Source organism: Struthio camelus, chromosome 4, assembly GCF_040807025.1.
Source record: "Struthio camelus isolate bStrCam1 chromosome 4, bStrCam1.hap1, whole genome shotgun sequence".
NCBI classification, from domain to species: Eukaryota; Metazoa; Chordata; class Aves; order Struthioniformes; family Struthionidae; genus Struthio; species Struthio camelus.
Window position 1 is genome coordinate 8,490,561 of NC_090945.1, and position 69,985 is coordinate 8,560,545.

At 58.3% G+C, this 69,985-nt stretch overlaps 1 protein-coding gene across 1 annotated transcript; it reads right to left on the bottom strand.

Annotated features, from left to right (window-relative positions):
• Positions 1-9,198: 9,198 nt before the first annotated feature.
• On the bottom strand, positions 9,199-59,223 carry LOC138067060 (maestro heat-like repeat-containing protein family member 2B; the record flags this gene model as incomplete). Its single annotated transcript, XM_068941018.1, has 28 exons — positions 59,034-59,223; positions 21,377-21,516; positions 21,049-21,171; positions 20,423-20,588; positions 19,909-20,007; positions 19,188-19,339; positions 18,617-18,760; positions 17,982-18,074; positions 17,146-17,215; positions 16,918-17,031; positions 16,389-16,462; positions 15,967-16,086; positions 15,300-15,407; positions 15,086-15,108; positions 14,520-15,036; positions 14,095-14,236; positions 13,447-13,499; positions 12,728-12,835; positions 12,308-12,427; positions 11,999-12,121; positions 11,666-11,818; positions 11,406-11,432; positions 10,935-11,057; positions 10,520-10,599; positions 10,288-10,423; positions 10,073-10,156; positions 9,708-9,812; positions 9,199-9,480 (listed from the first exon to the last, which is right to left on the bottom strand). Coding segments are annotated over exons 1-28 (3,669 nt in total), but the record flags the coding sequence as incomplete, so codon positions are not given.
• Positions 59,224-69,985: the final 10,762 nt, after the last annotated feature.

Genomic DNA, 69,985 nt, shown 5'->3' on the forward strand with positions numbered 1-69,985 from the left:
AACTTGCATATGAGTATCATGTTCCATATTGCATCCGTAGAGCATAATTAGTTCATTAATAGTATGTACATCTTGAGAACATAGTTAAATTACTATATATATAAATGTATAAATGTTGAGTATAAAGGTATACATTTGTGACAGCGCAGCTCCAGCTCCTTGCAGCAGTCTTGGTGACTGCCCAGGTCGTAAATCCATCACTGTCATAACTTGCATCTGAATATCATGTTCCATATTGTATACATAGTGCACAGTATACATGGTATTGTATACATAATTAGTTTATTAACAGTATGTACATATTGAATACACGGTTGTTATATATAAAAACATTATAAAGGATGAATAAAGAGTGGAACTGGAAGACGGCGTCTGCTCGCGTTTCCTCCCCAAAAGTGCCTTTCGCGCCAGAAACTATCTCAGACGCGAAGTTCGGCCTGGTGCACGCCGGCCTCCCTGCCTCCGGGGCGCGCGCGGACGGACCCCCACCTCCAGTGAGGGTCCGCGGGCCCTGCCTACCCCCCCCCCCAACCTGGCCCAACCACCCTCCCACCCCTCTCTCCCTCCCACCACCCACAAAAGGGCCCCTGGGCCTCTGGGTTGGGGGCTGAAAACGGATGACTTAGTAGTCTCTGTTTCCAAGCCCCCAAAACGCAGCACTTAGCCTCTGTTTCTGAGCTCAAAAACGCAGGACTTGGGCTCATTCGGCTGTTTGGGGCTCTGAAACAGAAGCTGTTTTCAAGCACCAGAAACACAGCACTTAGCTTCTGTTTCTGAGCTCTGACCCCAGCCCAATGAACCTGTTTACAAGCACCAGAAACGCAGGACTGAAACACAGCCTCTGTTTCTGAGCTCTGAAACAGCTCAGACCAACCTGGTTTTGAGCAGCAGAAACTCAGGACTCGGCCTCCCTTTCAGAGCCCCCAAACTGCCCAGGGAACATGCTGTCTGAGGCCCAGGAATGCCCACCTCCCTTTGGAAAGCCTGCATTTCTGGGGCTCACAGCCAGGTCCAGGGGGCTGCTTTGGGGGGGGGGGGGGCTCAGAAATGGACACTGAGCCCCCAAAGCAGCCCACTGGACCTGGCTGAGAGCCCCAAAAACGCAGCAGTGCTTGGCCTCCCTTTCTGAGCTCTGAAACAACTCCATTGAACCTGTTTTCCAGAGCCCCCAAATGCAGGATGCCATTTTGAAATCCTGCATTTCTGGGGTTCAAAAACAGGTCCAGTGGGCTGTTTTGGGGGGCTCAGAAATAGACACTGCCCCCCCCCCCCACAGCAGCCCACTGAACTTGTCTTTGAACCCCCAAACCCAGGACTTAACCTCCATTTCTGAGCCCCTAAACAGCCCAGTGAACCTGTTTCCCAGCATCAAAAACACAGCACTTGGCCTCTGTTTCTGAGCTCTGAAACAACTCCATTGAACCTGTTTTTGAGCACCAGAAACGCAGGACTCGGCCTCCCTTTCCGAGCCCCCCAAACCACCCAATGAACCTGTTTTCTGAGGCCCAGGAATGCCCAACTCCCCTCTGGAAAGCCTGCGTTTCTGGGGCTCAAGGCCAGGTCCAGGGGGCTGCTTGGGGGGCTCACAAATGGACACCGAGCCCCCAACGCAGCCCACTGGACCTGGCTGTGAGCCCCAGAAACGCAGCATTTAGTCTCCCCTCTTAACCCCAGCCAGCCCCCTCAGCCTCCCCTTTTCAAGCCCCACAACAGCCCCAGGGACATGTTTCTGGAGGCCCCAGAAGGCAGGGCTGAACAACCGAGGCTAAACCCTGCATTTCTGGGGCTCCGCAGCAGGCTCGGGGGCTGTTCGCGGGCTCGGAAACGCACTCCGAGCCCCCCCGCAGCCGCTGAACCCGTCCTCGGGCCCCCAAACCGCAGCCCTTGGCCTTCCCGCTCCCCCGACCGGCCCCCTCCGCCCCCCTTCGGGGCCCCGGGCCGGTGCCGGCGCAGCGGCCGGGCAGGACTCGGCCCCGCGCCCGAGCCCCGGCCGCCCCGGACCCCCCTGCGGCGCCCCGCGCCCCGGCAGCCCCCTCCCCTCCCCTCCCCTGCCGGCCCCGGGCTCGGGCCGCGCCGGGCAGCGCGGCTGGGGGACCCTCCCCGCCGGCAGCCCCGGCCGGGCGGCACCGGGCTCCGGCCCCTCGGGCTTTGCGGCTCCTCCTCGCCCCGCGGCTCCCGGCTCCGGCTCCGGCTCCGGGCACCGGCCGCCTCCCGCCCCGGCCGGTCCCGGTCCCTCCCCGCCCCGCTTACCTGGGCCCCGCGGCACCAGCCCCGGCCCCGGCCCGGCCGGGAGCCCCGGACACCGAGCGTCGCCGCCGCCGCCGCTTCCCGCGGCTCCGGGGGCCGCGGGGGCCGCGCAGGCGCCGCCAAGGGGCCGCAGCCCCGCCCACACCGACGCCCCGCCCCAGGCCCCGCCCCAGGCCCCGCCCCGCAGACGCCCCGCCCCGCCCCGCCCGAGGCCCCGCCCCCGGCGCACACAGCAGCCCGGCCCGGCCCGGCTCGGCCCGGCTTTATTGCGGCTCGGCGGCGCCCGCCGCTCCCTCGAGGCCGCTGTCGCGGAGGAGCCGAGCGGCCGCCTGCTGCACCCGCGCGTCCCCGTCGCCCCGCAGCGCCCGCAGAGCTGCAACGGCACCGGCGTCAGCGCCCCTGCTGCCGGCGGGGCCGCCCGCAGCCCCCCGGCCCCCGGCCCGTCGCCTACCTGCGGCCAGCAGCGTCGCCTCCGGCCCCGGCAGCCACTCGGTGCCCGCGTGCTCCACGAGGACGCCTGCGGCACGGGGCACCGCGCGGCGTCACGCGCTGCCCGCCGCCCCGGCCCGGAGCGCGCGGCGGGGAGGCGCCGGCCCCGGCTGCCCGGGGGGCCGCGGCCCTCGAGGCGCCCCCCGGGCACCAGCACCCGCCACCCCACGGCCCCGTGGGCGCCGCCGCCCCGGCGCACCTCCCGCCCCTCCGGCCCGCACCCCGCGCCACCCCGGCTCACCGGCCACGTCGAGGGCCGCGGCCCGCAGCTCCGCGCAGCCCTCCAGGAAGCAGCGCCTGGCGGCGACGTACAGCCTCTGCTGGTGCTCGTGGCTCTCCTGGGCCTGGGGGACGCGGGCACACGCGTGTCCTCCTCTGCTCGCCCGAAAACGCCCCCGCGGCGCCCACGGCCCGGGCACCGCGGGCAGGTGCATCGCCCGCCCCCTCCCTCCCGCCCTCCCTCCGTCCCTGCCCGCGGCCCCCGCGCCCCCCGGGGCGCGCAGCTCCTCACCAGCAGGCTGCAGACGGCGTCCTGCAGCTCGGCCGCGCTCAGCCTGGTGCCGACGGCGATGCCCTGCCGCACCCTCCTCAGCTCCAGGAGCGGCGCGCACAGCCGCAGGGCGCCCTGGCACGCCTGGCAGAGAGAGCCCAGCCCTGTCGCGGCCGCCCCGGACGCGGGGCCGGCAGCAGGGAGCCTGCCCCGGCCCCCTCCGCGGCCCCCTGCGCGCGGCACCGCTGCCGGCGGGGAGGGCGGAAACATCCGCGCGGCGCCGCGCGGCTTTGCCGGCTGCTTCGTGCGCCAGCTCCCGGGCTCTCACCGTGGCGGCTCCCGCGTCCGGGTCGCGCAGGTGGAGCACCAGGCTGGCCCACGTGCTCCCCAGCTCCCGGGCGAAGAAGGGCCTCCACCGCCTCGTGGCCGCGGCGGCCAGCACCCCGTACAGGGTGAAGGCCGCCGAGCACAGCGACGCCTGCTCCTGCAACCCAGCGCCCCCGGCCGTCAGGCGGGCGGCGGGGACCCCTCGGACGACTGCTCTGTAACCCCCGAGCGCTGCCCGTCGAGTGCAACGCCCTCAGAAAGGACCCCCGGGGGAGGGGAGGGGAGGGGAGGGGAGGGGGGCCACAAACAGCGCCGCCTCCGTCTCGCCCAGACATCGGTGTCTTGCCCGAACCCTCCCGCTGCGGAGCTGCCCCGGCCCGCGCCGCCCCGCGCCCAGCCCGCCAGGGACCCTTCGAGCGGGCGCCAGGCGACGCCGCTCGCTTACAGCATCAAAGAACGCCCTCGTGGCCCTGGCGATGTCCTTGAAGGCGGAGCCCACGGCCTTCCCCCGGAGCTCGTCGACCACCTTCGCCAGCGCCAGCAGGCTCTCGGCCACCACCTCCGCCGAGGCGTCCTCCAGGCCCCTCCGCAGCGCCGCCAGGACGGCTCCCTTGCGCTTCCGCAGCTGTAACGCGCGCACCAGCCTCTCGCTGTCCTGCCTCCGACCGCCCGCCTCTCCCGTTGCCCCGGGGCCCAAGCTTCCGGCATCGGCCCCGAGCAGGGGGCAGCCCGAGGCTCCCGGCGGCACCTCCGCCCCCTCTGCAGCCCGGCTGACGCCCGAGGACGCAGCGCGCCCGGGGGAAAGGCCCCCGGTTGCCTCTGCTGCTCTGCCCAGGCTCCTCGCCAACCCCTCCGCCGCTCTCCGCCTGCACCTCTCCGGCCAGGGGCCGCGTTTCCTGCGGGGCAAAGCCCCTCTCACCTTCTCCGGCGCGCCGCTGACCGCGTTGCCCAGCCCGCGCGCTGCCATCTGCCGCACCGTGCTGCTCGGGTCCCGCGCTTTCTCCACCAAGGCCCCCAGGACGGGCTGAAGGCACCTCCTGGCCTGGGCCGCTGGGTCCTTCATCAGCTGCAGCACAGCGACCCGGCCGTCAGCAGCCGGGGACGGAGGCGGAGCAGGCCCGGCCACAGCGCCCGCCCGGGGCGCCGCGCGAGGAAGCCCCACGAGCCCGGCCTGACGCCCCCGGCCGCCTCCCTTTGCGCCCGGCCCAGGCCGAGGGCAGCGCTGCCCCGGGCCCCAGGGCGCCCACGTTGGGGCGGTCGGCCTCCGGAGAGGATTTCTCATTGGGTCCCGGGGCCGCTCAGCAGAGCTGCGGAGCTCCAGGCAACCTGGCAGCCCGTCCCGGCTGGGGTCGGGGACGCCCTGGAAAGGGGTCGCTGACAGAACGCCCGCCCGTCCGTCCTCTGCCCCGGCAGCAGCGACGGGGACCCGGAGCGAGCGGTTTGCAGGGCCAAGAACATCCCTGGCCGCGGCGCGGGGGAGCGACGCGGCAGGGGCCGGGGAAGGGCAGCTCCCGGGAAGCCTCCTACGGGGGGATCCGCTCCCGCCTCGACTGCGACACTTGCTGCCGGCACCTCCCCAAAGAGCAGCGTCATGAGAAAACCCCTCCTAAACCTGCCTCTCCCTCCTCCTCTCTCACCTCCGCAAAGAAAGCCGCCGCCATGACCCGCAGGTTGGACGACGGGGCCTCCAGCCACTGCGTCAGGACCAGCACGACGGGCAGCGAGACGGTCCCGGCGCGGAGCAGCACGCTGCGCGCAGAGCACAGGCAGGCGGCACGCGGTTACGCAGGCAGGCACCCGGCCTCAAGCCCCAAAATTCACCCGCTGCCCCGCAGGCTCCGCTCGGCAACTCGGAGACGGCCAGGCCAGGGGAAGGGTCCCACCAGCCCCCCCAGGGCAGTGAGGCGCCTCCGCGGGCCCTCACCCGGTCAGGAGACAGACGCCGTCGTGGTGAGCCCGCGGGTCTTCCAGGGCGGCCCAGGCTCCCTGCTTCCGGAGCAGCCGCAGCCACTTCTCCTCGAGGCTCGTGCGCAGCACCACCTCCAGGGTCTCCAGGGAAAGCCTGGGGGGAAGAGCAGCGAGTCCTGCATCACCGCAACAGGCTCCTTGGGCAGAGCTAAGGAGACGCCGCCGCCTGCGAGGCGATCCTTCCCTCGAGCTCAGCCTCCCCCGGGGAGACGCAACGCGCCCCAAAATGACATCTCACCACCCTGGCGTCTGCCCGGCTGTGAGAAAACTGGCCTTTTCATCCTTCCTGGCACCCCGAACTCACCGATCGCACTAGAAACCCCCAGGCTCTAGACTTCGCGCCAGAGGCCCCGTTCCCAGGGCCCCGGGCTGCCCCGGTCACCCGGCCCCAAAGGCAGGCCACGGCCACCTCCCTTTCGCGGGCAGCCTGGCCTGGCCGGCGCCACGCCGGGTTTTATCCCGCTCGTTCCCGTCCCTTCTCCAAGGGGCAGCAGGGCAGAGGGAAAGGCACGACACCCCGCAGGCAGGAGACGCGGCAGGCAAGGCCCGAGCCCTCGGCGGTACCGGCCGCGCAGGAGACGGGGCAGGCCAAAGCGCTGCCTCGGGGCCGTGAGCGAACGTGGCCCGGTTACGGGGACCAAAGCCCAGCCCCTGCGTCTGTCCCGCTGGCTCCTACCTGCAAGGATTGTCATCACTCGTGTGTCCCTTGAGGAACAGCTTTCCCCGGGTGCTGACTTGGGAAAAGGGCATCTCCTTCCCCAGCGTGGCGCTGATCTGCTTCAGCAGCACCGGCAGCAGCTCCGGCAGCAAGCGCTGCACAGCCTCCGGGGTCTGCTGCGTCGACACCACCTCGCCGATGGCACGTGTGATCTGCAGAGAAATTCAACCAGCAACGGCCTGTGAAAACAAGGCCTTTTCCCACCCTCCCCTCCCGCCTCGGGGACCTTTGCTGTCCGCAGTTCGGCTTTCCGCAGCAGCCCCGCAGGCTGGCAGCAGCAAACGGTCTCGGCTGCCCCCGCTGCCAGCGCTGCGAAGGGCCCAGCACGGCACCCCGAGGGCTCGGGGGGGTCGCGACGTGCACAAAACTCCCTCAGCCTGAAGGGTTGTTAGGACGTCCGATGCGAAGCTGCAAAAACGCGTCTGCCAGCGCACGCACCTTGAGCGGCTCCAGCGCAGCCTGACCGTCGTCTGCCTCAGCCTCCGCAGAGCTGCTCCTGGGCTGGTCGTTTCCTGAGCGCTCCAGTTTTTCCATTAAAGCCCTCAGGAGCTGCTGCACAAAGAACTTCCTCCCCAGGACCCGCCACAGCTCCACGGTGTTGCTGCAAGGCAGCACAAGTTCCCCCGTGAGCCCGCGGGCTCTGCGACCTGCGATGCCACCTCGGCGGCAGCCAAACGCTCTCCTGGCCTCCAAGGGGCTGGCGCGGGCCGGGCTCTGGCCGTCGGCTCTTGCCGCGCTCAGGCTTTCTCCCCCCGGAGCAGCAGGACCGGCTTCTCCGCTGGCTCCTGCTCGCCCCGTCGGCGGTGGGTCCTGCCTGCCCGCGGGGCCGGGGCACTGCGCGTACCTGTCCATGGGCAGCTGCTTCTGCAGCAGGCTGTCGATGACGGCCCCGGGGTGGTAGAGGGCCAGCACGGACACCGCCTCCAAGAGGACGCGTCGGAGGGTGTCCTGCTGCATGGTCGGCATCCGGATGTAAATGATGCTCAGGATTTCCGGCACCTGAACGAAGACCAAAAGAGCCGTCCTGCCCATCCTTTCCTCGTCCTCCCGCACAGCCCGGCACCCCACTCGGCCGATGAGCAATTCCTGCTCCCCGACCGTTTCTCAAGATCCAGCCCTAAAGCCCGAAGGCTCTGGGCAGCGGCGGGGGGACGCTGGACCGCCACAGGGACACATCTCTGCTGCCGACCGAGGGCGACACCGAGGAGCCGCCCTGGGCCGAGGGACCTGCCTGTGGCCCCAGACCCAAACCCCAGCGCAGCAGAGCCCGAGCGGAGGAGGGCAGCAGAGGCTGTGACCGTGCAGGCACCGGATGGGACCGGGCCCCAGGGCCACAGGCACGAATCACCAACAAAGGGGCCATGACTGCTCCCGAGAGCAACGCCGCCCCGGGGCTGGCACAGCCAGGCTCAGGCAGAACGACGAGGACCCACAACAGCCACCCAACATCAGAAAAGGCACCATGCACAGAGCAAAACGCGGGCAGTGCGTGGAGCTGGGCACCAAGGACCAACGAGCAAGGAAGGGGACTGTGCTAGCGAGCGTGTAAGAAACCCGAGGCAGCACCAGGAGTCAGGAGGAAGAAACCCCCAGCGTCAACGTCCTGTTCCTCCCGGGGCAGGGCCTGGGACGCCAACAGTTTGCCACAACCCCCCTTCTTCTGGAGGCAGACGGGTGCCGTCCCGCTTTGGGCCAGGCCAGGGAGGGCTGAGCATCGCACCCGAGAAACGGGGAGGAACTGGCACTTTGGGTGCCTCAGCTCTAACCGCCTCAGTTGTGGGAGCGAGCTGGGTTTGGCCCAGGAGGGTCAGTGTCACCGGACGAAGAGCAGCTCCGGGATTCAGCTGCCGGCACTCAGATTCGGCAGAGCCCTCGGCGCTGCGCACCAGGGGCGGCTCTTTAGCCCCCGGCACCTGCACGAGGTGCAGGGCAACGGCCGAGGCGGGAAGGCCAAAGCCCCAGGGAAAAGGTGTCTCTCTCACCTTCGTGGAGAGCTGCCCCCCGCATTTCTCCAGGAAGGTGACCAGCCACTCGCCAGCTGCCTGAGCGCACGCGGACCTGACCGACAGCATCCCGTCCAGGGCGGCAGAAATGAAATCCGTAGCCTGCGCTTCGGGGATGTATTTGCAGATGATCTGGGGAGAAATCAGAAACAGGAGAGACCACGTCACACGTCTGCTCCGGCTCTTCAGAAAGGAGAGGAGACTCGGGCGCTGGGGGGCGGCGGGCCAGTTCGCTAGGCCTGGCGGGTGCGACCGCCTCCCAGGGCAGCCGGGCAGGCAGGGCTGGCTGAGCGCTGTGCGGCCCAGAGGCCTGGAAGTGTCTCCCCGGGCGCTGCTTGCTCACACGCAAAGCCTGCACCCTGCCCGCCCCCGGGGCCAGGCCCTCAGGATGCCAGAGCTGCTGAGAGCCCGCGCAGGCGCTGCGCACGCCGACCCCCCGCAAACGCACGGCTCGATACACGGGACGCCCAAACAAGTACGTGTTAAACCCAGCAAAGGGAGAACGGGCAGGAGACCAGAAAGAGAAGGCAGAGCAGCTTCCCGGCTTCCCTCCAGCACCTCTTTTCCCACAGACGGGTGGGTATGTGTGCTTCCGTGCGGTGTGTGACGGTCCCACACGCGTGCACACACCCCCCCACACACCCACACACACCCCCCGTGGCCTCTCCTCCTTCCCCAGCGCGCCTGAAGGACGGACACGCTCGACAGCCGCTTGCTGCTCGCTAACCCCCGGCGCCCAGTGCCACAGCTCTCCCAAAACGGAGCGGGGCCCCGGCCGGGAAGCAGGCAGCTGCCCGGGAGCCCAGGCACCGGCTCCCCCCGCGCTGTCGGGGCCAGGTACCTTCGCCAGTCTGGAGGAAGCCTGGAGCTGAGCCTCGGCGTCTGGGGCGCTCAGCCGCTGGCACAAGGGCTGCACCTCGTCCTCCTCGGCCCCCGAGTCCAGAGTCATGCCTGCAGCGAGCACCAGGAGAAAAGGGCCGTGATGGCGACGCAGACCCCACCTCTGGCCCGCGGGCCGGGACGAAGGAGGAACGGAGCCCGGCCCCGCGCGATCGTCGGGCCCCCGGGGGCACAGGGGCCCGGCTGGCCGAGCCTGGCCGGGGGCTGCCCTCACCTCGGATGCGGAGCAGGTGGCCCAGGCAGGCCCCTGCCCGCTGGCGGGACGCGGCCGGCGAGTCACAGACGAAAGGCGCCAGCAGTCCCACCATGGAGCCAAAGAGCTCGAAAGACTTTTCTCCCTGGGGAAACAGAAGGCCGACGAGAAGGTCGCGGGCGGCCCCGATGGCCGATCTCCCTCTCCCGGCTGTGCTGGCGTCCGAGCCGGGGCAGGGCAGCGGGGCAGCCAGCGGGGCAGCCCCACAGCCCAGGAGACCCGAAACCCAGCACCCGGGCCCAGGGCAGAGCTCCCTGCCGGGGCCGCAGCCCGTGGGGAGGGGGGACACGGCGCACGGGGGTCCCTTCTCACCGTGCGCTCGAATCGCTCCTCGTAAGCGCCCAGCAGCTGGGCGCAGGCCTGCAGGGCCCTCTCGCGCTCCCACTCCTTGGCCGAGGTGAGCCAGTACTCCAGCACCTGGGCAAGAGCAGACCTGTCTCCCAACGGGCCTCCCCGGCCTGCCCGCCGCCACCCCAAGCGTCTCCCTCCCGCGCAGAGTCCCGCCGAGGAGCTGGGACTCGGCAGCCGGGGGCGCCGGCCCCTTGCCACCCCGTCAGCCGCTCGCGGGGGGCACCAGCGCAGACGCGCTGACCCTGCCGACTGCACAGCCCAGCTCTCCCCGCGCACCCTCCACCCGACGCCGGGGACGCCTCCCCCGACGCCCCCCGGATACTCACGTGCAGCATCTCTGCGCACCAGCCGGAGGTGAGGTCTTCCTCCAGCAGGGCTGTCACCAGCTCGCCGAGGGCTGCCATGGTCTGCTGAGAGCGGGAGAGAAGGACGGGCGTTGGGCCGCACACGGAGACGCCCAGCGCAGCCGGAGGGGGCAGCGCGCAGCGCCTGCTGCTGGGGGATCCCCCGGAGAGGCCGGGACAGAAGGGCCAAAAGGTACCTGCACGCGCAGAGCGTCCGCCGCTGCCGCCCCCTCCTCTTCCGCCTGCTCCGGGGCAGGCAGGGGCTTCGCGCTCTGCAAACACTGATCCAGGAGGTCGCGGTTTTCCTCCCGGCTCAGCGACGGCTTCAGTTTGCTGGCAGAGAAAAAGGAAGACAGGAAAGAGGCTTCCTACCCCTCCCCAGAGCGGGTCAAACCACAGCCCCCCACAGCCCTGGCGGGAAGAGCCTACCTCAAGTGCCCCAGGGCCAGAAACGCCTCCTGGCGCAGCGGGGACGCCAGGCAATCCCGGGGCTCCTCCTTCACCAAGCCCTGCAGGTCACAGAGACACGCGCACCGTGGGCAGTGGGCAGCGACCCAGAGCCCTCCCGCCGGGAACAGGCTCTTCTGCTCGCCCTGCCCCGGCGCACGCCCTGGGCACCCGCACGGCTCCCACAGCGGCACCGGGGCCGGCCAGCCGCCCCACCGGGGACAGACCCACTGCTCTCCCCAGCGACAGCCACCGGGCGCCAGCACCCACAGGCCCCGAGCCTCAGGGCGCTCAAGGGGCCGCGCACAGCCAAGGGAGAGCATCACGCCTCGGGGCAACCGGCCTCGGGGCTCAGCCCCAAACTCCCCGGTGGGACAGTCCCGGCCCCAGCACTCACCAGCAGGATGCCCAGCAGCTCCCGTTTGGAGGAGAGCTCCACGCGGTGCGAGCCCCCCGCCCCCTGCATGGCGCGGCTGACCTCGGCGACGCTCTGGACCAGGGTCAGCTTCAGCTGCACGTCCTGCGGCCCAGGAGAGAGAAACACAGCGGCACCGATGAGCAACGCCTCACCGGGCCAAAGGCTGGCAGGGGAACACGGCGGGGCGGCCAGCCCCAAAGCACAGCGCACGACCACTGCATCTTCCAGGAGCCGCAGGCACATGGGCTCGGCGCGCGGGTTGGAGGAAGGAAACCTCCTCTCCCCTCCTTGGAGGAAGCTCCCCCCGGGAAGGCACAAGCTTTCCCGGCAACCGACTGCAAGGAGACCCCGGACCCTGGCCCGGTGAGCGGGAGAGCGAGCCCGGCACGCCAGCGATGGGAAAGGTGCGCGGCCAGGGCAGGAAGCAAGGCCCCATTGGGCAGCACTTACCTTGGTGGAGATGGTGAAGCCCAGCACCTGCAAGGCGAAGGGGGACATGGTGAGAGGCAACGAACGGTCGCAGCGCACGCAGCCACGCGGACACAGGGATACGCAGAGGGACACGGGCTGCGTTTGGGACTCGGCCTTCAGCGCAGACCCCTCCTCGGGGCTCTTTGCTACGAGACAGCCCGTCGCGGCGAGCTCCAGCTCGGAGCCGGGCTGGGGCAGGCGGCGCCTCGGCGTGGCCGGCCCTGCACCCGCGCACCCACCTGGCAGCTGGCGCGGTAGTGCTGCAGGATGCCCCTCACGATGTCACTCTCCACGCGGGCCAGGAGCTGCTCCCGCGGGGCGCAGAGCGCGATCCGGCTGTAGGCCAGCATGAGCGCCATGTGTGTCCCCGCTCTCTTCCCCTGGTGGTATTCCTGGGCCGTGGGAGAAGCCACGAGACGTCAGCCCAGCACCTCCGTGGACCCCAGCTCCCGCTGCCTCCCAACGAAGGAGCTGCCCCGCTTTCCATGCAGCAGCCACCACTGGGCTGCTACTGCTTTACAAGTGAAAAAAAGGCAGAGGAAAAAGAAGCCAAGACACCCGCGATCCTCTACCTTCAGGCGCTTGAAAACCCCCGACACTGGTCTTTCTTCCATGGAAGAGCCAAACTCCTGCACCAAGTCCAAGGCAAGGTGGAAGTGGCTCTCGGCAGAGCCGCCTACAACGCAAATCATCCCCTGCAACACAAGAGAAAGGGACACTCAGCCACAGCAAGCTCCGAGCGACACCTGCCATATCATCCCACGGAAAGAGCAGCGACACGGAAATCGGAAGAGCCTGGAGCGCTCTGCTGGGAGAGATCACTGCTCCCCTGGGAACACGGAGGGGCTCGGCGGAAAGCAAGGGGAGAAGAGGAAACCCACCTCTCTCTCAGACGCCTCCAAGTAATTTGTTCTCAGTAAATGTTTCTTCACTTCCGCGCGGACGTAGGGGACGTGCGGACACACTGCCAGGGACACCCCGATAGCCTTGTACAGGAAGGCCTGGAAGAGAAGAGGCCACCCCAGACGAGGTCACGCACAACCTGGCGGGACGGAGAGGGGCCGCGACGCCCCAGCCCGCGCCAGGCATGAGGAGCCGGCCGCGGCGCCCGGCCGTTCAGCCCAGCCCCGCTGCCCGCCGGCGCCGAGACAAAAGCCTGCGTGGGGAAGGGACGGGAGCCAGGGAGCCCGGCCCGCCCACAGAGGGCAATATCTGCAGGCGCAGCCCGGGGAGCGTCCCGGGCTCTCGCGCCAGCGCCCGCGGGGAACGGGAGCAGAAACGAGGCCTCGGCAGGGACCCACCTGCTCCCGGGACAGCCGGGGGTAGCTGCCCTTCTGCTGGCTCAGCTCGAAGCTCAGGCCCATGGTCCAGGCCTGGCTCTCGATCGTCTCCAGCGACGTCCTCAGGAACTAGGGGAAGCACAAGCTGAAGCAAACCCTCCCCGGCCCCTGGGCGAGGGCTGCTCGCCAGGCGCCCGCTGCTCCTGCTCTCTCCCTCCCTCCGCGCAGGGAGCCCCAGCGACCGGCCCGGTGGCGCACACGTATCCCGCAGCCATCGCTCGGGTTCAGTGAATCCTGCCTTTCTGCCCAGGGGCGGCGGCTTTCCACAAGAGACAGCCCAAAACATCTCGTCCTCTTTTCCCTTCCCTGTTTCATACGGAGGATTTTCTATTTCTCTGGGCGCTGGGAGATCATTCTTCTTGAGGGACTTCAAGGCACGCCTGGCGCTAGCCTGCACGTGGCAGCTCCCTGGCTATGCCGGTCACGGCCCGCGTCCCGCAGAGCCGCTCACCAAGCGGAACGATGTGACACGGCAGAACAGGAAACGACCCTCTGTGACCCAGAGCCCTTTGCAAAACAAAATCCTCTGGGCGTTTTCAGGGCGTCTTGTGGGCGTTTCCTCTTTTCTAAACTAAACTGGCATTCTCCTCCTTAGGCTCCCTCTGCTCCTGGGGAAGTTCCCACCCACACCTTCCCCCTCTTTCCCAGCGTCATTTGCTGCCCTCGCAGCAGCGCTCCACCTTAAGCAGAAGGCGCTCCCACTCGGCAGAGTCCAGGCAGCTCTCGCTTTTCCCTACAAAGCCAGAGCAAGACACGCTCAGCGTCACTTAGCACCAGAGGAGCCCAGGGGTCTCCTTGGCACTGCAACACCCCCCGGCTCCCACGCCAGAAGGGGCCCGAGCCGGGAGGCTCAAGCCCCGGCGCCAAACTCTTTGCCAGGCCCCAGACGCCCGGCGGACCCTGGGGCCGGGGGCCGGGGTCACTCACAGACCCGCCGGGCCCAATCCCCCTCGCTCCACTGCGGCTCCCAGGGCAAACCAGGCCGTCACACGAGGGCACGGACCACGCTCACGCGTTCTCGCCCCGACACGTCTCCCCCACCCCCAGGAGCGCCGAGCCCGGCCCTCCCAAACACCCACCCAGCAAGGACGCCGGGGGGCTGCACAACCTGCTCGTGGCCCTGACGGGCAAGAAAGGCCCCGGCCCCCGCACGCACCGCTCCTGGGCGTTACTGCCCTCGGCGTCAGCGCGCGCTCCCTGGCAGACGAGCGGCCGCAGAGCAAGCGCTGAGAAACCCAGGGCCGATTCCCCTCCCTCACGCCTGGACGCTGCCTTTTCCTGCCTCCCCTTCGGCCTCCCCAGCCCCTTCCTCCCCGACGGCACTTTACCTTCCAGGTACTGCAGCAGGAAGGGGATCTTCACGGCCCACACCATCCCCACGGCGCCGTGGATCGCTCCCGGCAGGGCCTGCAGCAGCCGCAGGGCAGCGACGCCGCAGCCGCCGCCGGCGTGAGGAGCCGCCGCCAGCACCTGGGAGAGGGCAGGCGAGACCTGGGCTCGGGGCAACCGCCAGAGCCGCGGCTTCTCCCCGGAGGGAGGGCGGTCGCTCCGCCCCGGCCGGGAGCCGCCGGCGTTGGCTTCTCCACGCCCAGCAGCAGGGTCCCCGCGGGGCAGGGGTGGCTCCGACTCGCTCTCGCACGCCTCTTCCTTCCCGGAGGCTGCCGGCCCTGGCCCCGGCCTGTGAAGCGGCTCTGCCCCGACCTCTCCCGTCGCCTCGAGGCCACGAAAGCCCTTTCCCCGGGCCCCTACTCACCAGCAGGCGAGCCAGCAGGGCCTGCGGCGTCGGCAGCTTGGCTGCGAGGAGGAAGAGAGGCCGGTGAGAGTGGCGCGACCGCCATACCCGGCCCCTCTCGGCTCGGGCAGCCCCCGCGCGGCCCACGGGCTGCTGACCGGCTGCGCTGCCGCAGCCCTGTGCCGGGGCTTCCCCAGGGCTGAGCAGACGGAGGTGCAGGCAGCTCCAGCGCGGCTGGGAAACGCTCCCGGGCCGCAAGCAGAAAGCTGCCAGCAGTCGAGCGAGGCGTCTCTGCCGGGCACGAGGAAACGCGGCACAGAGCTCCCTCGCCCCGGCCAGAGGGGCACGGCTCTGCCCGTCCTCGCTCCCGCCTCCCGCCTGCGTCTGGCAGGGCGTCCCCGGCCCCCGCACGGCCCGGCAGAGCACACGGCGACGGTTTCGGCTTCCTACCTCGCTCCCGGGAGGCCACGACATCGGCCTCCTCCTCTCCCTCCTCGTCCCCTGCTCTCTGCCGGCGCTCGGCCAGCTCTCGGAGGCACTGGGACAGGGGCACCAGCGTGCCCGTGTACTGGGCTGGCACCACGTACTGCAGGAGCCGCGACCACAAGAGCTGCAGACGAGAACGAGGCAATTCAGCACTTTGGGGTTCCCGCCCCACCGCCAGCTCAAGAGCTCATTTTAGCTCTGAGGGGGAAACGACGGGCTGCGTTTCCGCTCGCCCTGTGCGCATAGGGGCCTGTTTGGGGAGCAGTTGGGGGAGAGCGGGGCAGGGAGGCAGCAGCAGGGCGCAGGACGACTTACTTTGGTCATCCCCCTGACGGAGACGTCCACAGAGCCCAGGATGTCCAAGCACAGGGCTTGAAGGTCTGTTGCTTCCTGTGCTTCTGCCCGAGAAAGGTTTCCCTGCGCCTGCAAGACACGGTTTGGACAACGCCAGCGTCACTCCCTGTCCCTGAGAGGGGAGGTGAAGCGGGAACCACCCAGCGCTGCTGTGATGTCCCCTGGGAGCACCCGTCTCCCGAGGCAGGAGAGAGCACAGAGGCCCAGAGGAGGGGCCAGGTCCCCGGCCAAGGAAGGACTAGACAGGCTGCGACCAGGGAGACCCGCTGCCCGTCGGGGCGCTCGCCAGCGTCCTTAGTCGGGGCCAGCGGCAGCCCGAGAGCAAAGCTGCGAACAAGGATCCCCTCGCCGGGACGGGCTCCAGCCACAGAGCCGGTGAGCACCGCTCATCTCTCGGGGCGAACAGTCAGCGCCGCAGTGGGATTTGCTACGCGCTGGTGGGAGGCCAAAGCGCTCCCCCGGCACCCTCCGAGATCCCCCCCAGGAACGGCGATGGGGACGCCGCTCAGCCCTCTGCACCGCTGACTGCAGCCCTGCTGAGGGGGGTTCCCCATTTCCAGGGCGCCCGCAGGGGCTCCCAGGACACCCCGGCACAGAGCGAAGCCGAAGCGTCACGCTCTGCCCTCACCAGTCTGCCGGAGGCCTGGCTGAACGTGGCGAAGACGTGGGCCACCAGATCCCAGGCCGAGCAGCTCTGGACGCTGCAGCTGAGCAGCTCCTTGGTGAAGCGCAGAACTGCCCTCGCCACCTGCCAGGGAGGAGATCGCAGTTATCCCCCGATAAGATAAGATATTCCCCCCCTCCCCCCAAGCTCGAAAGCCGAGGGGCAGACGCCTTCGCACCCACCCAGCCCATCTGCCCCATGGGGAGACTACACGGGCGCAGGAGACCCCTCTGCTCCCACGGTCACTGCCCTGCGGGGAAATTTCCACAGGGAAACGCTCGTCTAGGCTTGACCCCGACCCGCTGGGGCTGGCCAGGCTCTGCCCCGGGGGAAAGCTTTCTCTGCCGCCCACCCACCGCGGTGCCGCCCCTCGCCAACCAGCTCACCTTCCTGCTGGGGTCTCTCAGCACAGACCGCACCGCCTGCACAAGCAGGGGCAGGCGCTGTCCTCCCTCCGCTGCTGGAAAAGACGGGGAGAGGTGGGCGCTGAGGCAGAGCCCTCGGTTCAGCAGGGAGCTGGCAAAGCTCCCAGCTCTTTCACACCCGAGCGGCACAGAAAACCGGGCACGAGACTGTGACGGCCGAGGAAGCAGCAGAGTCCCCGAGTGACTCCCTTTACAGACACAACTGTGTGACGCGACAGACTGCTATAACAACACGGAGCCCTGCAGAAACGCCATGGGGACACGTAGCTCGTGCCCCTGCCCCGTCACCCAGCGTCGGGCGCCGTCACTGGTGTGTCACCGTTTACAGCTGCCCTGTCAGATCCCTGTCCCCGCAGCTGCGTAGCACCTCGGCTGGGGACAAGAGCATTGCAGCTCGTTTTGGGTGTTTGTGCATCACTTGCAGCCGTGTCTGCCCCCAGCCCGGCAGCCCAAACCCCTGGCCGGCCTCACTGCGCCTCGCAGCACTGACCTGCAGAGCGCACCAGGGCTCTGAGCAGCTCCAAGGACACCACGCGAGCGGCCTCGCTCCCGCTGCCCAGCTGCGAGCGCAGAAAAGCCACCGTGTCCTCAGGGCAAACTCGGGCTGCCAGGGAAAATTCGTGCTCTGCATAAGCTGCCCGTGTCTTCCCCCCATTTCAGAGGTTTGGGAGAGAGCGGCAAGGGCACAGCGGTGTCACGCGGAGTCTCCTCCCCTCACCCAGCAGCAGGACGCAGTAGGTCAGCTCCGACCGGTGGTCCCCGCTGTGCTGCTTGCTTTCATCACTGAGCTGTGGGAACAAGGTGCGTTTCAGAGAAAAGAGCATCAGGACTGAGCGGACGGAAAAGAAACTGCTCCCTCCGCTCTCGGCTCCCCGGGAGCTTTGGACAGCTGCAAAGCGGCTGCCTGAGTCGGAGCGAGTCGCCCCGGGCCGGCCGCAGACTCCCTGGAGAGAGAGATGCCGTCCCCGAGGGACGTTTCGCCCCGCGACCGCAGCTCCTCGCCTCATGCAGTGGATCACCCTTGCTTCGCTCCGGAGCTCCAGAGGGAGCCCAGAGGGAAGTGCCGGGGCTTTGGTGGCCAACTCGGGATGCCGAACTTCGAGGAGATGAACCCTTTCCCCAACCTTTCGCTTTCCCCCTCCCTCACTCCCAAGGCAGGCCTAGCCCCGGGACGCGCCCCACAGCCAAAGCCCAGCCCACCCCACCGAGGCGCTGGGCACATCCAGAGGTCTGGGGCGGCCGGGCTGCCCAGGGGCCCAGGGCTGAGCTGCGCCCGGGGTCTCTGGGCTCCAGAGAGCTGCGACGGGGCTGGGAGGGAAACTGCTGGGTGAGCTGGGCTCTCCCCTGAGCCTGCGCACAGCAGCCACAACCAGCTCTACAACAGCCTCCAGACACCGGAACGGGAGGCGACTCCCAACTATCTGCACGGACCCGGCCTTCAGGTAGGTCCCCCGGGCAGGATGCCCTGCCCGGCCGTCCAGCAGGACCTTCCTGGCCGCGCGAATCAGGTCTGCTGCACCCTGTGCAAGCGGTACAAGGTCACGCTGCCCTTACCTGGCTGTGCACAGCGGTGCCAATGGCCTGAAGCTTGTCCTTGGGGATGAGGATCTTCACTTCCCCCAAAGTCTCAAGAAAATAACTCAGACCCTGCAAGGGAACGGGGGAGGAAGAGCGGGGCTGTCACCTAAAGCAACGTCTTAAGAAAGGAAACCCAGCCTCTTTGTGATGAACTCCTCAACTCCAGCCCCCAGGAGAAAAACCCAAACCCTCCTGCACGGGGCTTCTCGTGTGTCCTTCCCTCCCAGCAGCAGCCTTAGAGGGCTTCTCCTCTGCGCAGAGCCCATCGGACGACGTTCACACCCCTCAGACCTCCCCTCCCCGCCAGACGCCGCTGCACAGCAGCCGGACGGGTGTTACAGCAGAGCCCCTGGCCTGCATGGCGCCCCAGGCATGGGGCTCGAGGCCTCCCTTCCCAAGGAGATCGGGCCCCGAGGACGCTCAGCTCCCTCTCGGCCCCACCTGCGCTGCTCTGGTGCTGCCCGAGAAGCCCAGGAGGCCTCAAGCCTCCCCTGCCCTCTCCATTTCTTCTCAAGGGGCCCCGGCTCCTCCAGGCACCCCACAGCCCCACAACACCTTGCAGCACGTGCACAGACCCCATGGCCATACCGAGCCCCACTGTGACACCTCACCTTGGTCACCCGGAAAGTGTCCTGGACCTGCTGATACTGGCCCAGGAGCCAGGGGAGCTGCGCCCACACCTGCTCCCGGTGCTCCTCCTCGTGCAGGAGGAGGCCCATCATGGCAGCCATCGCCCCCAGGACCGCCTGCTTGACCTGCACGGAGGGCAGTGAGACGCTCTTCATCAGGGCTGAAGGTCCTTCCGCCCCGACACGGTCTGCCCTCCCCACAGACAGGCGTTTCCCTGCTTCCCCTGGAGGACAAGGGCTTGCTCCACAGCAGAGGGCACGTCCCCAGCCCCGGGCCCCCCCGGCCCTGCCCAAAGGCCCCCGGATTCGGCTGGGTCCCAGCAGGGCGGCCCCCGGCCCCGTGCTCCTGGGCGCGGGCAGCGGCTGAAGATGCAGTCCCGCACGCTGCCTGTTGCCTGCCACCAGCATCGGCAGGGCCCGGCTTTGGGTGCTGCATCAGACACCCTGCTCCCTCCCCGGGCGCCTCTCCTCCCACACGGCCCTCATGCTGACAGACAGACGGACCCCGATGTCGCTGCTGCCGCCGCGGGGCTGCCACGGCAGCCGTTCTCACCTCCTCCTCCTCGCAGCCCAGCCAGCTCCCCACCACGTGGCAGAAGAGCGGGTGAACGCTGCTGCAGAACTGGGCCTGCCCCATGCGCGGGAAGGGGCATTTCTCCCAGTCGCGCAGGTAGGTGTTTACGGCCTTCGACCACTGCTCCAGGACTGCAGCGAGACAAGGCAGAAGGATCACGTCAGAGTCTGCCGCGCGGAGGAGACTGGAGGAGACCGGGTCTGGCTCCAGGGACAAGCCGTGCAACGCTTTGACATGCCGGGACCGAAACGCTGCGTTCTTGCTCGCCTCCTCCCCATCACTCCCGTTCCTCCTCCTCACAGCCTTGGTCCCCCCTGCACTTCTCACTGCCTCCCTGCCCAAACCTTCCCCAATACTCGCCCGCTCTCTTTGAACCCCACAAAACCAGCCTGCCCTGCAGGGAGAAGGCGCGAGTGAGCCTGGGCAGAGCTCCAACGACGGGAGGTCGCACCAGGAGGAAAGCGCAGCAGCAGGGGCAGCGGCAAGGGCCCAGGAGGGCCTCTGCACCGTTGCGCTGAGCGCCCCCACCTCCCGCCCACAGAAACCTCCTGGGCTTCAGGCGCTGCTTCGCCCCGTTGATGCTGGTGGGGACGGCAGAGGCCTGACCTCGCCGCAGGCTCGGCCCTGCCGTGGCCCAGCAACAGCCCCGGGCGCCGAGGGCTGCTCCGGCCCTTCCCCTCCCCGCGGGGCCGACACTCACCGCCACAGACAGCGCGCAGGGTCCGGCTGCTCCCCACCTGGCTCAGCATCGTGAGCACGGCGAAGAGCGTCATTCCCACGAAGGGGACGCACCGCAGGGCTGCACAGAGGGCAGGGGCAGGGGCACAGAGAGCGGCCGTCGTCAGAGGAAGCTGGGGCAGCGCGCGGGGGAAACCCCGGGGCAGCGCGGCAGGGCGAGCCCGCGGGCTGCCGGGCCCCCGGGGACGCGCTGGAGGGCCAGCGGGGCACCAAGCTGCCCGAGGGGCCGGGGCAGGCCCCAGCACGGGGAGGGACTCGACAGGGCACCAGGGTGCTGGGGCCTGCCCCGAAGCGGGGAGCGGGGCAGCCCTTCGGGGGCCTGCGAGGGCGGCGGGGGCAGAGCCCGCCACGTTGCCTCTCCCGCCCGTCCCGTCCGTAGCGCTCCGGTTCAGCACGGAGCATTTGGGGGACGGGGAGGATCCCTTCTCCCGGTTACCGCAGACCGTAGCCCCGAGCCGGAGGCCGAGGGGCCCTACCGTAGCTGCTGGCCAGCTTGCCCAAGGTGACAAACACAAAGTCCTCGGAGATCTCTCCCAGGGCCCTCAGGTGGCACTGCAGCTCATACATGACGCTGTCGAAGTGGGAGCGGGCCAGAGCCACCAGGACGTCGCTGGCGGCCGTCCGCACGCCCTCCGTCACACCCTGGCGAGAGCAACGAATCCCCCCTCAGCAGGAGAAAGGCCGAGGCAGCCGGACAGGCTGAGCGCGCCGGCGGCCACCGCCTGCCTCCAGCCCTCGGTTCCTGCCTCGGCCACCTCCCTGCGCAGCTCCCGGTATCGCCCCCCAAATCCACTGCAGCCACGAGCCCACAAGGCCTCTCCCTCCGGGAAACACTTGCTGGTGCACAAATCGTGGCCCTGCACGTCCCAGCTCCGCCACCAGCCCTGGGCGCAGGCGCTGCTGGCTCAGGGAGCTGCTCCCGCTCCCCGCTCCCTCTGCAGCTCTCGCGGAGGCAGATCCGCGGGGAAGGAGCTGCCCCAGGGCGGCTGGCAACCTCTGACAGGCCTCAGCGCTCGAGACGTGTCGGCAGAGCCCTCCTGCGGTTTACAGAGCCCGGCTCCAGCCAGGCGCCCCTGGCTGCCTTCAGAGAGGAGCAGCTCACCTGCGCCGCTCTCATGTCCCTCGAAGCCGCCGCGATCGCTCTGCCCAGGACAGCGCTCTGCAAGCGGCCATCCTCGGCCTGCAAGACTCTCTCCAGCTCTCGGTAAGTCTCCGCCCTGTCGCCCTGGGGACACAGCCCAGAAGGGAACAGGTCGGCCCTGCTGTCCCTGACCGCCAGGGAGCCCCACAGCTGCGGACACGGGGCCCGCCAGCGGCAGCGTTTGCAGCACGCGCCGTTCGCGGGAGGGCAGCGGCCCCCTTGGGAAACCAGGGGCCCTGCCGGGCGCCTGCGAACCCACGCGCAGCCCAGCGCGACGCCCCCGCCTCACCTCCTCGTCTTGCAGGCGGTTGCACAGAGAAGTCACGAGGTCAGCAGAGGTGGGGACGGCTGCAGGGACGGACTCTGCCGCCCTGCCCCCATCCTCGGCCACGCGAGGTCGGGACCAGCAACCTCCGCAAGTGAAGAGACCTGAAAGGCGAGACCAGAGGACGAGCGTCAGCTCTGCTGGCCTCAGCCGTCCGCACCAGCCCGGGGAAAACGCCTCCCCCGCCGGGAGAGAAACCCCTCCGCTCCCCGCTAACGCGGCGGCCCAGGCTGCGCTCGCGGCAGGGCAGCCGACAGGGCGACGGCAGCGACTCTTCCCCTCTGCTTGGCCCTGGTGAGACCACCCCCGCCCGCTGGTCCCCTCTCAGCTCCCACTACGAGACAGACACGGAAACGCTGCTGGGGGCTCGCGCCTGGGCTCCCCCCCGGCCCCGGCCCCGGCCCCGGCCCCTCACCTCGGAGCACCCGGAGTCTCCTCATGGCACCGGGCACAGGGACAGCGCTGCTGCGCCAGCCCCACGCCGGACGGCAACTCGCACCACCGCCGCTGCGGTGGCCAATGAGGAGCTGCCCCGCGACACGCCCGCACACCTCACAGAGGGCTGCCAGCCAATCAGGGGCTGCCCCGCGACACGCCCGCACACCTCACAGAGGGCTGCCAGCCAATCAGGGGCTGCCCCGCGACACGCCCGCACACCTCACAGAGGGCTGCCAGCCAATCAGGGGCTGCCCCGCGACACGCCCGCACACCTCACAGAGGGCTGCCAGCCAATCAGGGGCTGCCCCGCGACACGCCCGCACACCTCACAGAGGGCTGCCAGCCAATCAGGGGCTGCCCCGCGACACGCCCGCACACCTCACAGAGGGCTGCCAGCCAATCAGGGGCTGCCCCGCGACACGCCCGCACACCTCACAGAGGGCTGCCAGCCAATCAGGGGCTGCCCCGCGACACGCCCGCACACCTCACAGAGGGCTGCCAGCCAATCAGGGGCTGCCCCGCGACACGCCCGCACACCTCACAGAGGGCTGCCAGCCAATCAGGGGCTGCCCTGGGACACGCCCGCACACCTCACAGAGGGCTGCCAGCCAATCAGGGGCTGCCCCGCGACACGCCCGCACACCTCACAGAGGGCTGCCAGCCAATCAGGGGCTGTCCTGGGACACGCCCGCACACCTCACAGAGGGCTGCCAGCCAATCAGGGGCTGCCCCGCGACACGCCCGCACACCTCACAGAGGGCTGCCAGCCAATCAGGGGCTGCCCCGCGACACGCCCGCACACCTCACAGAGGGCTGCCAGCCAATCAGGGGCTGTCCTGGGACACGCCCGCACACCTCACAGAGGGCTGCCAGCCAATCAGGGGCTGCCCCGGGACACGCCCGCACACCTCACAGAGGGCTGCCAGCCAATCAGGGGCTGCCCCGCGACACGCCCGCACACCTCACAGAGGGCTGCCAGCCAATCAGGGGCTGCCCCGCGACACGCCCGCACACCTCACAGAGGGCTGCCAGCCAATCAGGGGCTGCCCCGCGACATGCCCGCACACCTCACAGAGGGCTGCCAGCCAATCAGGGGCTGCCCCGCGACACGCCCGCACACCTCACAGAGGGCTGCCAGCCAATCAGGGGCTGCCCCGGGACATGCCCGCACACCTCACAGAGGGCTGCCAGCCAATCAGGGGCTGCCCCGCGACACGCCCGCACACCTCACAGAGGGCTGCCAGCCAATCAGGGGCTGCCCCGCGACACGCCCGCACACCTCACAGAGGGCTGCCAGCCAATCAGGGGCTGCCCCGCGACACGCCCGCACACCTCACAGAGGGCTGCCAGCCAATCAGGGGCTGCCCCGCGACACGCCCGCACACCTCACAGAGGGCTGCCAGCCAATCAGGGGCTGCCCCGCGACACGCCCGCACACCTCACAGAGGGCTGCCAGCCAATCAGGGGCTGCCCCGCGACACGCCCGCACACCTCACAGAGGGCTGCCAGCCAATCGGGGGCTGCCCCGCGACACGCCCGCACACCTCACAGAGGGCTGCCAGCCAATCAGGGGCTGCCCCGCGACACACCCCCTGCCCCCGCCTCACCCAGGGCTGCGGCCAATGAGGCCCGGCCCGGCCCGGCCCGGCCCGGCAGTGTCGCCCGCGGCCGCCAGGCGGCGCCCAAGGGCGCCCCGCCCGCAGCGCCGCCGCCGAGCAGCAGGCGGCCAACGAGGCCCCGCCCCACCCCGCCTCCGCCGCCCATTTAAGCGCCGCCCGGGGCGGGGGGAGCCGCGCTCTCGTTGCGGCCGCTTCCCTTGGGGGTGCTGGCGCGGGTGCCGGCGCGACCCGTCTCCTCCAGCTCCCCGGCAGGTCCTGCTGGCCCGACCCCCTGGCCCCTGCTGTGCCCGGGTCCCGCGGTCCTGGCCCGCCCGCCTGCCTGCTGTGCCTTGGCACCTCTAGCTGCGGGGTGGCCCGGGGGCGGGGGGCTCCAGGCTCGATGCACGGGTTCCCCTAATCTGGTTACACTTCCTTCCTCCTCTTCCCCCTCCCCCCCGAGGGTTTCATCCCCCAGACTGGGGGCAGTGCCGAGCGCAGCCCCGGGGGAGGTGGCTGCCCCCGGGTGTCTGGGCTCGCCGACCCCCCTGCTCGAGCAGTCGGGGCCTGGCCCGGCGTGTGTGTGGGCAGCGGGGGGGAGGGAGTGGGGAGCAGCCAGGGCACGCCGTCCCCTTCGGGGGCCCTGCCGTACCGTCAGGACTCCGGAGCGGTTATGGGGCGGCCCTGGACCTCGGCGTCCGGCTGCCGTCAGTCACGATGTCTCCGAGCCGTGCGAGCAGCGGCGGGCGCTTCGCCCTGTGGCGCTGCCAGCGCTGTCGTGCGGCGCGATCGGGCGTGCGAAGGAAAGGGCGGTCCGATGTCCGGGGGCTGCAGCACTGCCGCGGCTCCGGCAGGCTGCAACGGGCGGCGGTGTTGCCCCCCGTCGGGACCTGAGGCTGCTGCTTTCCCAGCAGAGCAGCGAGCGCCTCGGCTCGCTGGTTATCGAGGCTGTTGCTGGGACGCTGTCCGGTGAGCGGTCTCAGCTGCTCACAGCTGCGGTGGGGCAAGCTACAGCCGTGCAGGTAACGCTTGGCGTTGTCATGATCGTGGCCCGTACCGGAGGGCCCGGCCTTCCCCACCACGAGAGAGGGGGTTTCTGTCCGTCCGGGAGACGGGCGCCTTTAAGGGTTGCTTGCGTTTACCACCTTGGTTTACGGACAGCTTTCTCTTGCTTTTAATTTCGACGCTCGGCCGTGGCAATTCATGTGTACGAGCAAACCAGGGCCGCGTTACCCCTTTCCCTTTTTGTAGGTGTGCGGGGGGTGAGAAAAAGAAAGCCGCTGAAGTGAAACTAAGCCCCGGAGAGCTAACGGCTCCCTGGGGCAGGACTGGCGTCGTGCTCCCTCGGCGCTGCTGAGGGGAGAGGCGAAGAGCCGGGGTAGTTAGGAGGAGTTATTTCCGTGACCTGTCTTGGGAGGTGGTTTGGTAGGGTGACATTAAGGGCTTTGTTAACGGCGTTTTTGTTTCCGTAGCTTCACCTATTTCCTAGCTAATATTTTTCAACAACCGTTGCCTAGTCCCCTGGCCATGCTTGTGATCCGCTGGCTCCGTTTCTTCTTTTAAAACACATAAACTTTATATTTTGCCTTAAACAAGCAGTTCTTATTTGTAACCATCCTCTTACTTTTCTGTTTGTTGGTTTTAAGCTCTCGAAAGAAATGCGAGTTTTAGTGCATCAGTTAGCCGTGCGTTACAGGATCAACTTCCGGCGTGTTGCGTTAACTGTGTCCCAGTTCAACTGCGCTACTTCCCTACTCGTTATCCTCCTCTCGAGCCTTTGCGTGCCCAGGCTGAACCCAGCCCTCCCTCCGCTTGCTGGTTTTTGAACTAGCTGATCGTGAGCAAATACTGTGATGGTTGTTGTCCGTGACATTTTAAAGTACTACCTCTCTCTTATATGAGTATATAAAATGGGCTTAAAACTTCAGCTGACAGTTTGCCGCTCCTGTAGGTGCCTGTGCAGCCTTGCTGTTAACGGGGGGCCGCCTTGGGGCTTTGCACGTGTCTAAGGAGAGCTAGTGACTCCCGGGGGCAGGCGCTGTCTGCTCTGATTGCTCTAAAACCCAGCAGCCTTGTGCCTCCTGCTCTTGGTTTTGCACTGAAAGCTGTAAGTTGCTTCTGGGGCAAGGTTTTGTTTAAAGATGGCATCAGGTGTGCAAAGCCACGTGCTCTCGTCCAAGCAACAGCGCGTGCGCTGCCCAAACCTCTTGTCAGAGTTGCTCAGCCTCGGCTGACCGCCAGGGATTCTCCTTCCCAGGGCTGTCAAGTTCCTTTCAAAACAGCGGGGAAGGCTTGCCTTTGACGGCTTTCACGCACAGCCAAACGTTTCCATCCACGTTGCATTCACAGCAAGCTTAATGTTTCTGTTACTGGTCTCTACGCCTACCCTGGGCTCAGGCTGGGCCCTGCACAGGGTGAGAGACGCACCATGAAGTCCGACGCGGTTCATCGGTGGATGAGCGCAGGGAGGACCTGGACCAGTCAGCGGGGTTTCGGCTGGCCACGCCAGCTCCTTTCCATCTCTGCCCGGCGACACCGTTGGCATGGAGAAAAGTGTGCAGAGCGGTCTTCAGGCAGCTGCGGCCGGAGGGACGGAGCCTTTCGGCAGCCCTGCAGGACCCAGCGGTGAGTACAGTCGCTCCCCGCACACCGGTGGGTCCCAGCCTGCTTCTCCCAGGCTCGGGGTAGAGGGGCTGCCGTCCCCAGGCTGTGCCAGCACCGTCGGGACTGGCCCGGGGTAAAAGCGGGGCAGAGTCAGTGTGTACAAGACTGTGTCCCCCGAACCCACCCCTGCTGGGTCAGAGACAGGACTCGTGACCCAGGTGCGCTTCACAGGCTTGCTAGCGAGAGCTGCAGGGAGGGTGCTGCTCTCTGAAGGGCAGTTGTTCAGCTGCGCTGCCGAACCTGGGCGAAGCTTTTCTGCTGCTTTCCCCACAGAGAGAGCAGGGTTTCTCCTCTCTGGGGTCAGAGATGCTCCTCGTTCCTCCGAGGGCCTTGAGACTCGGGGAAGAGCCGTTCGCACCGGGTGCTCCTGCACTGGGGGGTTGGGGAGGGGGCAGCTCTGGGCTCTGAGCCCAGCAAAATGCTTGTGCTTGTTAGCTCTGTTTCAGTGGTGCTGCGCGTCCGGCTGTACTGCTGTGTCGGACGGGGGGGAGCCTCGTGGGGAGCCGCCGTGATCCCTGGCCGCTCCGTCCCAGCGAGGTCCAGGGTTACAGCCCGGCATTTGCTCTGAGCGTGCGCAGGCTGGGTGCCGGGCCGGGAGCTCCTGCTCGAGCGAGAGCTGCGTCGTCCTCGCTGCGATTCTGCGGCCGGTCCCTCGCGAGGGCCTTTGCCAGCGCAGGTGACGCTGTGTGGGAGCAGCCGAGTCGGAAAGGCTCAGCCTGAGCCTCGTCGAGGAGCAGGGCGCCGGCACGAAGACGCAGGAGGCGCTGTGCGGTGAGTGTCCCAGTGCGGCGCCTGGGCAGGTCTGCGCTGCGCCCCTGCTCGGCGGGGGCTGAGCTTTTTTTGTTGTTGTTATTTTTTGTCATGTCTGCGGGGCAGTTGGGAGGGAGGAGAGCAGGCTCTGTGTCTCCACAGGGCCTGTGCAGGCCGTGGGGGTCAGTGCTGGTCTGTCTGTGCCGGCTTGGGCTGCTGGGGCTGCGCAGAGCTGCTGCGAGCGTTGTGCACCGAAGCCCTGGCGGGGCAGGATTGCGCCTCGTGTTTCGCAGGACGGGGCGCTGCCCGGGGAGTTCAGGAAAGCTCCGGTGACCAGCGCTGCCCTGGGGGCGGCTGCTGCTGGCACTGCCAGCAACTGTCCCGACCCACGCCTGCGGCCATTTGCCGCAGTGCTGGGCCTCTCCTGAAATGCCCTCTCCTTTTTTTTTCCTCTCCTACAGGGATGGAGGAGCCCCAGCCGGGCACTCGGGGGTGGCCGGAGCAAATGCTGAAGTGTCATCCTGCCACGGGCTCGCTGCTGCTGCTGCTGCCTGCGCACAGAGCCTGGGACAGCGCGTCCGGCAGCAGGGGCCGCGTCCCGGCCCCTCACCCGCACGGGGACCTCGGGGGCGCTTCCTGCGGAGCCTGGGGGCATCTTCTCCTGGGGGCTTCTCCCTGCATCGCCTGGAGGGGCTGCGTCACTGGTGAGTAACAGCTGCAGCCTCGCTGCCTGTCTCTGTGTCAGGTGCAGGTGGTGCCGACCCCGCACGACGGCCTCGCACCTCCTTTCTGCGCTCGGAGACGGAAGCGGGAGAGCGGCGCCGCAGAGAGGGAGGCTTCCTCCACCCCTGACGCAAGGCGCCCGGCTCCCTGCTCGCAGCAGGACGACTGCGCTCGCCTCGCCTCGCCTCCCTCCTGCCCTGCGCGCGCCCCGCTCCGGGCTGGGGCCGAGCTGCCTGCGCCCGCCGGGCTCTGGGCCTCCTTGGGAGCCGAGCTGGGAGTGCAGCGCCCGCTCGTGCCAGCGCAGCTCCGGCTCCTTGCAGCTTGGGCGACTGCCCAGGTCGTAAATCAATCACTGTCATAACTTGCATAGAGTATCATGTTCCATATTGCATCCATAGAGCATCATTAGTTTATTAACAGTATGTACATATAGAATAGATAGTTAATTACTATGGATATAAATGTGTAAATGTTGAATAGAAATGTATAAATTTGTGACAGCGCAGCTGCAGCTCAGTGCAGCTAGCTGGGTGACTGCCCAGGTCATAAATCAATCATAACTTGCATATGAATGTTATGTTCCATATTGCATCCATAGTGCATAATTAGTTTATTAATAGTATGTATATATTGAGTACATAGTTGTTGTTGTTATATATAAAAATGTTTACATGTGGAATATAAATGTATAAATTCATGACATTGCAGCTCCAGCTCCTTGCAGCAATCTTGGTGACTGCCCAGGTTGTAAATCAATCACTGTCACAACTTGCATCTGAATATCATGTTCCATATTGTATACATGGAGCATAATTTGTTTATTAACAGTATGCACATATTAAATAAATATTGACATTATTGTACAAATGGTGAATAAAGAGTGGAACTGGAAGATGGCGTCTGCTCGCGTTTCCTCCCCAAAAGTGCCTTTCGCGCCAGAAACTATCTCAGACGCAAAGTTCGGCCTGGTGCACGCCGGCCTCCCTGCCTTCGGGGTGCACGCGGATGGACCCCCACCTCCGGTGAGGGTCCGCGGGCCCTGCCTTCCTACCCCCCCCCCCAACCTGGCCCAACCACCTTCCCACCCCTCTCTCCCTCCCACCACCCACAAAAAGGGCCCCAGGGCCTCTGGGTTGGGGGCTGAAAACGGATGACTTAGTAGTCTCTGTTTCCAAGCCCCCAAAACGCAGCACTTAGCCTCCGTTTCTGAGCTCAAAAACGCAGGACTTAACTTGTGTTTCGGAGCTCTGAAACCAGTCCAATGAACCTGGTTTTGGGTACCAAAAACGCAGCACTTACTTAACCTCCGTTTCTGAGCACCCAAACAGCCCAATGAACCTGTTTCCAAGCCCCAAAAACGCAGGACTCAGCCTCCATTTCTGAGCTCTGAAACCAGTCCATTGAACTTGTTCTTGTGCTACAAAAACGCAGGGCTTGGCCTCCTGCAAGGCTTTGAGGCAGACGCAGGTCTGAGCCTCAAAACAGCCCAGTGGGCCTGCTCTGAGCACCAAAAACACAGGACTCAGCCTCCCTTTCTGAGCACCAGAAAAAGCAGGGCCTAGTTTCTGTTTTTGAGCCCAAAACCAGCCGCCGACCCTGTTTTTGAGGACAAAACCACAGGACTTGGCCTCCTCTTCTGAGCCCCATCCCCCCCCCCCCAAGATGAGCCCACTAAACCTGGTTTTGAATCCCCCAAATGCATGACTGAGCCGCTGCTTCTGCACACTGGAAACGCATGACTGCAGCTTTTTTCCCAGGGCCCAGGAACAGAGGCTGTCTAGTCACCCACCCCTGCACCCTGGGAGTGATGGTGGGGGGGGGGGGTCGGGGCAGGGAAGGAGAGCCCACCCACAGCCCTGTGCCCCCTGCCAGCCCCACATGCAGTCTCAGGAAGTGCTTGGGGACTGGGGAGTAGGGGGGCAGCCTCAGAGCGGGCTTAGCCCTCTTGCTGCGGGGCAGCTCAAGGAAAGGGTAGCTCCCTGCGCTCTGGCCATTTCGGCTTTATTCCCCTCCAGCTAGCGCTGCCTCTCCCCACTCGCAGCCCAAGCCGGGCCAGCAGATGCTTCAGCCCCTGAACGCTGTCTCCAGCTCGCCCCAGCAGCGCTGCCCAGCCAGGCACGACACGCTTTTACTCCCCCTCTCAGGCCTGGGGAGGCGGCTGCTGCTCCCTCCAGCCGCGTACCTGTTCTCCGAGGGAGCCAGCCCAGGGTCCCGTCAGCCTGCAACGGCCACCAGCCTCCCGCTCAAGCGCCGGACACACCACCGACAACGGGTCCCACAGAGGGGGGTGACTGCACACCGCACCGGGGTTAACTGTGCACGCGGCTTCCCGCAACCCCGCTCTGTGCTGCGGAGGAGCCGCCGAGGACACCACCAACTTCTGCTCACGAGCCCACCGAGCCCGTCGGCCTCCCGCCAGCCGGAGCGGCGCGCGTTACCCATCTCAGCAGCCGGGCAAAAACCCGCGCCCAGGACTCGGGGGAGGCAGGGGGCTCCCCTCTGCTCACCTGCGCCTAGACAAAACCCCAGCCGGGCCGAGGACAGGGCCCTGCCCAGAACCCCTCCAGCCGCCCGCGGCAGCAGCCCCAACGCAGCCCGTTTCGGCTCAGCTCCCAGCTCTCACCTTCAGACAACCGCCAAGAGCAGACAGCTCTGGGCACCTGCTTGCCTTCTGCCTCACCAGCTCCTTCCTGCCCTCCAGGGCTGGCGTCTGCAAGAGGAGGCCCAGCCGGCCAAGCTGCTGCCCCTGCCGCACCCGAGCGCCCTCCGGGGCCTGACTGGCACAGGGCGAGGCTGCTCCTGGCAGCAGCAAGGCTCCGCCGGGCCCCACAAGCGCTCTGGGGACAGAGCAGAGGCCCCGCACCCCCCGCCGCCCCCAGCCCACCGACGCTAAGGTCCCAGCTGAGCCGAACCGCGAGGGGAGAGCCCGCAAAAGCAGAGGCCTCCCGAAAGGCCCAACCGGGAAGGGGAAGCGGAAGGGGGGGTTAACAAGCGCGGGGCAGGTACCGCGCCAGCCCCTTCCCCTCGCCCCCGCCGCGGCCCCCCACGGGCCCCCCCACGCGCCGGGGAAGGCGCTCCCGCCGCCGGCAGCCGCCGCCGCCCCGGCCCGGCCCGGCCCGGCCCGCTCCGCTCCCCCGCCGGCCTCGGCTCTCCCGCTCCCGGCTGCCCGGCCGGGCCGCAGGCGGCCAGCAGGAAGCAGCCGCCGCCGCCGCCCTCGGCCGCTTTTCCCCGGCGGGCGGGTCCGCTCCGCTCCGCCCCGCTCCGCCCCGCCGGGACCCGGGACCCGCCCCAGGCAGCGGGGCCCCGGCCGGGAAACTTCAGCTCCGCCGCCCTTTCCCCAGCGCCGCGTTTCGTGGCCGGTTTCCGTGGAAAACCGACCGGACGGCGTCGCTCGGTCGCTGCCGCGCAGCCCCGGGGGCCAAACGCCCCGGAGCGGCCCCAGCGGCCAGCAGCGCCCCGCCAGCGGCGGGAGAGGGCGGCGGCGTTGGCTCTTCTGAGCGCGCCAGGGCCCGCGGGCACGACGACCCGGCCGGGGCCGGGGCCGGGGCCGGGGCCGGGGCCGGGGCGGCCGCGGGAAGCTAAGCCCACACACAAAAAGCAAACACAGCAATCACAAGCAGTAAGGCCTTCCTCCCCAGCAGGGAAGCGAATCCTTTTCAGTCTGTCCAACCGCCCCAACCCCACGCTCCGACAGCCCTTCCAGCCGGCAATCCGCCCCGCGCGCACAAAGGGAAACGCTCCCGAAGGCGGCCAGACCCAGGCCAGGGAAGGCTCCGCACACTGCAACCTAACAGGCCTGAAATAGTGCCCGGAAAGCAACCAGCAGCTGGCGCGGACGGGTTTAAGCAGGCTGCCGGCTAGTAACAACACTTGGCACAGACGCTATAGACATCCGCACGCCCTCCAACGCTGAACTGCAGCCGCCGGCACTAAACGGTCTCATCCCACGTGCAGAAGCGGAGCCCGCACAACCAACGCTTTCGGTGCTCCGTCACAGCCACAGAAAGCCCAAAAGGAACTCGGCAACAAGCGAAGCTCGGAGGATGAAAAGGAAATTTCTGAGACCAACACTTCCAGTTCTTTGCCACAGTCGGAAACGCGCAGTTCCTCCGAACCATAACGCGCTGCCGAAACGTGCACGTGCTCTGAGCAGCTCCTCCACACCATCCTCCGCTTGTTCCCCACCAGCGCGGACCAGTGCCCGCGGGGGCCACTGAGCAGCTCGGCAGGAAGCAAAGCCCCAGGAGGCAGCTGGGGCTGGCGGCGCTACGCGTTCCAGTCCTGGCTACGGTGGCGGTTCCCTTCCGGGTTGTCATACGCTGCAGCAAGAGGCTCACGGGCAGCTTCCAAACCTTCACTTCACAGCTGTTACTTGCTAGGCTTCGTTTTGGGCTTGCGGAGCTAACGTCTACCCTGCTTCTGCCCAGGAAAAGCTCAGTTAAAAGAGCTATACCCTGTCAGCGAGTAATCGGTCAAGTTGAAAGCGCTCGGCGTGAACAAGAAAGCGCAGGCACACCCTTCACCTCAGGAGACCCCCTCTCAAACTGCAGACACCTTGGCTTAGCTGGCTGTTTTCATCAAGTCCTGCTGATGACAGCATCCGGCCTCTTCCTAAAGCCATGCCGCGTTTTAGTGCAGCATGATGGAGGCCACTGCTCCTTTTACGTTGCTGCCATCAGAAAGTGACAGATCTTAAGGGTTTTCAACTTGGGCTTCAACACACTTGTAACTCCTGCTTACACTGCGAGACCGGGCAAACGCAACAGAGGAAGACTTTCCTAGTGGGAGAAAGGGAGCAAGAAAAAAACAAAACGGGAAGACAGGCAGAAAAGGTCACAGACCTTGCACGAAAGGACGGGCCACAGGTCACAGACTAGACAGCAGAACGAAACAAATACTGCCAATTTCAACAAAATACTTCAAGATCATCTGCTAAAAGATGTCGGCACTATCTTCATCGCAGTAACGAAATATAAAGGACCATCACGAGAGGAACAGCAGCCTAAGACAGACAGCACAGAAGGAAGAGGCCTGAGGTGGAGCGCTCTGGAAAAAGATCAATAGGCCAAAACATGGTAGCCTGTTTGATACATCACGGGAGAGAGCTGGGCACAAATTTAAAGGCACTAAGAAAAGATAAAGAACAGTTGGATGATTAAAGGCACGTGCAGCTCTTCTGTTTATTTGGGAAGAAGTAGCAACAAAGACCTAGTAAAATCAGGAAACAAATTAGGAGAGCAAAAAAGGCAGCAACAGCTGCAGAAGGCAGACTGCTACTAACAAACAGAGCGAGATAGCATAGTGGGAACCCATAAAAATACCTACAAACACAAACCTTGGAAAGGATGTGCTGTACGATGGGGAGCCCAATGCCCTGCCTGAAAGAAGCCCACAGACTGCTTTGTGAGAACTGAGCTGCGAGAGAGTCGTGTTCAGCCTCACGCTAGAGCAGATGAAGGGGTCTTTTCCAAGTAGTTAGTGTAAGAGACCAGGTCAGACAGGTCAAAGAAAAGGAAATCATCAACACTAACGGGGGATGATCCTGACCTAGTGAGAAAACTACCTTTCTCCTCTTAAAGCACTCCACAAAAGTGTTTCCCACCAGATTCTTGACTGCTCTTTGCTCACTTAGCTGCTTTGCTTAGTAGCTCCGCAGAAAGAAGCAACTGGGACAGTTACTCCTGTGGACATAAGCCTTCAAACAAAATAAAGATCTGCTCTCTGCCATGAGCTCAGCGCGGCAGTCACCGACCATAACATCTGAACAGTTACACAAAGCAGTCAGATAAGATTTCCATCTGGTCATAAGAGCAATCCTCAGAGGCAACACTAGTTGCCTAGCGAAATACTTAATTTGATAGCAAAAATCCTTCGTGGCCTTCTGCCCCTCTTCTCAGGTCACTTGGGTTCAGATTTACATTTCTTGCTCTACGGAAGAAGGAATCCATGCTGTTACGGAAATAGTTCGTCCCTAGGTTTCCTAGGAGCAGAGTCTCACGTACGTCTAACAGTGAATTTAGTTATTTATTTAAATGACGGTACGGCAAAGTAACAGCTCGAGCTGGGTGCCTCCGGGGAGGGAGCCTGAACAAAGAAATTTTGGGCTAATTATATTCCTTACAGTCAAATTTCCCCGCCTGCTAGTGACAGTCTCTTCCGATCTTCTTTACTGGGTCGGCGGTCTCTTTCCTTTTGATTGGTTCACGTCTGCATCCCGGGACAGTTGCTATGTTCTTGCTTCATAGTGCCTGCTCTTATCCGAAGGTTAACCGTTACCTCTGGCCGTTGTGTGCTGTATCTTTGAGGGCTGGTTCTAGATAGGTTTGCAGCCGCATCCTCAGCAATGTCCCTCGAGCTCATTTACTCGTTTAATCCCGAGGCCTGCAGGCTTCATCTACTTTCGGCACTAGCGCTAAGCTGGGCTAGAGCTAAATTAGCTTCCTTTTCTAACAACAGGAGAGCTTTGCTCCTGTAGCAGGCACGGGCCTTAGCACTATTCTAGCTAATGACGCCTCCCCTACAAAATCATACGCAAGGAATAGAAATGGTTCTTTGGGGCAGAAAACGTCCTCCTGTTTTCCTGCGTCGGCACAATCGCTGGCAGGGCTGCGAGGAGAGACCCCATTGCGCACGCAGCGACGAACAGCTCCATTCTGCCCAGCTCCACATCATAGAAAACCACCACGCTCAGACTTTGACCTCAGCCCTTTACTACAACTCCTCAGGTCCCGTACACACAAATGCACGCGGTGGTACTTTGACAGACGAGCGTCTGTCTTCGTGCTGGCAGCTTCTGTGGCTCACAGCCATGCACGAAGGTTCAGAAAGAAATGTTGTGTGTCCTGGTTTTGCTAGAAAGGCACCTTTAAATCTTGCCCATGGTAAGCTGGGGCATTATGTGACATGCTGTAGGGTAACGACTGACGCGTGGCAGACAGCAGTGCCTCTGTGGCCTCTTACGCCTAGGCCACGACGCCACGCAAGACGCAGGAAGCTGGCAGCATGGAAAACATCCATTAGGCACACTACAGAAACAGCTGCTAGGCTGATAGAAACGAGCAGCAGTTTTGATCGGGAGTGTCGTGTAGTGTCAAACGTCACCGAGCAGTAAGAATCACAACTTCAAAAGCTATTTTGCTGAGAGAACGTAACGTTAGCGCGCGCCAGCATTAGAAGGAAGATTTGATTATCGATTTGGAAACCAAAGGAATCAAATGAACATAACGCTCAGAAAGACTCTAATGGCTAAAAAATGACAGAATTGCAGAATACGGTCAACACTGCGGTGAGGCAGACATAGTTTGGCAAGGCAAGAGATTCAGAAATGAGGACAGTACTTTATTAATCAGCAATTATCTAATTCTGTGTCTTCACAAGTTTCCGGGTTGCATCTCTGCCTCATTACGGGAATATATATCTATCTATATCTATCTATATCTATCTATATCTATATAGCTGCCTCATTAGGATACACACACACACACACACACACACACACACACACACACACACACACACACAAATACAGCCATAGTAATTTGACTGGAGCTCAAGAAATAAGTCTTTTACTAAGTCCATCCTTTCTACCACCACTGTCACAAAAATTAAATCTCGGTGAAGACAGCTACCAGGTGTAGAAAGTGAAGCATTTTCTTAAAGCAAACCAGAAGGCTTCAGATTTTTTCAGATTTCTCGGCTACTTTCTCTAGAATTGGATGAATTAGTATTAAATATCGGGGATAATTTTCACTCTCTACCCCAGTTAAGTTGCCCTCAACTCAGTACTACAACACCACTAAGTCACGTTCAACAGTAAGATTCCTGCAGACTTTACTTGCCATCTTACAGAAACTCACTGGCTCACTCACTTTTCAGCCCTTTCGGGACAGGAGAAGCATTCAATCTTTGGCATTCCTAGAGCCGATCCGCTGCCCCCATCACCCAGGTCTGGAAGGAACAACTACAAAGGGGGAAAGAGCAAGGTGTTCCCAAACTGTCGTTTTCCCAAGCACCTCCCACGGATTAAAAAGCCAACCGTTACCAAAGGCACCCGCAAAGGCCATCAGCAGCACTTCAGATTCCCCATAGAGATCGGCCAGCTTCACGTGGAAGAGTTCGCTGGCTTCATGCAGTAAAGACGCTCGTGTGACAGCAGCATGTCCTGTATTCTAGTCCTTGCTCCCATCGCATTATTACATCTTTTACAAAATTCGACAGAAAAGTTTGGGGTACGGGAGCCCAACTTCTGCCTGAATCTCTGTGTGACTCTCCGGCTGCTGTCACACATCCTAGAAGCTCCACCAATCACCAAAGTCATAGCTACACCTAATGCAAAGGTGGAGAGCCGAATAACTTCTGGCTTTGCAGAGACATGAAAGGAGACCCATCTTGGGCGCTCTCCCCTCCAGTTACTTTTAACAATCAGAGCACAAAGCCCTCTTCCCAATTGCTCAGTCATAAACCACTGGGCATGCCCGGTTTTTCATAGACTCTGCAAGACGGCACACTAAATATGGCTCCTACACCACAGGCACTCTGTCTGTCTTTTGACCCTCAAAGACCGCATTTTCAAAAAGCAGCCGTGTGTTTCAAGACACAAACAAACGCTTCTGAAAGTAGCCGAAGCCACACTGCAACCCTCGCACATTTGGGTCAAAGGCAGCACCGACAGGGCCACTTTTAACTCTCAAGTTCATCAGCAATCAAGCAACTCCAAAGGGCAATTCTCGTTCTCAGAGCGCCTGACTGCTGTGAAACGTTGTACCGTGCAGGAAAAGCAAAGCAAGCCATTATTACGTTGAAGCTCCCTTACGTATGAGGGAGGGAACTTCCAGCAACAAGGTCAAAGCTATAAAATACTGCAAAAAAGGAGGTCCATGAACGCGACTGCTTTCCAGGCCAAAGGCAAGTCCCTCTTTGACCTTGCTTTTCCACACAGCGCCTTGCACTTTATCAGCATCTCTGGAAACCCACACAAGATCCTGCTTAGCTCCGTGCCCTAGGGAAGTGCAGTGCAGTGGAAAACGTAGCTTAAGTCACCTTGCAGAGCTATGCAGCCAGACTTCACAGGGATACGTAAACTGTAAATGACTTTCAAGCACCGAAAACAAGCATCTTTCCCAGCACACATTTCTGCCTGCGGAGGCTTTTCTGCCTCCACGCAGTACGAGTCATCCAAATAACATGATTCTCCTTACTGAAGACGATTGCCGATATGGATAATCACTGTCTTGGGAGAGCAATCCTGGCAGACTTCCCCAGTATAACTCAGCGCCACCTAGAAATGACTGCACGCCAGCAAAGCACAATACGCAACTCAGCAGCCATGTCGGTGCTTATGCTGTAGGTGCTCCCACACAAACACAAAGCACACGTCCTGGCTCATCGCTTGCCCTAACCTGCCCTGCTGCTGGTCCGCCTCCTTCCACCTCCTCTAGAAACACCTTTTCTATCAGGCCTAAAGTCAACAGTCCCTACTACTCCAACATTACATACGCTGCACTTGTTCCTTTCGTCCTTAGAGCTTTACTTGCCCACCCATCTGGGCGAGTACCACCTTCCCACTTCGATACACTGAAGGGTGCACAGAATAACATGGAAAAGTGGGGCTAAGGACCTCGTTGAGGTCACAGGGCGACAAACGCAACACTGACCATCGGCTTGCAGTCCTAGGTCTCGTGCAGGCAGTCAGACTGTCTTTGATAGCATGGCGAAGGGCAGACGCGTGACATCATTTCACAAAAAATAAACAAGTGATGGTTGCTTATTTTTCAACCATAAATAATGACAGAGCTGAACATATACATTTTCCTCTTACACTGCCTTGCTTTTCTTCTCATGTCCCATTTCTTCTCCTGAACTGTCTTCTCCTCAGTTTGAAAAGTCTTGGAGCTGGGGACCAGCAGCCAGACTGTAAGAGTTACCTGTGTCAATGGCAGACAGCCACCTAGGGACCTTGTAACATTCTGCCACTTAGCTGCAGCCAAGAATGGAGAAAGTGCTGCAGCCACAATTACAGTGAAGCTGAGGCACACAGTCATCGGATGGAGACTTAGACTTAATTTCCCCCAAAGCCGGCCACTAGCTCTACAGAACACGAGCCTTCTTTCTTTTTCATTGGCACTATTTTAACAGGATGGCAAAACACACACCCTCCTCTCCTTGACGTCAGAGCAAACACGGAGTCAGGCTGTAAGGCATATGTATTCTATCCGGAACAGCTGACGGGAGAGAAATCTAGCTCAGGGACATAACAAGCACCACCATATGCAGTCTGCGATAATTTTCAAGAAGTGTTGAGCTGACAGGACATCTATGCTCGCCTGCTCTACAATAACAGCACCTCTGGAAATAATTCTAACAAACCGCCCACACTTCTGTGTATGGGGGTTGCAGTAGCCAAGACTCACAGGTCAGTTCAGTTCTTTCTTCCACTTTCCCATGTGAAAAAGAAAAGGAAACTGTGAAAGGGCTCATTACTAACGCTTAGTCTGAATATAATGTACATATACAATGTTGCATATTTAATTTTAATGCTCTTGCTACTGTCAATTTAATTCCGTACCCCGTTATGCAGAACACTCTCAAGAAGCTTCATCTAGGCCCTCCACCCCTCTTCCTTCCCACTTTGCTCGGGGCTGCGTCCCAGCCCAGGCCCTGCCCGGGCTGTGCCATGCCAGGCCTTACGCCTTGCTCGTCTGACTTCACTTTGGTCCTGCCTCGTCCCTGCAGACTGGGCTGGCGAGCCTGCGGCTGACCCCGGTCACCATCACCAGACCTGCCCTGCCCTTCTTGTCCAGGCGCTACGGGAGCGCGCCAGGACCCTGCCCTGCCGTCACCCTTGGGTCCCAGCTCGCCTGCCTCTGCAGAGCTGCCCGACGCTTGCAGCTCCCTGACAACTACGCTTACAGTCTCTGGCTTGCTCCAGCTGGCACCCAGCTCGAGCTGAAATGAAGGATCGCGTACGAGGCTGACCCTGACTTAGGGGTGAATGCCTGGGGACTTTTACAGCAGTTTGGCAGCCCAGGTGGGACCCAGGCTTCTCTGCTTGATGTGACTCTGGAGCAACTGCTGCCGGCATACGGGTGAGTTCACCTCATGGACTGCTCCTCGGGTTACACCGATTCAGGGATACTTAATTTCCACCACTAAGTATTTTATTTGGGGCTCAAGTCTCTTGGAAAAGCAGGAAAAAAGAGCAGGTTATTTGGGGTTCAAGTCCCCTGAAAGAAGGAAAAAAAGAAGAGAAAGAAAAAAAAAAAGAGTTTGAAAAAGGGAAGAGGAAAAAAGTGGGTTCAAGTCCCATAGCGCACACACTGAAGGAGGATGAGTGAAGGGGTTTGAGTCCCCAAGGGAAAAAAAAAGAAAAAAAAAAGAGAAAAAAAAATCTGAATTCGAGTTTTGCCCCACAGATAAAACACCTTCTGTGGAGACGTCCTCAGACTGGGTGAGTACTGTCTTTCCTACGTTCCTATAAGCTTTTACGATTTGGTGGAGTGCGAGAGGAGAAGAAAGAAAAAAAAGAGGGAAAGAAAAATGGGAACTGGATTAAGTGCTCCAAAAGGGAGACCCTTGGCAGAAAGTATTACGAATTGGAAACGTATTCCAGGGATTGCAGGTATGTCATTGAGGCGATTAATAACTTTGTGCTGGGAGGACTGGGCTTTTATTACTTGCGATGGCAATGCAGATGAACGCTGGCCGTCGAGTGGAGGTTTTGATTCACAAATATTAACTTTCTCATGGCACCAGCCTGAGGATCATTATCCTGGTCAAATGGATTCCTGGTACGTGTGGGACAACTGGACATATGAAGGCCAGAAGGACAGCACGGTCCGAACAATGATGATGCATGCGGGAAGCAGCAGACGGTCAGGGCATGGTAGTCATGATAATGGCAATGGGAACGATAATAAGATCAGAAAGGGGAATGAGAATGGAAGTCCTGAAGAGCGTGAGGAAGGGAGAAATAATGATGAAGGAGGGGCTGCTTCCCCATTGTATCCTGCCCTCCCATTACCCACTGCGAATGCTGAAATAATACAAGCCCCCTTACGGGTAGTCCCAATAGCTGGTGCCCTGCGAGAGGGAGGAGGAGGAGTACCCCAAGTCTTTACTGAGTTTATAGACCCTGCGGACCCCTAGATTTGATTATGTGGCGGCAACAGTAGACACAAACAGTCAAAGAGGTTCCTGCAGAGCATTGATGATAATTTCTTGACACAGGTGGTGGAGACGCCAACGAGGAGAGGTGCGCCGCTAGGCCTTGTACTAACAAACAAACAAGGTCTAGTTGGAGATGCGAAGGCTGGGGGCAGCCTTGGCTGCAGTGACCATGATGAGATGGTAAAGTTCAGGATCCTACGAGGAAGAAGCAGGGCAATAAGTAGGATCGCAACGCTGGACTTCAGGAGAGCTGACTTTGGCCTCTTCAGGGACCTACTTAGGGGAATCTCATGGGGTAGGGCCCTAGAAGAAAGGGGCGTCCAGGAGAGCTGGTTAATATTCGAGTATCACTGCCTCCAGGCTCAAGAGCAGCGCAGCCCTCTGAATCCAGCAAAGGGCGCAGGAGAGCTGCATGGATGAGCAAGGAACTCCTGGCCAAACTCCAACAGAAGAAGGACGTCTACAGAATGTGGGAAAGGGGACAGGCCACTGGGGAGGAATATAGGGGCGTTGTCAGAGTCTGCAGGGATGCGACAAGGAAGGCTAAGGCCCAGCTGGAATTAAATCTGGCGAGGGATGTCAAGGACAACAAGAAGGCCTTCTTCAAATACATCAATAGCAAAAGGAAGACTAGGGACAATGTGGGCCCGCTGCTGAATGGGGCGGGTGCTCTCGTGATGAAGGATACGGAAAAGGCAGAGTTGCTGAATGCCTTCTTTGCTTCAGTCTCCACTGCTAAGGCCAGCCCTCAGGAATTCCAGATGCTGGGGACAAGAGAGGAAGTCTGAAGAAAGGAAGACTCTCCCTTGGTTGAGGAGGATCAGGTTAGAGATCTTTTGTCCAAGCTTGACCTCCATAAATCCATGGGCCCTGACGGGATGCATCCACGAGTACTGAGGGAGCTGGCGGATGTTATCGCTAGGCCACTCTCCATCACCTTGGAAAGGTCCTGGAGAACAGGAGAGGTGCCTGAGGACTGGAAGAAAGCCAGTGTCACTCCAGTCTTCCACAAGGGCCAGAAGGAGGAGCCAGGAAACTCCAGGCCTGTCAGCCTCCCCTCCACAAGGACAAGAAGGTGATCAGGAGGAGTCAGCATGGATTCACCAAGGGGAAATCATGCTTGACCAGTCTGATAGCCTTCTAGGATGGAACGACTGGCTGGGTAGATGAGGGGAGAGCAGTGGACGTCGTCTCCCTGGACTTCCGCAAGGCTTTTGACACTGTCTCCCATCACATCCTGCTAGGGAAACTGAGGAAGTGTGGGTTGGATGAGTGGACAGGGAGGGGGATTGAGAACTGGCTAGATGGCAGGGCTCAGAGGGTTGGGGTCAGTGGCGCAGAGTCTAGTTGGAGGCCTGTAGCTAGCGGTGTCCCCCAGGGGTCAGTCCTGGGTCCAGTCTTGTTCAGTGTACTCATCAATGACCTAGATGAAGGCCCAGAGTGCACTCTCAGCAAGTTTGCTGATGATACGAAACTGGGAGGAGTGGCTGCCACACCAGAAGGCTGTGCTGCCCTTCAGAGGGACCCGGACAAGCTGGAGAGCTGGGCAGAGAGGAACCTCCTGAAGGTCAACAAAGGCAAGTGCAGGGTCCTGCACCTGGAGAGGAATAACCCCCTGCACCAGGACAGGCTAGGGGTTGACGTGCTGGAAAGCAGCTCTGCAGAGAAGGACCTGGGAGTCCTGGTGGACAAGTTGACCGTGAGCCAGCAATGTGCCTTTGTGGCCAAGAAGGCCCGTGGGATCCTGGGTTGCATTAGGAAGAGCGTTGCCAGCAGGTCGAGGGAGCTGATCCTCCCCTTCTACTCTGCCCTGGTGAGGCCTCACCTGGAGTGCTGGGTCCAGTTCTGGACTAGAGACACATGGCACTACTGGAGAGAGTCCAGCAAAGGGCTACAAAGAGGATGAGGGGACTGGAGCATCTCTCCTCTGAAGAAAGGCTGAGAGAGCTGGGCCTCTTCAACCTGGAGAAGACAAGACTGAGAGGCAATCTCATCAATGCCTACAAGTATCTGAAGGGGGGGGTGTCAAGAGGATGGGGCCAGACTCTTCTCAGTGAGTGGCCAGTGACAGGACAAGAGGCAACGGGCACAAACTGCAACACAGGCAGTTCCATCTGAACACGAGGAAAAACTTCTTGACTGTGAGGGTGACAGAGCACTGGAACAGGTTGCCCAGAGAGGTTGTGGAGTCTCCTTCCCTGGAGATACTCAAAACCCACCTGGACAGGATCCTGGGCAGCATGCTCTAGAAGACCCTGCAGGGGGGACTGGACTGGATGGGGGCAGGGGGGCTGGACTGGATGATCTCCAGAGGTCCCTTCCAACCTCAACCATTCTGTGATTCTGTAACAGACCCCTCAGTGGCAGGAGGACCCCGAGAAGGTCATTCGAATCCTGAAAGGCATATTTCAGGCATATGACCCTCCCTGGGGAGGTGTACAGATGGTAGTAGACACTCTGTTGACACCAGATGAGAAACATGCCATTTTAGATGCCAATCAACATTGGGCAGGAGAGGGAGGGGATCCTGAGGCTCATACCCCCTGGCCTGCTATAGATCTTGGGTGGGATTATTCAAATGATGCAGATCACAGGCACCTTGGACAGGCTCAGAGAGGACCAGAAGAAGCTATTAGGCTTGCAGCTGTTAGACCAGCAAATTGGTCAAGGGTGGGGGAGCACCACCAACAGCCTACTGAGCCCCCATCTCTGTCTTGCTTGTTTCAGCAATTTCAGATGTATGGGGGGGGAGGGGGGGCAGCAGTGGAGCAGACCCAGAAGCCAAAGCTAAGAGATCTATTAGTTGATCAAGCTGCCATAGATTAGAGAAATATTTTTCTAAACATGGGCCTGACGACTGGCCAGGAAAGACTAGGTGAGATTGTCTGCCTGGCAACTCTTGCCTGTAATGGGCATGAGGCTAAGAAATTAGAGGGAAAAAATAAATTAAAAAAAGGAAGCAGCAACAAGTCTGGCTGCAGTCATGCAAGGGCTCCTCCCTCCGAGTGTGGAACTGGGTTCTTTAGAGGACAAGGTCATGGATCTTCCCCTGGACAGCAGATGCATGGGATGGCTGCAGGACAAGGAGTCACAAGGGGAGGAAGGGGAATGCCACTAACTTCTACACCAGGGTCAGGGGTCTCAGGAATGCTGTTTTTGTGGCAACTCAGGATATGGGCAGTGTGAGCACCCAAGCCATCCACAATTTCCAGCACAGTCAGGGTGAACCCTCCTTCTGGAGAAGAATCAAGTCGCAGGCCAAGCTGATCAATGACTACTCGAGGAGGAACATAACTGTCCTCGTGTTAAATGTGTATGTATGTTCTCAGATGTAATCCCTTTGGAGAGTCAGGGCTGCACAACCAGGAAAGTTGCTGGAAAGCAAGTAACCTTTTGAGTGGATACAGGGGCTACTTTCTCCCTTGAATTATGCAGATGAACAGTTGTGTTGCCGGGAGGTCTGGAAAGTAGGGGGGTGATGGGAGGAGGAGAAAAACCTGAGCAAACCATTACTGACAGCTATAGACGCAAAATCAATATGGAAGCAATAGCTTTTGGTTGAAGAATCACCTGTGTTTATTAGGGTGAGGATTTGTTACAAGCACTTCACACACAGATACAGGCAAGTCCAAACAGTATGGATTTAGTAGTTAGAGGCGTTTTCAAAGTCAGTGCATCAGAAGTGCCAGTTCCAGGGGCCCATGTTCCTATTGAATTAGCTGCTGTGCCTGCTAAATTGTGGAGTGAAAAAGGAACAGACAGGGGGCTTGCTTTTATCTGCAGAGCCTGCGTGCATAAAAACTCTCCAAGGGCGCCCCCCCCCCCCCCCCCAGTAAAACAATATCCTATCCCACAGGAGGCAGAGAAAAGCATTCAGAAACAAATTGACCTATTTAGAGCAGGGGGTTTTGAAGCCCTGCATTTCTCCTTTTAATACACCCATTTTACCAGTACATAATCATCATCTGGACAGTGATGGAGATCCTGAGCATCCATTTGTACAGGATTCACATGCCTCTGTAGTACCTGACCCTTTCACAATTTTTAACTCAAACTCCTGTAGGGGTTAAGTGGTTGACAACAGATTGAACTTCAGCTTGCTTCAGTATACCTGTAGCAGCAGAGTCAACTTCTGTTCACCTTTACCTGGAAAGGACAACTGACCTGGACACAGCTTCCACAAGGATTCACTGGCTCACCAGCTCTTTTTGCTCAGTTGTTGCAGAAAGGTTTGCATAACATTGTCTTATCCTCCCACTCAGTGGTAATACAGTATGCAGACAGTTTATTGCTTGCTAGCAGAACCAAAAGTGTTTGTAACTTCAGATACAACAATTCTGTGTACAGCCTTAGCTGAAAAGGGACACCATGCATCCCCATCTGAACTCCAGTTTTGTCGAGAAAGAGTAAAACATTTAGGATTTAGTCTAACTGAAGGAAAACAACCAAACAATCCTGAGCACATCAAAGCCATTGAAGATCTACCTTGACCTGTGATGATGAAAGACAGATTAGAGGTTTTTAAGGGGCAGTAGGCTTCTGTAGACCATGGATTCCTGGGCTGGGGGGAATTAGTTAAACTGTTACTGGAAGCGACTAAACAGAAACAAGTAGAACCTATAAAGCAGACACCTCAGATCTGGCATTTAAAAAAAAAATTAAGTCAAGCCCCAGCTTTAGGGCTCCCTGGTTATTAAAAAACCTTTCCAGCTGTACATTCATGAACAACAAGGGGCTGCCAGTAGACTGCTGACTCAAATGCTAGGTCCTCAACCCTCATCAGGCACATATCACCCTGTACAATCAGATGCTGCCCTCTGGGGAACTCCTGGGTGTATCCGTGTGGTGGCTGCTGCAGCAATCATTGCTGAGAAACATTGAACCATAGGTTCTGGGACCACCCCCCGACCATATACATCCCCCATGAGACAAAAATTCATTAAGATTTCCACTCCAAGTTCTGTCTCCACAGCAAGCATATAAACAGGAATTACTTTGTCAACATGGTAACAAATTGAACCCAGCTACCCTACTTCTCTCGCCTAGGGACAAGGAAAAACATTACCACGATTGCACGAGGGTGAAGCACCTTGGGGGAAAAACCTCAAGACTTACAAGAGGCTCCCTTCCCTAACCCAGGGTTAGCTTTGTACGTAGCTGGATCTGCCTACTATCGTGAGGGTAAGCAGCCAACTGGTTACACAGCAGTACCCGATTTCAAAATACTGGAAGCTCAGCCCCCTAAGATCTACTATGAGTGCGCAAGGGGCCCAACTGGTCACTTTGGCAAGAGCAACAAGGCTTTCTAAAGTCAAAACTGTTAATATTTATACCGAATCAAAGCAAGCTTTCGGAGTCTGTCATGCAGTAGGGGCACTATGGAAAGAGCAAGGGGTCTTACCCTCCAGCAGAAAGAGCATCCCACACAGCCCACAAGTACATGAATTGGTGGATGTTACTCAAGATCCTAAACACACTCCTGTGATTCACGGCCCTGCACATCACCAAGGCAGGACCACTATAGAAAAAGGCAACAATTATGCCAACTCAGGAGCCGCTCAAGCGGCTCCCTCACAATGGGATGCTTTGTTATGCCCTACCATGACAGAAGGACCAGGCATGTCCTAACTATCCAACATATATGACAAAGAAGGTGCCAAGGAAGAAAAGGATAGTTGGGAAGAACTTGGAGGGGAACAAGACAAAACTGGAATTCGGACCATCAGAAGCCAGCCTCTATTGCCTAGAACAGGCCTGTTACCTGTGGCACAGTGGTGCCAATGAAAGGGACACAGCAGAATTGAAGGTGTCCCAGAACAAAGACCAAGAGCATGGGCAGCTCCAGGGATATACACAGTTACCAAGCAAATAGTATCAAGCTGTGATCAGTGCCAACACTTTGCTGACAAACATAAAACAGTTTCAAGGAGCAAGGCCATGGGTTTACTTTCCTTTTCAGCACTTGCAAATTCATTATGCAGACATGCCACCAGCCTACAGGTATCATCATCATCATCTGTTGGTAACTGCAGATCAATTGACTGGCTGGCTGGAGGCATTTCCTACAAGGAAAGCAGATGCAGCTGGGGTGGCAAAGGTTTTATTAAAAGAAACAGTGCCATGTTATGGAACTCCAGAAAAAAAATGATTCTCATAGGGGAGCACCTTTTACAGCTCAAGCATTACAAAACACTTGCAAGTCCTTAAGCACAGTATCCCAACTACATGTTTCACCCCGTCCAGAATCTTCTGGACAAGTAGAACAAAGGAATAAAACAGGGGAAACGAAATTAGCAAAGTCTTGTGCAGAAACTAACCTAAAACAGCCAGAGGTTTTAAGTTCAGGATTATGGGATATTAGAAACACCTCAGAAAAGTGTTGGTCTTACCCCCCCCCCAGAAGTGCTATTTGGTAGACATTTGGCTGTCCCAGGGACTTATTTACCTGTATCAGAACTGCTGGACAGGGATGAACACATAACTAGGCATGTAACGCATCCTCAGAACTCAACTAACCATTTACAGAAACAAGCTGTTCTGGCACAGCCTGTACCTCTAGCCTTACAAGTCCATACCTATGGACCAGGAGATTTGGTATTGACGGAAAAGTACGTCCAAAAGCATAAACTGGAACCAGAGGGGGAAGGACCATATACTGTGCTTCCGTTCCTATTTTGCAGTCCAGATTGCTGAGCAGGAATCCTGGATTCACATGTTAAAAATACAATCCACCAGAACACTTCTCAGAAGAGTCATCTTCATCATAGGGTGTTGCGTGGAAGCGATGGAAGGACGGATAGCAATTCACCGGGAGACTCCCAAACACCCTTGTATACGACAACAGGCCGCTACCAAGAATGCCACGGATGCTGCATGGGTAACTACGGTAGCCGCAACAAGGGGTCACAGAGACAAGCAAATCTTTTGCCGTTTTACTGATCAAACAGTTACACTGGAAGTAGAAGTGAGCCATTGTTGTAGTATGACCTGTTACGGCCAACAAAGTCATATAGAGGTCCCTGTGAACACTCGTGCAAGTTCTGAGGAAATTTCTACGGAGGTTCAAAGTGCGTCCGGTAAAACATGCGCTAACTACTCCTATGACCACTAGTAGCATTACTCCCACTATTAAACCTCCCACCCCTAAATTAAGACTTTGGACCTATCCAATAGGACCATCTGTGATGAAGACAGGAGGTCAAACTGTGCTGGTTAATCCAACTTGGTCCTTAAAATGAGGAGAACCTAGTTGGCAACTAAATATCCCACGGATCAAGCCTCAATGGGTGACTTTCTTGCAAAAGAGCTATGTTGGATGGGAGACACGGTTAAATTGCAGGGAACAAAAAAAAAAAAAAAACCAAAGACAAGACATCCACTGGCCTGATGGGTACTGGCCTAGGTGCACTAAATGGTATTGAGGCAGAAGTGCTGATGAATAAACTGGCCACATCCACAACAGATTTGTCCAAGTTGCAACATCCATTGCAATCATCTTTGACCACATTAGGGAAAACACAATGGCTAATGTCAGACATGTTACCTCAGTGGGAAGTAGATTAACAAGCACAACCACCAATTAATAATAGACACCTTAGGGGTACTTCAAGGAAATACATCAACTGCCCTTAGTTGCATTCAAGCCCAACTGTGGACAGAAACAATAGCTGCACCAAGAATAAGGGCAGGGGAGACCGGCATCCTTCCAGCAGAAATCCAAACACTGGTGATGGGAAAAGAGTACTGTCTCTGAGCAGAAATATCAAGCTTGGTGGCAAAAGCTTAACTTTACATTCAATAAGGAGCAAGAAGTGATAACTGCTTTCATTCTCACTAGTCAAGAAGCACAGGTCTACAACCTACCCTATTATCCCTCTCAGCCTGATCCATAGGGATGTGACATTACATCCTTTGCAACACAGGGGACGGGCACAGCACATCTGCCATAGGTGGAACACTATAGACTTAACCACCCGCACAGTTCAGGATGAATTAGGATTTGCCCGCAAAGGTAATGCCCTACAAACTCAAGACATTTGTGTACACACAGAACAAAGTGCTTGTCACTTCAGGGGGCAGACAGAGTGAAAACGAGAACGTAACTTTGGTCTACATTGGAAAGGGTTGTGTATGTTTGCAGAGTCAGTGCAGAACTTCGATAATTGACGGTGCAATGTTTATCACAAAACTAGTTAAATTTGTGCACGTGTCTCTTCACAACAACAAAAGGGATGTGGCTACAATTACACAAGCCCAGTAACAACTCACTAGTTACTCCAGGAAAGTTATTCCTGGATTCACGAATCACCACCACTGCCTACTGGATTGAATCTCAATTGAGTGCAGGAGTTATTACACCATGACCAACTGCACACATCGCTCCAAAAGGTCAAAGACAGAGGGAAAAGTACACTGACTGCAGGGCATGAGACAACAAATTCAAACAGTACTTGAAAGAGCCAAAAAAGACAGAGCATAAATGGTGGGAAACTCTGGGTGGTCTCCCACCACTTCTGGCTCCTATAATCCTTTCGCTGCATCCTGGAGCCATTCTGTTCTGTCTAATCATTGTGCGCTTTGTGCTCACCTTGGGATTGCACAGAAAATCACGGAGGCTGGCTGCTCATCTCAAAAAATGGACATGTTACTAAGACCAACAGCCAGAAAAACAGGGGATGTGTACGAAAACTGTTAATTCCATTGGCATAACCTCGATTAACTTGGCATCAGCGCCTAAAGTAGATGAAGCCTGCAGGCCTCAAGGTCAAACTGTCAATGAACTCAAGAAACACTGCTGATGCTGTGACATTGCCCATGAGGCAACCGCAAAACCAATTAAAACTAGCTAACAAAGATACAAAACCAGCTAATGAGGATACAAAGTAGAAGGCAGGAGACAAGATGCAAGGCACCTGAGTTGCAGCTGACCTTTGAGAAGATCAGGGACTGTGAGAAACAAGCACATGGCAACTAGCCTGGGATGTAGGCCAGGACCTGTCAAAGGGAGGCAAGACACCAATCAACCAACCAGGAGGAGACAGACCACCACCAACTCAGTAAAGAACATTGGAGGAGACCTTCTCTGGCAGGCAGGGCAATAAAACTGTAAAGGGTATAATTACCCCACAGTTTCTTTGTTCTGAAGAGGGGCCCTGAGGCACCCAGCTCAAGCTGAAATAAACCATCATACACAAGCCCGACTGACTTGGGGGTGAATGCCTGGGGACTTCCATAGCATCTGCATTCACAGCAAGTCCTAAAAACGCACCTCACTCGCAAATTCTGTTTTGTTCTGGCTGTCTGGCTCAAGAAACTTGTTAAACGTTAGCATTAATTTCTTTGAGGTTTTTTGTCTTTAAGGCAATTAGCAATTCTACTCCTGAGCAGATTTTACTAAAGCACTCTGAAATGCATTTCATTGGACAATGCCACATACATAGCTACCTTACATCAGCCAGCTCTTCCCACTAAGTTTTTTCCCCCCCGTTAATGATGGTTTTACTGGCGTTCTCCTTAAAAAATAAAAAAGTGAATAACCCTGCCAAAAGAGATTGTTAACCATCGACTCCATGGAAATCACGACTCCCAGGTGGTTCTCCCTTCTGCTTTCTGTTCCAGTGTACATTTTTCCCCTCAAAGAACTTGCCCTTCAGCACCAGTACTCACATATGGACAGGGAAGAACACTTCTCAGGCCCCTCCTGGAGAGCTCCACTTAGCTAGAAGCTGTGGTGGGTTGTAATATCTGCCTGAATACCGTGTATTATGACACCATATTCTTGGTCTAGAAACCTGCCACATGCTGCACGTGAGGTGTCATGAGAGGCGACGAGGTTTCATGTCTCTTGTCTCTGGGTTTTTCTGTCAGCCTCTCATCTAAAACCTCTGCATTCCTTTTGCAAGCGATAGCAGGACCTACTGCCGAGGATTTCTCTTTTGAGCTTGTCCTTTCTTTCCTCCTCTTCGACTTAAAATAAGTAGGAGTCCCATCACATGCGTTTCAACATCTCCTCCATAGAGCTTACTGCTTTCAATATTTAGAGGCACTTTGGAAAGACAGTCTTCAATGAGAAGCGTCTTAGTGGCCTTATAGTCTATTTTCACCAAGTCCTATTGGAACGTCAGATTTCCCAAAATTTAGGCCATGTTTTCTAAAAACATTTTTGTCACTGGGTTTCCACTAGCCCACAGGTGTTACACAGATCATTTCCCCCAATACCCTTTTCCAGGGGAAGGGCTCAAAGTGCCAACATAATGCTTGACCTCATTCTTCGGCCTAGCCCCTGTCTGCTTCGGTCATTATTTGGAGAGGCATGCCACTAGCTAAACCTGCAGAAGGACAACTCTCAATCCACGTGAGGTTGCTCTAGCTGATGATTTGGGTTGCTTCCTTATACCCAAGGTATTCCCGCACTATTCAGCAATGCCATCAGGCTTTGGAATTCTTCATTCCACAAAGCTCTCTCCCTGCCTATTCTCTTTGCCACCTTCCTTTACCCTCAAGCAGAAACCTGAAAGAACTATGATAAATCAGGAAGGAATCCTCTCAATTATATTAACACATCCATGAAGCTCTGCTTTTGAGCGCTTTGCTTTCGTATAGCTGTCTCCTGTTGGCAGAAGTCTCACTGCATTTTTGTCCCCAAGTACGCCCTCTATAGCTAACCTTATCCACTCCTGTCTAGGATCTACTCCTGTTCTTTTCCAATTCTTTTCTTTGCCATGCTGCAAACAGTACTGCTTTCTCAGTGTGTATATTCAATCACTATCCCCTCCCCGTCCCTCCCACCTCATGATCAACAGTTACTTCAATCTTGTTATGACTATCAAATCCACTTGAAACAATGCTGTGGTACCAATCACAGGCAAAGGCACATGCCCCGAGGAGACAGGTCCTTCTGTTCAAGGACCAAAAAGATAAAGGTACTCTGCACACGCCATAGCAGTTTAAGACTCAAAAACACCTCGCTCTCCACTCAAAGCTGAAAACACCCTGATACAACTTCTGCAGTTGCCCTCACCCTTTAGGGCCTAAGTCCTAGTTTTTAGCAAGACCCAGCCTGTTACACCGCACAGAAATGGCCTGAAATACAAGACACAAGCATCTAGCCTTACATGAACAAGGGCAACATCCATTTAGCCACCTCCTAATCTTAAGGCTTAGGCCTCTTCAGGTTTCAAGACAGAGGCTCCATCCTAACCACGCTTGCCTCTTAGAGGTTCTCTGCATTCTTTTTACTAAACGCCCCTGGGATTACCACACTGGCAAGGTTGAGTTAATGTGCCAGCTAACTCCTCCTTCATGAGGTAAAGACACATATTAAAGCTTTTCCAACAGATCCTACGTTCACAGAAAATAGACCCCGATTTGATTTCCTTGTCGGACAATACCTACTTTACAAACTCAACCTTGGCCCTGCACTCAGGCAGTCATGTTTTTAAGAGGTATTTAATTGCCTCAGACAACACACAAGCATTTTAGGAGGATTTGCTAAACTTCTAGTTTCCTGGTCCTTTCCAATCCTGCTACTGACTCCCTCAGCTGCTCAAGCATAAACATCATCTACAGTATGACTCCATCTTCCCAACAGGGAAAAAAACTAGTAGCGCTACCAAAAAAGACTTGCCTCAGAAGACGCTTGTGTAAACCATTTATACTGTCAGAGATGCCATTCACATGGCCTTCCAGTTTCTCTGTGTACACATCTAGCATTTCATTTTCAGCATTCCTGAGTTTTCCCTACTGAGGCTAGGGAAAAGTTACCACCCGAAAGCCATTTCCAGACCTTGGAGAAAAGAGAGGAAGGCTGGAGAAAGGAAGACTCTCCCTTGGTGGAGGAGGATCAGGTTAGAGATCTTTTGTCCAAACTTGACATCCACAAATCCATGGGCCCCGATGGGATGCACCCACGAGTGCTGAGGGAGCTGGCGGATGTTATCGCTAGGCCACTCTCCATCATCTTTGAAAGGTCCTGGAGATCAGGAGAGGTGCCTGAGGACTGGAAGAAAGCCAATGTCACGCCAGTCTTCAAAAAGGGCAAGAAGGAGGAGCCAGGAAACTCCAGGCCTGTCAGCCTCACCTCCATCCCTGGAAAGGTGATGGAACAGCTCCTCCTGAAGGTCATCACTAAGCATCTGGAGGACAAGAAGGTGATCAGGAGTAGTCAGCATGGATTCACCAAAGGGAAATCATGCTTGACCAATCTGATAGCCTTCTATGACGGAATGACTGGCTGGGTAGATGAGGGCAGAGCAGTGGATGTTGTCTTTCTGGACTTCCGCAAGGCTTTTGACACTGTCTCCCATCACATCCTGCTAGGTAAGCTCAGGAAGTGTGGGCTAGATGAGTGGACAGGGAGGGGGATGGAGAACTGGCTGGATGGCCGAGCTCAGAGGGTTGTGGTGAATGGCGCAGAGTCAAGTTGGAGGCCTGTGGCTAGTGGTGTCCCCCAGGGGTCAGTCCTGGGCCCAGTCTTGTTCAATATATTCATCAATGACCTGGAGGAAGGACAGAGTGCACCCTCAGCAAGTTTGCTGATGATACTAAACTGGGGGGAGAGGCTAACACACCAGAAGACTGTGCTGCCATTCAGAGGGACCTGGACAGGCTGGAGAGGTGGGCGGAGAGGAACCTCATGAAGTTCAACAAAGGCAAGTGCAGGGTCCTGCACCTAGGCAGGAATAATCCCATGCACCAGTACAGGCTGGGGACTGACCTGTTGGAAAGTAGCTCTGCCGAGAAGGACCTGGGAGTGCTGGTGGACAACAAGTTAAACATGAGCCAGCAGTGTGCCCTTGTGGCCAAGAAGGCCAATGGGATCCTAGGGTGCATTAGGCAGAGTGTTGCCAGCAGGTCGAGGGAGGTGATCCTGCCCCTCTATTCAGCCCTGGTGAGGCCTCACCTGGAGTACTGTGTCCAGTTCTGGGCTCCCCAGTACAAGAGAGACATGGCACTGCTGGAGAGAGTCCAGCGGAGGGCTACCAAGATGATTAGAGGGCTGGAGCATCTCTCCTATGAAGAAAGATTGCAAGAGCTGGGCCTGTTCAGCCTGGAGAAGAGAAGATTGAGAGGGGATCTCATCAAAGTGTACAAGTATCTGAAGGGGGAGTGTCAAGAGGATGAGGCCAGCCTCTTCTCCGTGGTGCCCAGCAACAGGACAAGAGGCAATGGGCAGAAACTGAAGCACAGGCAGTTCCATCTGAACCTGAGGAAAAACTTCTTCACTGTGAGGGTGACAGAGCATTGGAACAGGTTGCCCAGAGAGGTGGTGGAGTCTCCTTTGCTGGAGATATTCAAAAGCCGTCTGGATGTGATCCTGGGCAATATGCTCTAGGTGACCCTGCTTGAGCAGGGAGGTTGGACTAGATGATCTCCAGAGGTCCCTTCCAACCTAAACGATTCTGTGATTCTGTGATCCCCTTCGCTTCTCGTCAGAGAAGATTATATTGCTCTTGCTCATGCTCCTACCTTACTGGCTCCTAATCCCTTGTTTGGCAAGGCCTCACTGTGCTGTAGTCTGGCTTTTAAAAAGTCCTCCTTCCTTCTGCCTTGGTTGGGAAGCCAGTCAGTTTTTACCTAAGAAAGTTGACAGCCTTTAAAAATGACTTCATGAAAACACCACAACTTCTCTACTGTGCTACAAAATCATGACATTAAATTTAAAGTACGAATTTTAGATGCAAAGAAGTTAATCCTAGTAGCTCTCTCCTTACTTATTATATTCATTCAGTAATGCAGCAAAGCATATAAGCATTTGGGTCATTCTGATACATTTGAAAACCACTCAGTTCCCAATCAGGTAACATTGATTTTATAAACAACAGTCTGTGTTAGATGGAAACTAGCTGGAGCTGTCAGTATTGCCAAACCACAGAGAAATAGCCTATACCTGCCTACTGCTAGAAAGCTTGAGAGAACCGCAAGCGACATCCTCTCCAGTCCAGTCAGGGTCTTCCGAGAGGCTAAATACAACTTCAGAATCCACATGTGCAAAACAAATATGGCATCTGTCAAAGCTTCCACGCATCAAAGGAGGAACAAAAGGGATCCATGCTAAAAACCACACACCACTAGGCTGAGCAGCTATTCATTACAAAACAAATAGGCAACTGCACATGAAGCACCCACCAACCAGAACTTGGTGACGCATCATGCTCTGACAGCATGCGAGTGATAATGAGACCAAACAGGCACACTGCAGTTCCATGTAGGACTCTTTCAGCAGCCACACTCAGCACCTTGAAAAACCAGCTAGCACCTGAGCTCAGGGAAGTCTGGCCACTTCTTTAAACTCTGGCCCAGCTGAGGACAAACAGGAGCCTCTGCAATGCTCCCTGCCAGGCTCTCATACCTATGAGAACTATCCACTAGCACAAGCCAGTTCTTGGGGGACAGGTCAACAATTAGTCCAGCCCAGGGAGCCCTTCACCTTCAACTCCTGCGAGAACACTTCCTCCACATTCCTCCAGTGCGGAACTGAAAAAAACAGGCCATCTCTGAGAGCATTCTCCCCAAAACAGCAGAGAAGCCTTTTACAGCACCATGCAGCAACAGGCTGAGAAGACTGTTCAAAATATAAGTGCTCTGGGGCAAAGACCACATTCAGCAAGCTGGCAAGTCACTCCAGCAGGGAGAGGGGTGAGTCTTTCAGAAATCACCCAAGGGGACAACCAGCTCCTGCTCCTGTTTCCCCACTGCACATGCTTTTGCCCTCATTCCCCAGACACTGCTACCACAAACACAGGAGAATCCCCGAGAAACTACTCTTACTGCAATTCAATTCACCTCAGACTTTCTCCTGCAGTTCTGCCCACAGCTTTAAAAAGAAAAACCACAAGACTTCCTCATCAAAATGACTCTAAGAAATCAAATTGAGAAAGCCAAACAAAAACTTCTCCCCTATCTGCATCTCTTGTGTCCTGTACCTGGCAAGCATCCAGACAGAGTTCCCCATGCTCCTCCTGAAAGCAGACTTCCCAGCTGTGCCGCCAGAGATGGATGAATTGTTCTGACTCATGGCTGGTGCTTCATTTTTTGGTCCTCTCCAGTATGTTGCTCCCTGGCCTCCACCATCCCCTCCTCCTCAAATAAGGGAGCAAGATTTTCCAAAGTGGCCAAAGTGCTCTCCACTGTCTATCTCAATTGCCAAATATGCCAAAGCTTGCTGCCCTTATTAGTCTCATCAGAGGTCATCTGCTCCTGTAACTACTCCATTGTAAGATCTAGACTTCACAGCAATTTTTTTTTTTTAAATCAGTGAGGTGAAATCTTTTACCCAACAAGTTATTTCTCAACCTTTTACTTTGGAAAAGATCAAGAAACAAACTTCTTTAATCTGGAATACATTCAGCAAACACAGATTTCATCTTGATGATCATAACAGCCCATCTCTGCTCCAACTTGGACAGTTCCCACTCAGGAAATGCCTCAGGATTATCAGCACCTATCAGTTCTCCCAGCAGGTCTTTCTCCCCAGTCTCCTTGCACTGGTCAATTACATTATATTCAGTTACCATGTAACAGGCCACCCGGCCCTGGTACCCAGAGGACAGGACTGAGAAATTAGCTGCCTCTAGACTGATAGAGCAGCGCCACCTGGTGCTAACAGTCTCCAAGTATGAATTTCCTTCTAATCACCACACCCAGCTGGGCCACTCCATTACATCCCCTTGCTCACTTTGTCACCCCCAGGGCAAGGCTCTTCATTTGTCCCGCACCTGCTCCCAAAAAGTCACTGCTAAAACTTGTCCCGAAGCCACCAGTAACCAAAGCCTCCCAGCTCATAATCCTTCCACATTGGGGAAAAAAGGCTTACCCCTTCAATGCCAACCCCCTTCACCGTAACACAAGCAGGAAGCAGCCTAGACTCAAGCCCCTTCTGCAGCCCACTCTGCTGATGCAACAATAGGAACCATTGGGACTTGAAAGGAGCTGAAGGCAGGCTTGAGAAACCAACCTAGACACCGAGGTCAAAGATTGAGGAGACCCTTCTAGTCTTCTCAGCAGAAGAGCAAGCCTCAGCCAGTATTAAGCTGGCTCTAGAAGGTAAATTCTAGAGAGTTCACTCTGGTCACTGACAGCAAAGGCAGATTTCAGTCCATCACAAGTGCTTCTCCATCTCCACCTGCCAGCCATGACCACCTTACCACCTGCAGGGCCTTTCCCTTCTCAACCACCCTGCAATGCAGGCTACTAACCCCCTCACAGAGAAGGGCAGATGGGCCTCAGCTACGCCCTCTGAAACCCACAAGGCTGCCCTCTTGACCAGACTCACTTCCACCTCAGAAACAGGGCCTCAGTCAAGTCTGCAGAGCCTTCCCTGAAGCAAGCACACCGGCATGCCCATCCACACTCGGCATAATCACCACCTGCCAACTAGCTGCAGGCAAGTCAAGGACTCAGGGCAGCCAGACCTTGAGGCCAATCACCACCACACTCCACAAGCCATTCCATCCCTGCAACATTAGACACAGAAGCTAAGCAACAGCAAAAAAGACTGCCAAGCAGCATATCCATGGTGTCAGAATTCAGGCTGTCTTCACCACCGGAACCAAGCTGCTGGACCAAGACCACCACTTCAATTTTGGTTTAATCACTACAGTAGCCCTCACAGGGGCATCTCTGTACTCCATACAACCACCACATGCCAAAACACCCTCTTCTGAAACAACCACAAACTTCCCAGCAGAAGCTGTAGCCAAGTACTTGCAATCAACTGCTACACAAAGCAGCAGACACTAGCATCAAGACTTCTCCTCCCTCAGCCTCAAACACACAAGCTGCAACCCAGCACACCAAGAACCAGGCCCAACCTTCTGCCTGTTCTGCTAGCAAGTGGCAAGCAAGTACATTCATCAGGACTAGCATAACCTTCATCATCTCACCAGGCAAACCAAGGAAACTCATTACACAACTCGGTAGACCTCCAGTAATGTTATCCTTCGTGTCAACTACGGCAGCTTCCCCACAGGCCTCAGAGCTAAGGTGACAGAAGACAGAAGAGGAAGCTACAGCTGCTACCTGACCGGCATCCAGACACAGCAGGTACTCCCCTACTTCTTCACAGCAACCACCCCATTGCCTATTCTGTCCTAGGGAAATAGTGTTGCTCTCACGCATAGAACTCCAACTCTCTTGTCAAACTCTGTCCGCCTCAACTTTGGGCGAGTCACAAGAGGCTCAGTATATCCCTAGGCAGTATATCCTGCCCTCAGAAAAGGGACACCGCTGTTTCTTTGCTTCTGCTGATGCCACCTCCCTCGCACTACCTACTCTGCTGCCTTGCTCCCCCTCAAACTCAGTATTTCAGGGCCTGCAAGATGCCTTCAGTTCTGCCCTCAAAACACAGGTGTCTCCGTGCCTCCAGACGGCACTGACCTCTGAGCCAGGCAAAGCAGTTCTGTGGGACTAAGGCTACTCACTCACAATGGGCCCTTTCACCAGGAAAGAGACAATCGGTGGCTCGCAGCGCTTCTGCTCCTGCACCTTGGGGCACCCGACAGGGACCCCAAGCCCCACCACCACTGCAGGAAAGCCCCTTCAAGCTTAAGGACAAGGACAGGGGCACCTCAACCGACCTACCCCTCTCAAGGAGTCCAGAGGAGCCTCTCAGGCAGGCCTCACCTGCCTGAAGCATCACTACCTGCACAAAAGGCACTGCAGACAGCTGCCTGCTGCAGTAAGCTCCACTACAGCCCTTGGAGCTCCTCCCTGCACCTGGAGCTGATCCTGAGCCTCTGGCTGGCTGTGGAAGAGACCCAGAACTCCTCTGTCCTGCCAAGCTAAGGAAGCCAGCCCACACAGCTGCAGGTCCCACTGGCCCTCTGCAGCCAGCCCCCAGGCCAAGAAGCCCACATCCTTCTCCATGTCAGCACAGCACTCTGCAGATGACCAAAGGCCCAGTTACACACCCTGGAAAAAACCTGCTGGATAAACACAGAAAAAGGTCAGCTTGCTGCTGACTTCAACCAGGAGAAGTAGACTTTCCCCACAAGGAACACAACGCTGACCCTGGAAATTAAGACAACCAGGAGCCCCCACCAACTTCACTCTCAACTGCATCAGTCAATATCCAGTTCCTTTGAACACCCTGGCCTGAGCTCAAGGTGTCCTTGCCTTGCCTGATTTAAGTTAATCACAAAAGGCACAAGGGAAGGCAAGGCACCCCAATAGTCCAAGGCACCCTCGATGCAATGCTCTGAGCTGGTACTCCATCTGCTTTAAAAGGCACAGCACAAAGGCAGCAGGGGCCTGCAAAGGACAACCATATTAACCCAGGACAAAATCCACTCCAGCATTTGGAATGGAACTGGGGGGGGGGGTGGGAAATCAAGTGCTTTTAATTCATGGGGTGGAGTCTGTGCATTTTTACTAGTGCATTCCCTACAGAGCACCACAGGGGGGGGAACTCGCCTGATGAGAACACTCTACTCTTTGTAGGCTCAACCAGGTCTGCAGTATCATTCTACTGCTACATGTTGCTCCCAAGGGAGCAACAAGCTTCCACTTCTCCCAAACACAACCCCATGTACATTATTATGGCCTTGACATTCCCTCCCATGGATGGATTTTCATCCATCACTACCTCAAACCTTAGAGGGTTTTGTTTTTTTTGAGGTTCCCCTCTCATTCACTATTAGGCAAATCAGGGTGAAAAATGCACTTCTCTAGTTTCTTGGGTTATTGCATACTTCCCAGTCCCCAAGTTAGGGTAAAAGAAGACACAAGGACGCACGCTCCGGAGGTTTTGTGCTTCCCTCTGAAGCTGCTATTCAAGCAACACTAACCCCTCATTTGAGGCAGTTGGGCAAGTTCCCCGCCCACGGTTTCGGGCCATGCCTGGATTATTTGGGGCATTAGCTGAGGGCTTCAGCTTATGTACTGTTCGAAGACACACCGCTCAGCAGCACTAAGCAGCTTAAATAGGGCCTCGCCTGCTGATGCTGCCTTTCGACTGCTGCTCCTTCTCACTGGCCACACAACTCATTCATCCCTTTTGAAACTACCCACAAACTGGTCTCGCTCTCCTTTCAAAGCTGCATTCCAACTCTTACACAAGACAGCAAGTGCCAAGTGCTACATTCTACAACTCACTTCTCCCCAGCTGCCCCCTGGCCCCACTACATCCAAAACACAGGGTTTCTCAAGGGCCCTCGCACAGGATTAACTTTGAAACACACCATGCCAAGCTCCAAAGGGTCCCCGTGCCCTGGTAAGCAACACAGTTTCACATGCCGCCCCAAGTTCCTACACACATCATACACTGCACAGGCGGTCACGGGACCTACTTGAAGATGCAATAGCCTCAGGTGGTCTCTGAAGCAATCCTTTGACTCGTCCTCTACATAGACATCCCAAGCAACACGAGGCAGACAAAGCAACGACGACATTTTTCACCTTCTCGTGGGAGCCTTCAGGTTCCAGGGATGCCTGCCTTGCAAGACCACCCCACCTTCTCCTCCTTGGGGGCTGAAGCATTTTCCCAAGGCCTGCAATGAAGAGGCACAGCAGACACAGTTGTACCTTGTGATTGCCTACAGTACTTGACACGACCCATCCTTCCACACAGGGGCAGCCAGCACCTGTCACACCTCCAGGTAAAGCTTGTTCAGGGGGTTATTTCAGCCCAGTCCAGCTGATCAACACTGATGTCAATGGACTAGCCAGAGAGTGCAAGGTCACAACATACAGCAACTCACCTCACCGGATGGCTCCTCTGGCAATTCACTAGCATCTCAAGCCTACCGAGCTCCACAGCTTGTCCACAGCAAAGACCCAGAAGTGTCCTTCAACAAGCACACAGCCTGGAAAGAAGCCCACAACAAGCAACGAGAGGGCCACAACAGCAAGTCCAACAGGAAAACAGGTGACTGCCACCTGCTAAAAGCAGCCCCCACACACTATCACCTGCTGCTTCCCCTCAGGGCATTTACAGCCACAAGGGGCAAAAGGTGCCCCAGCCCCCGCCACCACCCCCCCCCGGGCCAGCTGGGTTTTCAAGGGTCCCTCACCAGGGCTTGTGGCCCTGGTCGGCCACTGGCTCAGGGCCCTGCCTAGACCCTCCGCCCAGCGGGCACAAGGAGCCCCCCTGCAGCCCCCCAGAGGGGCCAGCTCAGGTGCCTCCCCCGCCCCCGGTTGTCCCCAGCGTCCCTCCTGCCTCGCCCCGGGGCTCCGGCACTCACCTCCAGCAGGTCTCTCGAGGGCCGGGGGTCTCCGCCTCCCCCTCCGCGGGGCCGGGCAGCCCCGCCGCCGCCGCCGCCGCCGCCTCCTCCTCCTCCCCCCCCGCGGCGAGCGGCTGCCTCGGGCCGAGCAGGGCTCCCGCCGCCGCCAGAGGCGCCAGACCCGGGAAAAGACCCCGCTCCCGGGGCCGCTTCTGTCACGGCCAACGGCCGCCCCGCGCCGGCCGCCCCCCCCGCCCGCCTCGCGCCGGCCGCCCCCCCCCCCGCCGCCCCCAACGGCCGCCTCGCGCCGGCCGGCCGCCCCCCCCCGGCCGCCCCCAACGGCCGCCTCGCGCCGGCCGGCCGCCCCCCCCCGCCCGCCCCCAACGGCCGCCCACCACAGGACACGGGGGGGGGGGGACACACTGCCGAGCAGCTCACAGCCCCTGCTCGGAGACACCGAGCCCTCCAGCAGCCTGCAGGAAGCAGCCGCCCCTCAAACACAGCCCAGGAGCAGGGGGCAGCACCCACCACCCCAAAACCGAGGCAGAGGAGAGCACACAGCCTGCTCAGACCACCACAGCCTGCCCCACACCAGCAGCACCCCTCAGCCCCAGCTCAGAGCAGACCAGCACCCAGGTAAGCACCCCCCACCTGCCCCCTCCCAGCCAGCCCCCACAGCTCAGGGGCAGTGGGGGGGGGGGCTCCCCAGGCCTGCTGGGCCCAACACACCCCACAGCTCTGGCCTCTCCAGCAGCAGAAAGGGGGCCAGCAGCTCTTCCCCCCCCCATAATGGGGGGGTCACACTCATTTCCTTCTGTCCAGATCCTTCAGGCAGCTTTGTAGCTGTTAATGCACTGCAGAGCAGACCTGCTGCTTTGGGGCAGTCCAGAAACCCTGCTTTCCCCAGGGACAGCTCTGAGTGCTCATGCCAAGAGCTGCCCTCCTTGCTTTCCTGCCTGCCCCAGCCCCTCCATGCCAGGGGACAGCTTGAGGCAGGAGCTGGCTGGGCTGCAGCTGGCAGGAGCTCCCCCAAGCAAGCAGGCCCCCAGCACCCTGACTTGCAGGCCTTCCTCACCCCCCCCCCCCCCCACTCTCCAGGCAGGGACCCAGGTCCTTGCCAGGCTGGGTTCCTGCTTGAGGGCCTGAACCCATTCAGTTGGCTGGTGAAAGAACAAGAAACCCACAGAGACCTGAGGCATGAGAACAGCTCTTCCCTCCCTGAGGGCTGTTGCTGCTTCCTTGCACTTGACTTGTTCAGCTGAGAAGCCCTTGCCTGAAGTCACCCTGCTCTTCTCATGTTAACAGACAACTACAAAAGCACATCCTAGTAGAGCTACTCCACAGTTTTGGCTCACTTCCTCAGAAGCTACATGCTCTCTTTCATGTCACTGTTCCCTTCCCTACCTAAAGGCCTTAGCAGCAAGGTTAGTTTAGATGTTTTGCTTCTTCTAAGGGAGAAAGCAGCCCTGTGCCACAGGCAGCTCTACCCACCCCTTGTTACTCTGACCCAGTCCCTGCTCCCCTTCTGCCTCTCCCACTCCAGGGGGCACCAGCAGCACCAGGCATTGTAGCAAGCCTTCCTTGGAAAAGGTAAAAACCACCCCAGCATCTCTCCTCAAGTGCTCCTTTTAACTAGAGGAGGACCTTGGCCCAGGACACCCCAAACAGAACAAGGAGCTGTACTTGTTCTCAGGGTGGAAGCCACATGCTGGCTTGTCTCAAGAGCACTTGAGTCTCAAGAGCATTCAGGCTGCTCTACACAGCCAACACCCCCCCCACCTTCTCAAGTTAAATCCAGGTGGCTTTCCTTCTCTTCATGCAACCCCTGAGAGAGACCTTTTCTTTTTAGTGCTACCCTTAAAACACAGAAAAATCCTGGAGGGACTCAGAAGCCACAGAAGTTAACAGTGCTGACCTCCCCTGGTTTGGAAGAAACCCAGGCTGCCTGGCTTGAAGCATCCCTCTCTCAGCTCTTGAGGAAGCCCATGAAGCAGGCAAGTCAACAGTGCAAGCAGGAGAAGAGAGCATGGGAAAGCTGTCTGGTTTGCCCTCTCAGTGGTAGTGGTGCAATCCCATATCGGACACCTGAGCACCCATGCACAGTAACCAAGCTCAACCAAGGCTGCCACACTGTCTTACATGCACATGTGAGCAGTGACTTCTCCCAAATGCCTGGGGGGGGGGGTGGTTTAATCAGGCCTGAGTACATTTCCCCAGAGCCTTGAAACTCCTTCAGGGAGAGGGGAACTCAGGGAGGGATTTAAAAAAAATCCTCTGAAACCCTGACAACTGCTAGCCTTGCTTTGAGCATTCAAGCCCTAGGAGAGGGACAAGAAGGGTTAAGTCCTCACAGCTCAGTTGACTAACCAGGGGGGGGTGTTACCCCACACCTGAGGAAAAGCCTCCCTGACTAAGCTACAGCCCCCATTAGGGGCCTGCAGAAAGCTTAACAAGGCCCTCAGAAAAGCTTCCCTGCTGTGAACACTCTGCAGGGCACCCAGCCCCCCAAACCCAGCAGTCATGAATGACTGGGTCAGGAGCAGTCATGAGTGACTGGGTCACCCATGAGGGTCTGGGGACAGAAACAGGCTTTGACTCACTTGCTGCTCCCTCCTCCACTCAGGGGGGCCTTAAGCATTCAGCACAAGGATTAACACTGACCCAAACACTCTGGGAAGCATAACACAGAAAGCCTGGCTTGAGAACAACCTGGTGTTGGCCAGCCCTTCCTCCCTGTTCTGGGGACACATCCTGCAGCAACTGCAGTAAGCCAGCCCCACCACAACAAGCATCCACAACCCAAGGCTAGCCACCCACCAGGGAACTACCTCACTGAGCACAACACAGCCCCTTAACATCTCCAGATGCAACAGAGCCCACTCCCAGCCCTGGGAAAAAATAACACAGCCAGACCATCCAGAAAACTGCTTAAGGAAACACACACCCCCCACCCCCAAGAAGCAGGGCTCAAGCTAGAGCCACAACACCCCTGTAAACCACCCCCCTGCAAGAGCAGGAATGACACCACAACACAGCTCTGAGGCTCACATGCAGAAACCAAAACCACAAACAAAGCCACATCACAACTAGAAGGCTTACCTAAGGGGTGGTGGGGAAACACACTAAAAACAAACCCCACAACTTGCCACAGAAACATAAAGACCCAACACAACACAACCCCAAAGACACCCCCCAACCCCCACTAAACAAAGCCTCCAGCCCCAAGGCTCAGCTTAAATACAGCCCTCAAGCCAATGGGCAAAGGGTGCGTGGGCGGAGGTGCCAGGTGAGGCTGCTGGAGGCAGTTAAGACCTCTTAGTGCATTCAGGGTCTGGACAGGGCAGGCCATCGTTACAGGGCCAGGCCTCTTAACTGTCAGCAGAGTAATTCAGGAGGCTCAGAGTTTTCTGAGGGAGCACCAAAGCATTCTGGAAAAGAAGACAGCTGTTGCTTTCTACCTCTTGCGTTGCAAGGACCAATGCAAAAAAGCCCCTAGGCAGTGCTAGCCAAGGCCAGGCCCAAAGCGTTCGAGAGGTATTTCTTTGCCTAATGCATAATTAAGCTCTGGACTTCCTGGCTGGATGTGAACAGTTTGCATGGGTTCCAAAAACGCCTGGACAAACTCTCCGAAAAGACAAATCTGTGAGGGCTGCTGCTAAATCCAAAGCCAACACCTCTGGTGCTGGGAGCGCTTGAGCCATAGCTAGCAAGGTACAGAACAGCTGCAGGAGCCGGATGACTGTGCGCTCGTGCTGCGCATCTAGGCGGGTACAGCTCCTTGGAAACGTTGGGAAGGTTCTCAACATCCAGCGCTAGCCGGTGTTCAAAGAAGCCTTTTGGCTACCATTCTGCCGAAGGCCTTTGGGGGCAGGTGACAGCAGCTGCTGGGAAGATCTGTGCACCTGATGAGCTCAGTGTGACTCAGCCCTGTTTCTCTAGGTGGTGCTCTAAGGGAAGATGCCTTTTGGCACAGCAAAACTTGTTTGCTCTCCCGCCAGGGTCCTGAGGGCACCAGTAGGCCTTAATTGCCCTGACCAGACTCAGCTGGGGCTTCCCTGACCAGAGTCACCTGGGGGCTTCCACCCACATCTCCTCTCCCCACTGGCCAGAGGGCTGCATTTAAGCCCTGGCCCCAGGGGTGGCTGTTCCTGGCAGGGAGTTGTGGTGGAGTGGGTGTTTGGTTTTTGAGGGGGCTGTTGCAGGGGGGGTGGTTGGGCTGTTTTTTGAGAGCAGTGTGTTTGGTGTTCTCTGAAGGGTTAGGGGGAGTTCTGAGCTGTGTGTTGCTGTGTGTGTGTGTCCTGATGCTCTCTGCTTCTGAGCTTGTGTTGTTCTCTGGAGTGGTTTTGTGGTTTCTGTTGCTCAGTGGGTGAGTGTTTAATGGCGGTTGAGTGCTTGCTGCTAGGGTTTGCTTTGTCACTTGAGCTGAGAACAGGTTTTTGAACCCCCCAACTCATCAATAGATCCAAACCATGTTTTGTTTTTTTTAACCTGCAGTAGGGTTGTGTTCTGGGCTGTTGTGTTAAAACAAAAGGATCAAGCTCTACAGCACCAGCTGAGCTGCCAGTGTGAGTACCTGAAAAGCAGAGAAGCTAAGCCAGCAAGACTGGTCAGGCATAGGCTCCTTGTCCTTCCAGAGGCTTTCTAAGTAACTCTTCCCAGAGTGTGCTCTGTTGCCTGTCTGTATGCCATGACAAAGGCTGCCCTATGGGGGGAGGGGGTTCAGTAGAAGGTGGCTAAGCTCTCAGGTCTGAAGGGAGCTCTGGAAGAGCACTGTTCTCTGCTTGCAGCAACCGATTGCTCTTGAAGAGCTAGGTGACTTCCAGTGCCTGAAGATGACTGTGCTTCCCAACAGGGAGGCTGAGGTGTTTCAAGTGTGTAAGTAGGGAGTGAGTCAGGTTTCCTTAGAGCACCTGGGTTCTCATAAGTGTAGAAGAAGCTGTCTCTCTTCTAAGTAAGCCTAGCAGGGGAAAACAGGGCGGGCAGGCAAGCAAGCAAGCATCAAGTGTTTGAAGAAGTCTCCAGTTCAGTCGGAGAGCTTGATGGCTGGGTCTGGCAGAACTTTAGCAGTACTATGTTTTCAAGGGCAGTGGTAGGCCTTGTTGGCTTGAGGTGGCTTTGAAATAGGCCAGTATTTCTCTGGGGAGCTTTAGGGAAGTATGTGTAGGACTGCAGCTGGGGAAAAGCTAGCAGCTGTGGGGAAGTTCTCTTAACCATCTCTGGGCCTTAAGAGCATGAGCTTCTGCTGCTTTAACAAAGCACTTGGCTCTTCCATCTTGAGCATGCCAAGGAGCCTCCCTGGGTGGCCTCTCCCTAGCTGACCTGCAGAAGGGGGTGAGTCATCCCTGTTTTGCATGGAACAGCATGATGTGCTGCTCCCAGTGTGGAGAGTTTAGCTTTTCAATGACCAGCTGAAATCACAAAGCATTGGCTCTCTGCGGACTTGTCTTAGGAAACAGTGGGGGCTGTTCAGCTCCTTTATCACTAGAAGTTCCTGCTCTGCTGAGTTAGACTGACTTTCTTTTTCAGTGGGGGTTTGCTTGTGGGCTCTGTACTACTACAAAGAGGTTTTTCCTGTGGGGGGTGGTGCTCCTGCAACTTGTGTGGGGAATGCTGTAGCCCTAAGAAAAAGCTTGACTGCTACTAATTGCCAGTAGTCATAGCACCCCCTCAATGTCCCAGCTGCAAAGGGAGCTGGGTGGGTTAGCTGACTGACATGAGCTGCCATGTACAAATGAGGTGCACCTGTAAGAACCTCAGTAAGGTGAGTTGGGGAGGAGTTCTGGCACTGGTTTGTAGGTGGGGGTAGCATTCTACAGGCTCCTAACCCACTACTTTTCAGATGCTTGTGGGGAAGGGAGACCAACATAAAAGAGAGATGGCTTTGAGGGGGGTGTGAGGAGGGCAGCATTTCTTTCCCAGAAGAAACCTGGAGTCAAATATAAAGGGTTGGAACTAGAAAGTATTAAATGGGGTTAAGTGTTCATGGAGTGCTGCCTTGACCAAGGTAACCTGGGATAAGCATGAGTTACCCATAATTGTTAAGAGCTATTGTTGAAGTGTTTGCCCAGCTCAAAATCATAGTACCTATCTGCTTTTGGGCTCGGGTTTTCTGAAGGCCTCCTGGGGCTTGGTGCCCCTGGCTCCTCTCAAACTGGACATGTGCTTTCCAGATCTGTTGCAAGGGTCCTTGTTCACATTGTTTTATGGCTCTTCTAGCCTTTCAGTCAGCTGGACACAAAATGAAGCAGCGAGAAGAATGGGGTGTGCTGAGCCTGCTAGGCCTAAAGCCTCCTGCTGGGAGCCTGTGCAGAGAGGAAGCAAGGTGAAGGGGAGCTCATGGAAATGGCTTGTAGGAGGTCACTGTCACCCTGGAAGAGCCCCGAAGCTGGACGAGCCCCTTCTCCTCTTAGCTCTCTTCTGTGCTGTGATGCAGGCCATGCTCTTTCCTCTTGAGCTGTCTCAAATAGTCCCAGCCCATCAGGAATTCAGAGGCTTTCACCTGTGGTCTGCTCAGAGTGGGCTCCCTTCCTCAGAATAAAGGAGAGCCAAAGAGTGGCTTCAGTGCCTGTGAAAAGGCAGCAAATCCATCCTAAGTCTCCTTTCCTGAACATCTGGTAGGATAAAAAAAAGATGCTGAGCTCATGCCTTCTGCAGGCCTCAGTGTCAGCACTTGCTGGTGGTGACACAGGGGCGTGCAGTTCTTCTCTTCCCCTTTCCCCTGCTCAGCTCAGGCAGAGAGATTCAGTGCCTTGGTTCCAAAAAGCATATGAATGGCTTGATGTGTTGTCTTTCCTTATGACTCTGTAAGAGCTGGTGTGGTGGTGGTGGCCCCTTTCCCCTTCCCCTGGGCAATAGGAGCTGAGGGACTGCTGAGGAGCAGTGTTTTTCAGGGGAAGCCTCAGGGATGGCAGTGTTGGTCTGAATGTGTCATCAGGGGGTGCCCTAGTGGCAGGAGTGGTCCACATGAGAAAGGCAACCCAAGGATCACAACTGAATTGCCTGCTGAAGGCAGGAGAGACTAGGCTGAAAGCTGGAGCAGGGCAGATGCAAGTGGCTTCTGTGCAGAAGTGCAACACACCTGGGCTTGTTGGACTTGAGGTTTTTGCACCTTGCCCCGCCCCTGTGCTCTCACAAGTCTTGTTCTCGTGATCCTGCAGGCACCCATGGGAAGCTCAGTGTGCTTGTCAGGGGCTGGAGGGGGAGGTAGAGCTTGAGTGAGGAGGGGAGCCAGCTCACACTGCTGCAGCTGGTGGTTCCTGCAGCAGGGGCAGGCAGGCCCGGGCTTGGCATCCTCCCAGGGGTTTTGAGCCCTGCAGCCTGAGCATGTGAAGGCACTGCTGCAGGTCAGTCATAGGCACAGCTAGGTCTCGTGCTTACAGCTGTGCAGTTACTTGCCTCCCTGTGCTCTAGATGGGAAAAAGAGCAGGAGAAGAGGCCTGTCCTTCTCCTGCAAGTGCTTCCAGAGCCCTTGACCTTAGAGGGTCCCTTGTGAAAGTCAGTGTGCAGGAACCTAGTGCTGCACTTGCAGCCCCGCCGGCCTGCCAGCGTGGCAGTTGTGCTGCTCACAACAGGGCTTATGTATTGTGTGAGCTCTGTCCCTTAGGCTTCCTCGTTCTCCTCTTCCAAGCAACTTGACTAGTGCTTTCTTTACCCTAAATGTCTCCCAGGCTGCCTGCTCTGTTAAGCCGGTAACAGAGCTGCAGCAGAGTGCTTAGGACTTGGTCGCTGTTGCTTTGGAGTCAGAAGGCATGGAGAGACCCTTAGCTGTCTGACTTGAGCCCTGCCTCTGCTTTGGCATGGAGGCTGCTGAAGACAGGCCTCTGTTTTGACAAGACACCTGGCATGGTTTTGCACAGGGATCTGCAGTCACTTGTGGCTGAGAAGGTGGCTTTCCTAGTAAAGCCATGAGGTGGATCCCTGGAGCAGAGCAGCTGGGAATGCAAGAGCTTCCTTGTCTTTGCCTGCCTCAGGCTGCTGAAGAACATCAGGGGAGTGTGACTCTGGGATGTGGCAACCTGGCATGATCCCGGCTCCCTGCCCTTGAAGAGGGGGCTGTCTGTGGCAGGGGCGGAGCCCCTGCTGCCCAAGGGAGAAACAAATGAGCTGGCCCAAGTCTCTCTGGGCTAATGGAGCCCAGGGCTGAGTGCCTGACCTTGACAGCCTCTACCTAGGGTGGTGCTGACAACCTGATGGCAAGTCACAGGGAGCAGCGGTTTCTGGGACCGCTGTGCTGCCTAATGTAGCCAGGCAGCGCAGAGAGGCAGGAGGAAGGGACTTCATATATGCCTTGAAGCAGAGTTACTGTGGTTTGTGCAGGGCCTGTTTTCCCCTTTTGTCTTTGGCAGAGCTGCTTCCCAGAGACTGGGGAACAGGGATGTTTGCAGAACAGGATTGCCGCTGTTAACCAAGCGAGGAAGACAGCAGATTGATTTTTCCGAGCCGCGGAGCAGAAGTGGAAATGTGTTCCTCGGCTTATTCTGGTCAGCCTCCGTGGCTGAGTCTTGCACCCTTCAAGGCTGGGTGTGAGTGAGGCAAGCCCTGGGAGCAGATGCTCTCACAGCATTGCTTGGCCTTGGCATGTTCTGCCTCCTCCGTGTGGCTATGTCCATGGTGTGATCTGAGGAGCCTGCTGGGCACGGGGGTTGAGTGGCTTGCCCTTGAAGGCCTGCAGATAACTGCTGTGTGTTAGCTGCTGGCAACCCAAATGCAATGCTTCCAAAGCAGGACTCCTGGTATTTGGTGGTCAACATGCAAAGCATCCTCGGAGCTCCCCTGGTGTCTATGGAAAGAGGAAAATACCCTTTCAGGCCAGATCTGTGGGTAGCTCTTCTGTGTGTGTGTGCTGTGTGTTTTCTTTTTTCCATGCACATCAAACCAGTAAATTAACTGGGCTTCAGGTGAGACAGTCTAATGGCTGTTCTTCCAGGAAAATTGAAGGCATTCTCTACCTCACTGAATCCTTTAGGTCGGAAGGGACCTCTGGAGATCATCTAGTCCAACCTCCCTGCTCAAGCAGGGGCCTCTAGAGCATATTGCCCAGGATCACATCCAGATGGGTTTTGAATACCTCCTCCAAAGACAGCTTGTGGAGCGGCAGCAGTGTCTCTTCAGCAGAGAAGCCTCCACCTAGGGATTGTTTCCCTAGCCTTTCAGACACAAGTCATGCTGCTCTCTGAGGCAACTGGACTTCATGGAGCAGTGCTTACTGCCTCTTGTGAGGAGTTGCTGTTGCTGATAATCCTGTTTCATTAAAAACTGACAAGCCAAAGCTTGAACCCAAGGGGAAAGGGTGCATAAGCAAGTGATAGGTTTTCAGAAACCCTAATGTGTTTCTTCTGTCAGTGTGGGGAGAGGTCCCTTGCTCCCTGCTTCTCTCCTCTCCCTCCCCCCCCCCCCAGGGGTGCAGCCATGTCCTGCTCTGGAGGTGTGAGGTCTGCCAGTGTGCAAGCCCTGAGTTTCCTGGAGGCTGGACAGAGTGGGGAAGCACACAGCTGCTCTGTTCTGGGGGGGGGGGAGGGGGAGGCTGCATGTGGAGCATCCTGTGTTGCCTCCTGTGGTTAACCAGTTAGATGTGGTGGAGGGTGCAGAAAAGGTCTCTGGTGCCTGCCCCTGTGTCCTGACCTATTGCAGAAAACTCAGCCTGGCAGCAGAGTTTCCCCAGCTTTCAATCTCACTGTGTGCCCAGAGGGGCACGAGTCCACCTGTATCCTGCACGTGAGGCCCAGAAATGACCCTCCTGTTCCCTACAGAGCTCTGCATTGGGTCCCCCCACCCACCCTCCAGTCTTCCTCCTTGCTGTTCCTCTTCTGTTGCCCAGTGCCAGGGCAAAGTCCTGTATAAAGCAATGCATTTGTTGAGTGTGGTGGAGCTTCATGCTGGGGTGTGCCTGAGCACTGCAATCCTCCGAGTCACCCTCAGGGTGAGGAGATGAGGGGGGAGAAAAGGAGGCCTTAGCTGCTTTTTGCTTCACATCCGGGGTCAGGGCTTTCCAGAAGACTGCAGAAAAGACTATGGGCAGAGGATTTTCTGTGAGCTCCACATGCCATCTATTCCCTGCTTGCAGTCTAAGCCTGAGTCTT